Below are 72,089 nucleotides of genomic sequence, written 5' to 3' on the forward strand. Positions count from 1 at the left end.
GCTCTGTGTGCTTGTTGATTTATTTCGAGTTCACAAACAGTTCAACGGAATGTATGTCTAGAAAGGATTTTTTTCCATCTGTCTCATAAAGGATGACAAGTTCCAGCGGTAGATCATTCCACATTGTAACTGCCGTATATTTGAAGCCTTTTTTTCAAAAAGACGTTACCGCGTTGTTGATTTGAGCATTGATTTTGAAGACGTATGATCTGATGTTCTTTTTACAAGAAGGCTTGGATCTTATTCTGCCACTTATTCTGTAACTTTGTCTGCGAAAGGAGGTGCGAAGAAGAAGAGAGATGAAAAGAAGACGAACACAAGGTAAGGTATGGCTTCGGTTTTCTGGTGTTCCAATTCTGTGCTTCCTATTTTATTTCACAACTCAATTAATTCGGAACAACTAGCATATCCAGGGAACAATTTATTTTGGGGCTGTTGGTGTTGGGTGTGCAGACGGGCTAAAGCTGTGGACAAAGTTTGAATCTGGTATAATCCTTTTTACAAAAAGATCCCGGCCTCCTTCATCGCTCATGTCTTGGAGTAATCTTAAGAGGGGTGGATGAAAAGTTCTGAGCCTACCTATGATGGACTGTGAAATATTTGTCAACATAAACACCTCCGAGGTCCATACACCTCCGCTAACGATGCTGGAGTGTCTGGATCCCAATGTTTTAGAAGACTTTCTCCTGGTGGAGTACAAAGTATTCCACAGCAGAAATGGCGTCATCATCATTTGCATACTGCATGGGATACAGTCCTCTCTGATCTTTGGGAAAGGCTGAAAATCTGTGACTACGGAGGATGTTCACTGAGTTCAAAACCAGCCTTGATATTTACATGCAGTTGCTTAAGCAGACTCAGATAATACTTCCTCAGTGTTGGCTGTTGAAAGTCATCCTAATCTTGGAGCATCTTCGAGCTTCTCTCTTCCCACTCTCGAAAACCAAAAAACCCTCTCTCAACAGCGGCAATAAAAGGACCATTATCCCTTATAAATGTCCGCTTGGGTGCACACAATAACATAAGTAAAGATATGAATAGTTACTTTTTCTTTTTCTTCTGGTTTTCCATGTGTATCTGTTTTGGCTGAAAACAATAATATAACGAGAGAAAGGTTCCACAACAGTAATTAACGGCTTTTCAATTATTGGCATGTCATCCATGCATGATATTCTCTTCGGGAAAAAAATCCCATGGGGATTCGGGCAAAGTAAATTACAAAAAGTACTTGTATCCTTCCACTAGTAAGATGTGCCAATCGCTAATCAACCAAAGATATGGATGCACAGCTAATCCTCTAATAGTTAGCAATTGATCAGATGGGTAGGACTGTGTAGAAAAACAAGAAGGCTTTACAAGAAACCAAAGTTGTTCGAGGATGACGAAAATGTAAAGAATTGTAATCTGGTATATAATAATAAGTGAAACATTGTTACTTCATAGGAAGTTCGTGGATGATACAAGGACGATTGTTTCGCACACAGCACGAAGTGACCCAGTTTGTTTATATTTAAGGATTGGATAATTGATACAGATGATATTCCTTTTAAGATTCTTTACGTTTTTTTTCTAAATATGAAGGATGGGAACATCGACTTTGTCTTACCACAGAAACCTTTGATGAATAATGAATTTCATAGTGAAATTACTATAGAAGAAGTTCATAAATGTATTGATAAAAGGATCTAAGAAAGCTGTTGGAATTGACAAATTTTCAAAGCGGGGTTAAACCCAACTCACTCACTGACTCATTGTTTCCTAACAACGTGGAATCTTAATTGATGGATATCATTGTCAAAAGGTCAAGGCTGACGTACTTTTAGGATAATAAGTTGTTTGTTCTCTTGTGTGCCGATGGCACGGAGTTACTGACAAAAAAACATGGTCAGCAGCAGAAAGAACAGTGAGTATTGTATGAAATAGAAAATTAAACTTTATGTTAGAAAAACAATAATTATCATATTTGCATCTGGAGTGCCAGAGAAACCTTCCGTTTCTTTTAGATTTGGTGAAACTCAGACAGATATTGTTGAAAGTTATACCTGGCTATTAATATTTACACAAAAATGGAACATTTTGTTTAGGTATTAAATTATTACGAAATCAAGGTCTAAAGGCTATGTATTGGTTATCTGAAGAATAAAATCCACATTTTCTAACTGATTGCTTATTTAAGGCTTTTGACCATGTATCTGTTCCGATGATGTTAAACGGATGGAAGGTTTGGGGGAGTGCTAATACTTGTGAATTAGAGGCAGTTCATAAAATGTCCATCAAATCTGTCACCAAAAGGCATTACAGCTTAAGTTGTTTATGGTAAAACTGGGCGACTACCTTGGGACCTTTAGATTACGAAAATAGTTTTATCTTATTGGTGTAAAATGTTAACATCCGAAAATATAAATAGGCTATCGGTTGTTGTGTAAACAATAGAATTCTTATTTTGAAGTTTAAAGAATGTCCTGTGATGTGATTGTTTTATTTACTGTTTACACGACCCGTTGGATTTTCAAAAAACTTCAAAAAGTGACATTCAGACTTAATCTTTTGACGTTTACACGATTTTTCACTGGAACTACTTTTCATGGGGAATCCCACAGAGTTGAACAAATCTCTATTGTCTAGCCTGCTTACCGAGATGGTGAGGATTAGAAATACCGGACAATAAATTAATACTTCACACAGGGTTTGCTTAAAATGCTTATTTACAAATTGGCAATACATTAACTAATTATATTGACAAAATATATGAAAACTAAAATAATAACTTATAAGGTGTTTATTGTGTGCCATGCCTACCCAATCCCGATTAAAAAAGTCAGAGGCCGAAGAAAATATGAAGGACTCAGTGGATCAACGACACAGCAGATTAATCCTAAAGAACACCAAATGGGCTGTAGAAATGTTGAATGGTTGGCTCTATTATAAAAATATATTGTTTGCATACATGCGCGAATAAAAAACAACTTCTCGTACCTTAAAATACTCCAAAAAATGATAGGTCAAGCTAATAATGACAAATATATAGATTAATTGCAAAACTGGTCTTTCGAAACACAAAAACTTATTGTGGATTTCAGGAAAATGATGAAAATGATTTCAGACAGATGAACATGACGAATTGATTAGATCCTTTTAACCCGAAAGTCGCCCTGGTTTCAACACGAATATTACGGTAACTCCAGAAAAACCGATCGAATTTTCGTACGGCACATAAATAAATTGTAAGCGATTCAGTGGTATTTGGTTGGCTGACCAATCTATATTTTTTGCGTTTATGTTTCCATAAACCGAAAGAGTAATAGGCCGCGCCCACTAACAAACTACAGCTTGATTGGCTGATAATAGAACGGGCGTTGCTTGTGTTGCACCACTGCGCTGAACGATGTCACGCATGTCGTCTTGCTGTTTAATGTGTGCCTGTGTGTGTGTGCGTGCGTGCGTGCGTGCGTGCGTGCGTGCGTGCGTGCGTGTGTGTGTGTTAATAATCAAATATTCAGTATGTGGAGATATTATTGTTGACGTATATATTTGAAAGAATTGACTTCAATTGAATATTGAAAAATTAAATATGTATTTGCTTTTATGGAGCTTTAAACGTAAAACCCAATGTGCACATTTAACTGATTGTACAAAAGGAACAGTTATGTTACGTTTATTACGTAGGTTTTATTAGTTGCCCGTGAAGTAACCACCCGTTCAATAAACATACAGCTGCATTGCACATTGTATAATACCAAAACGCGTGCATATATACTGCGGGACAAGTTTCATGAACAAATATTGAAATGTGTCAACCTCCCTTGGCTTATTCAACGACATTGCGCGTGGAGATGAATGATCACTGAGAGGAGCTTGTGCACGCTCAATGACCCCAGCAACCCTGTTGCTAGGCTGACGTCACATGACATTTTTTGCCAGTGGATCTTGCATCAGAATTCCACAAAATACGAAATGGGGTATTGTGACGTTATTGTAAACTTTGAAGTGCCCCGTTCCAGTTATATCACGGCGTGTCAACTTAATGTTAGAGGAAAGCCCGAAGGTCTCAGACGCATTGGTATTACTCGGGAGCTCGTTTAGTATTCTATAATACTGTGAAGCAGCTGATCTATTATGAGGTGACAAATCATTTAGGTGTGTGGGACTTTCGTTCATGGATATTTTGTATACTGTTTAGTTTTCCGTCTCTCTTTTAGTGGTAGCTAGTCCGTTGCTGAACATAAACTTTCTTTAGGCAAATTTGGTCGAACCTTTAATAATTCTCGCAGAATCAAGATGTATTTATTCAAGCTTATTTTCATTACAGGCAGAACAGTTATCACTTATCTCAGATGCGTATTCAAGTAAAGGTCTCATACATTTCAGATAGATTTTGGACTGATTGTATCGATTCAATTTATATTTTACTTTACGCATAGCTGCAACCAGTTTTGGTGTTGACTAAGCACTAATCGAAATATATTCAGTCCATTTCGTATCTTGAGTTATAATGACGCGAAGGTGTTTATGGGTTTCTACAAGATCAATAGCACAGTTAGCATAACAAACAGACGGATAATGTCATACCTTTGTGGTACTAAAAAGCATCTATTTTTTTAAGTGGGATTAAAATATATAAGCCATGTACTTGTCCACTGATTAATGGAGAGTAGGTCTTGATTTATTCGTTCTTCCATTAAAACCTTATCAGTAGATGAAGTTCTGCTCGTGTCATCGATCGGCAAATGATCTGGAAAATGACAAATACAAAATGCTTTGGAAAAGGCCCGTATATAACTTGAGACGTATCCAGCTGTCTTTTTTTCATAAATCCAATGAAATATTTTATATTATTGATTTTAGTTTTCTGTCCCGTTTGACACCAATGTGATTCAGGAAAAACATGGCAAATTAAATATGCTGACCTCGTTTTCGAAATGTCACGCTTGCGTCCTAAGTACCAAGTTGCCCGACTCCCCATTGTTCTCGGTGCCTCAGGTTTGGTACCTCCATATCTGTTGACTGATATTGGGAGAGTACCCGGGTTTGCTACCAGGAATACAGCCCTTCTGACAATCTGGGTAATGCAAAAGGCTGCAGTGTTGGGGAGTCTTCACATTCTCCGAAAAGGTCTGGGTGGGTTCGACTTGGCAGCGCTCTCTGGGCTGCGTGTAGAGGGGGCTAGGGCGCTGAGCTGATGATGAGCCTGACCAACCTGTCTGTGCTAGGATAACCAAAACCCTCCTTGCTGCATTTTATATTTTAATCTGTACACACTAATACCATTTGTTATGCGCTTAACTCCATACACTATGTGAATGCTCACAGCGCTACATAAAGAAGAGGAAAACTCTGCTTATACAAGGCCATAGATACAAGACAAATAGATGTGACTATGGTATTGATTTTAGATTTGATAAAAGTATGACCTGTATTATGATAAATTTGATATGTAGTAGGGCCATAATGTCCGCTGACAAATTTTCTCATATTCTCACAAGAATATTTCGGCCAAATGAGCAGATATCAAATGGCATCAAGGTACTGGATTGGGGTTTTCTGTTCGTTTTTTAATTATTAGTTTTTCGTTGCATAAGCATGTAGAAATGTTTACACAGGGTATTAAAAGCAACAACACCGGTCTTTGAGTCTTTGACTTAGTTATAACCGTGCCAGCCATTTTCTTTCAAACTCTGCAAAGCTAACATTTGCAGACGTTGAATCTTCAATCGTCCGTCTGTTTTAACCTTTCGGTATATCCATCCATGATTGCAATTTGTGTTGTTTCGGATGAAATCGGCATTTAGTAGAGGGCACTGATTTCGAGATCACCAATTCTATGTATTGGCAACTCATTGGCGTACTGTCTGAGATTCGAATTCTTGACTGTTTGCACATCAAACATGGAGTAAAATATACTACAGAAACTTGATCTTTTTTTTTCCTTTCTCCCTGTTCAATATTAGAATTTTTTTAATTTTATTTACTTTTACCACGATTAACCTTCACAATTATACTACTGTAAGCAATTACTTATGATTCAATCCTCTTAGAGTCTTAGAGAATAGTTCAAGAGATTAATGAATGTATACACACCTTACCACAACTTCACACACACACTTCTCATATCATCGTGAAAACAATACCCCTACAAACATTATTATTAATTTTTCAAGTCTAGACGGGACGAGACATTTCAAGTGATTGATAAAAGTATACACATCTTACAATCCCGAAATAACTGATGAAATTGATGCTGAAAAAGCAAGATCATAACAATCACTTGGAATTTATTTTCAGACACATTTTATTTCTGGCCAAGTATTATCCATCACACAAATGACCCTGGCGACAGTTCTGTGTGACAATGCCTGTATCCAACACGAGGTACTGACCAGCAGCGGAACTTGGCTGTTTCACTAGAAACCAATTGGTTCCCTCAGAAATAAAATCGCTTTTTAATCATCATCGCGAAAAAAAGTCTTAATTTAAAACATCCATATGCTATGCTTCCATCATCGTGGAAGTGAATGTCTTTATTGATCATTTGTAACGAACGTCATATGTGTGTTCGAGAAGATCGATGACAGTGTTCACGGAAACATATGTTCAAACAGTCGGTTGTGGATGAAGTTCTCGAGTCAGGTAATTGCCCAGACCTTCTGTATTACGAACGCTGTAACATATGTATGTTCACACCAATGTTGTATTTTTGTACAAGTAGATATTATTGTTTTTGTATGTGATTGTGTTTCACTGTCCGTAGGAAGACGAGTACCACATACTTCTACTATTGGCACTCGACGTCTTGTTCTGTTTCAATGTTTTGCACCTGCCAATACACGGCTTCATATGTTACATTGAGTGTTGACATTCTGACCATATAGGGGAGGAATGATAAACATTTTCCGATTTCTAATCCTTTTGAAATCATTCCGAGCTATGCTTTCCATTTCAAACCTACACGTGTTGTGTGCTGCGTGTTCATGTATTTTTAGTTTTAACAAGTCAGCTTTGAATGAAGGGACAAAGTACTTGTGTCAACCAGTGTCTGACTTCGATGCTGCGGAAATGGACAGATAACTTGAGAAGTACTCCTATAGACCAAGTAGCGCTTTTGTTTTCGTAGACAGTCATTCGTCAATCATTACTTTTGCAAGAAAGTTACTCAAAACCGCAGTGAGAAGAAGAGCATTCCCCCAATACTAATGCAGCAAGCACTGTTATAATGTATCTATGCACACGTGGTAACGAAATGAAGTTAATCAAAGGTAATGCATATCGGAACTCATACAGGTTTTGAAGTGTAGTGTTGAAAACCGCGATTTGTGAGGCCTGCGACAAACATATGGTGTATTCTGATAACAATGTATTAATATCAGTGTTTTGCAATGACGAGCTGAGAAATGTACAATGTGCTATATAATAACACTTCTCTGTTCCACTGGACAGAAATTAGCTTTCGACGTCAATTTGGGAAGTGGTAGCCCAGTCGTCAAAGGCGCGGCAATTAGCTATGAAGATACTGGTTGCCCAGGCATGCCAGAAATCTGTGACCATGAGTTCGAATCCGGGTTCGCCCTCGTTATGTTTCTATGACTGTCAGCACCATACGCATGCTCTTGGATTTCGTTATTCGTAGTCAGAGACCTGATTCCGTCCACCTGGCAGGGGGGGGGGGGGGGGGGGGGGGGGGGGGGGGACGGGTGACCCAGTCGTCTAAGGCGCCGCGATTCGCTGTGCAGAGTTGCGTCCCTCGGACACGCCAGAAACCTATGATTGTGGGTTCGAATCCCGTTTGGCCCCGATTATGTTTCTAGGTTTGTCAGCACCATACCCGTGCTCGTGGGTTTCACCGAAGTGGTAAACGTCTGAGACCTGCATCACTTCGGGCTTTCCTCCCAAATTAAGCTGACACGCCGTGATATAACTGGAATATTGTTTTAAGCGGCGTTAAACCCAACTCACTCACTCACTCCACCTGGCAGGCCGTGATTTAACTGAAATAGGTCAATACCAGCTTTAGCCAAATCACTCAGTGACCGACGTCAAAGTTCATTCAGGTCCCCCCCCCCCCCCCCCACCGCACACACACACACACCACCTCACCCCTTGCGTCTATCGTGTGTAAATGCAATATATGTCCTTATGCTACACAAAGTTATTCACTTAGCTGTATATGTTTAACCTAATACATATAAATTTTTGCGGGAGTGTGTGTCTTTACGATTTCCACTACAGGTGTCAGAATTCGGTTATTTATAATCTAATGGCAGTTAACGCCTTGATTGCTTTAGCCAATGACGCTGAATTACAGTTGCGTTTGTCATAAGAATTGAGATTTCAAGAAAAACACAAAAATCGGAAAGCCGAGTCTGAGATGTTTAGACCACATAATCCTTTTGGTTTTATAGAAGGATACATATATCAGCTACTCATCATTCATTACTTTTACTATGGCTGACAGAAGTCTTGTAGTGATCTTGTATACATGGCACTCTTTTATGGATAACAAGATATTTATTCTTTGTAACATATGAACTCCTCACACTTGGCCTTCCAATGTCTGTGTTTATGTTAAATTCTTAATGCGTATGCCAACACGTGGCTGTAATTCGGTGTCATTGGTTGTAGCTTCATGCAGTTCAAACTTTCTGCCGATAATTCTAGCGAATATACCATCTTTTAACGCCTTTGGTATGACGCGGCCGTGGATTGAACCCCGGACCTTCCGCTCTCCGGGCGGACGCTCTCCCATTAGAACACGGAGGCGGTCACATAACATATCGCTGGTCATTGAAATGTCCGTTCACAATGACCAATGACCGTTCACAATGACTGTCATGTGTGATGTCGCCGGACACCATGACACAACCGCCCCCACACCGATCGATGGTCAAGAATTGTTGCCGTGGTATATCGGTCGCCGCTACGTCGCCAACACCGTCTTCTGCCACCTATGAATCCGAGGCTAAACGCTGATTCGTCTGTAAGCGTTGTGTAACGCCAGTGGTGCACATGCCGTCCCCGGTGCTGCCTCCCGTCCCAATCTGCCCGCCGTCTATGTTAATCTGTTAAGGTGACACCCTTTACAAGACGCCTTGCTTTCAGCCAGGTTGCATTGAGCCGATTTTCCACAACAGCTGGAGAAATTCGCCATTCTGCTTTTCTACGGAATTATCTAGTGATAACAAGAGCAGATTGGAAGCTATTGTGTAGCGCAATTAATGTTATGAGACGATCATGTCAAGGTGTCGTTTTTTAGGCCTGGTCCCGGTCTCATTGCAAACCCAATCGCTTGACGGTACTTTCCCACAGTCGAGAAATTACACTATTTTGCCAAAACATTCGGGCACCTTGGAATGGTGACCTGTCCCATCTATCGTACCCATAATTCGCCAATTTGTCTGTTCATTGCGATACTGTCTTGGAGGCATTTTCAAGCGTGTGCTGAGCTCTAATGTATTAGTGATTTCCCCCTAAGCGCACAAAATTTAGCTTCTGCGTGCACGTGGTCATGTGCTGTTCATGCATGATGTGAAATTCCATTGTGATAAGATGTTGCGTTCAGATGCAATGCCACGGTATTGTAAATTTACACCTCGTAGATAGGGATATGTACGTACATATCATAAGCTAACATAAAGTTCCCTTCATTTTGTTCGTAGTTTATTTCAGTATTATTATGGTTTAACATATCAGTGAACAACTGTGTGTAGCATAAGAACAATCAAGTACAATGGAGATGCAGTCATGGAACTTGGCGTGAAAACAAAGAGCTGACTATGGTAACAACATGACAATAATTTAAGGCAATGAAGATTAGCGGTTAACGCACACTTGATAGGGTTAACGCACACTTGAGTACACATTGGGAAGGTGGATGCCTTGGTCTCTGTTAATGGCTGACTTCTTTCTATGGATATCAACAGTCTCTTTAAGTTTCCTCTTTTTGCAGTCAATGATGTTTGTATGGAAAAGGGGCGGTCGGGTAGCCTTATGGTTAAAGCGTTCGCTCGTCATGCCGAAGACTGGGGCTCGAATCCCGACATTGGTACAATGTGTAAAGCCCATTTCTGGTGTCCTCCCGCCGTGATATTGCAAAAAATACTGGAATATTGCAAAAAATGGTGTAAAACCATAATCACTCAGTCACTTATATGGAAATATTTGTTTGTTGCCAGTGAATGATTGAGGAGGCGTTCCGAAAGGACAGATGTCATATCAGATTTGCAATGAGGACTTTGAATAAAGAATTTGATAAAGTTATTCATGACTGTAGCGTGAAGAGCTATTAATTACTGATGCGATAAGCATAGTTCAATTATATCCACGTAGTTTCCTTTACAGAATGTGCATTTCTTTACTAGTCCCACTCGCAGTTGGATATATGCTGCGTTAATGCATGCTGGTCTGACTCATGGGACTGTCATAGGAATGGGTTGGGCGCATATTGTAAAATGAATGTCAGTATGTGCCACTACCGGACTGGTTGAAACAGTTTCTCAAATGGGACTCGAAACCCGGAAAGAGAGTGCTTCAGAAACTTACTCACAACGTTTGTCCTAAAACATTACGGGTTTTTTCATTTTCCAAACGCCGACGATTTTCGGACATCGAATACCTAATCAAACCCGCGCACCTGAAATCAAAATTTGTTTTTCCTAATAATGTTTTCATTGGTCGGTCATGCAGCAAAGTGGTTCTGTGTCATCACTGGTTTTTTCAGTGATCCTTTCATGGTCGTATTCTTTTCATTACATTTTGCGTGGGCGCGGGTGGCCAAGTCTTCTAAGGCGCCACAATCTTCCCTTGGTCAGTTCCTTTCCTTGGTCACGCCAGGAAACTTAGATTGTAGGTTAGAACTCCGGTTCGCCACGATTATGCTTCTCGATTGTCAACACCTTACCTTGCTCGTGGGTTTCATTGCCTGGAAAATTGTAAATTCAAAGGAGCGTTAAACTCAACTCAATCATTGACTTTTGTTTTTCACGCCCTAAGAAATCTGATATTCGAGACTGATTGTTTTTTGGGGGTATATGTTGCATTGAGAATGCATCGTGCATGTGACACGGGTACAAGTTAACATCACCATTTGTAAACATCTCTAAGACCCATTGCTAAAAGTCGTCGAATCATGCCAATTATTTACACATTCTACAACGACTTCACAAGACGTGTACAATTCAGTTTTGTTCCACAATGTATATTGACACAAGACTCTATAATGAAAATGGATTCTTCCCCCGGCATTTATCAATATAGTGATAGTTTAGTGTCAATATTCCTCACGAAATTGGTGATGCCGTTCAAGTAGATATTCCGTACATAATACATCTAGAACTACTTCTACCTGAACTTTTTGTATTGGCTTTTATGATAGCACTTCATGAGTTTTTTAAATAATGGAAAGTGTTTTATCGATTAACAAATTATCGCGAGTGTAAAATATCGATTTAAACACAAATATATTCCTCTTGTATACATACATTGCGTGTTTGAATTAACATCAGGATGAAAGGTTTCAGAATTCATTCATGAGTATAGAAGTAAATTTACATTAATGTTTAGTCCTGTTGTTTGAAAGTAGTCATGCCGATTATGGGTACTTAGGGAACTCATGATAATATTCGGGGATGTGTAGAGGTCTATAGAAAGGAAAGAAGAAACACCTAAATATTTAATTATATTCATCAGCTACTGCAGGGGAGGGACATAGTTGGCATGTTCCTTCTTCTCAAGTGAGTTTTTTTACCATCCACCGGCTTCTACCGGGAATTACAAGTTCTAAATCTTAAAAGATATGTTTTGGTTAGGTAAGAGGTATTTTTCAAAAAAGACCTTTGGTTTGGTATACTTGTATAGACTGTCTTTATAAACGAGATATGATATTGCATCGCCATTCTTGAAGAAATTGGTCCTTTAAAGTATCTTCGACACGGGTAGCAGTCAAACATGGAATACTTTCAATACACGAAAATTACCCTTGAAAATACTGCTACCACTTGGGTAAAATAGTTCTATAATCTATAGCTTTACGGATACGTCAGGAAGTTGTGAATCGCTACTCAAAAATCAAAACACGAGTATATCTAAAGGTGTGACTATTTCTTTTAAGCCTGCATAAATAAATCGAGTAGTAAAGGAAAATATACCTCTCAGTTTCATTTTTAATTGATAATATCTTAAGTTTGCAATAATACATATGATATAAAAAGTGAACTGTATTGGTGCACAGTCAGCACTCAAATAATAATTATACATGGTTTTATTCATTTTAAATATAATTTGATTTAAAATGTTTAAAAATTAAAAAGACTGTTGATGGATATCTTAGACATCTTATCTTCGAAAATCAATTAAATCACAAATTTACATTCCAGACATGGTATAGTGAGTGAGTGAGGGAGTGAGTGAGTGAGTGAGTGAGTGAGTGAGTGAGTGAGTGAGTGAGTATGGTTTTACGCCGTTTTAGCAATATTCCAGCAATATCACGGCGGAGGACACCAGATATGGGCTTCACACATTGTACCCATGTCGGGAATCGAACCTGGGTCTTCGGTGTGACGATCGAACGCTTGAACCACCAGGCTACCCGACCGCCCCCAGACATGGTAGAGGTTATGTGGTTGCAAATTCATTTATTTACATTGTCTTAATTGAACCAATATATTTTTACACAAAAATATTCCAGGCACAGATTACTTTATACTGTTGCAGGAATGAGTTTTGGTTAAATAGACATAATCAAACTTTTTTCAATGTTCAATTATATAAAAACAACCTCGGTGAACTTTATTTTGCTCCTCTCTTAACATTGCAAAAATGGTTGAGAATGTGAAACGACCTTTGATCTTGACATTGAGAATAATTAAAATAGCAATTAATGTCTGTAGCTTTTTCATGACTGGCATCCTGTTTAGGTATCATAAACAACCCTCTGCCTTCGTTTCTATTCCACACAATGAATGTACAAATTATTGGCATAAGTTGTGGAAACGGTCATCTAACGGTTGAGCAGACATAAAAAAGCCCCGTAATGCGATTAAAGAGTCAATGGCCGAAGCAGGCCGACTGGGTGCCTCCCTTTGTCCTTTAAACATTGTTGTTCAAGTACACGTCTTCACTTGGACAGGATCAATACTGCAGCGGAATGTTAAGCACGCTTATACTTCAAATTATGATCAACACTTGCACCTGAATATATAACAATTATCATACTATTAGGCTCACTCCCGAGTGCATGATGAAATAATCACACGGCATCCACCACACGCCTCCAGTCTTTACCTTCTTCATCACAAAGTAAGTGTTTATGGCAAACTGGCTATATTGCGGCTGATGAGGACACGTGTAAACAGAGCGGAGAAGCAAAAACATGAAGTGAAGAAGTCATCTACTCAAACGTATCTATAGACGAACGATCTTGTATATGAAACAGTCAGAAATGTGTACATTATTTTGAAGATCCATTGGGAAATACTGGTTGTGTCCACATTAATGCTGGCTTTTTTTACATTATTGAAATAATGTAGGTAGGAAGGATCTCTTAAGATACTTATTACACCTATACACGAACACCTCGTATGGGACCCGTGAAGATCCGGGGTAGAATAGGTCTTCAGCAATCCATGCCTGCAGTAAAAGGCGACTACGCTTGTCGCAAGAGGCGACTAACGGTATCGGGTGGTCAAGATCGCTGATTTGGTTGAAGCATGTCATCGATACCAATTGCGTGTATCGATGCTCATGATATCAATCACTGGATTGTCTGGTCCAGACTCGATTATTTACAGACCGCCGTCATAAAGCTGGAATATTGATGAGTATGCCGTAAAACAACAAACCAACCAACCTCTTATGATCACTATTTAAGAGTGATTCATAAACGCATGTTTTTGATACAGTCGGAAATATACAACGGGCTCCACATTTAGCAGAGGCGTCTTATGGTGATGGAAAAGGCAGTTGGGTAGCGTAGTGGTTAAAGCGTTCGCCCGTCACGCCGACGACCCGGGTTCGATTCCCCACATGGGTATAATGTGCGAATCCCATTTCTGGTGTCCACCGCCGTGCTATTGGTGGAATATTACTAAAAGCAGCGTAAAACCATACTAACCCACAACAGGCTATTGTCGGAGCTTCTTTGATCCCAAAATGTAGCATTCTTCGAAAAAAGGTATATTAAGTGGTATTGAATTTATTCTTATTTTTGGCACTGTGACATTAAATAGGTATAAACAGAGATCACTTGTTGTTTGTGAATTTTGAGAGTTTATAATATTTATGAATTCATGAAAACATACAACACTTTAAACTAAAATATTTCATTTAAATTGTGTAAATAGCCGAATATGTGCATTAAGTGAAACGTTCTGCTGCGTAACGTGAACCTATGTTTATGTGTTTGCACCTTGGCACTCACAAGTATAATGTCATCATGGCCCCGTGCCGGTTCCGTGAAACTGCGTTCACATAATGTACAATCCAGTATAATTTATATAGTTGTTTACCCGTTACCCTGTTGATGAAGCTAAAAAATCACACAGATACATATCAACAGCATGGTGAGACATGTTCTCTTTCAAATCCATGTGCTAGTCTCCTGCATTTATAATAACCTGCAACAAAAAATAACACATGTTTTTTGTTGGGCGACGTTATTAATAACACCGCTTCTATGGAACTGGTATTGACGTTTCATCATCAATATTGTTATCAGACCATAAGATCGTGCAAATGGAAGAATAAGTTAGCATCAAATGTTAAGCAACTGCTTCAGCTGGCATCTACTCCAGGTCGTTTTTTGCATGGACATGTTTATCTGCATGCCTCAAAGCACACGTACATGTACTTTCAGAAATGTCAATCGCCTTTTTTCTCTCTCACTTCGTCTCATGTTGCAATCCATTATTTCGTCAATAAATATTGTATCATTACCGAGCATGTTTGAAAGATGGGAACGGTATTCCTAAACTCTTTGTCATTTAAACTCGCTGTTCAAATGAAAAATGGGATTTAGAGTGCAGTTTTGGGCGCAGGGTGCGTTTATTTCCAACCAGACCAGAGGGGCTTGCGACCAGCAAACATTACTGCCTGCTCTCCGTACACGCGTTGAGAACGCATTGTCCACATGGTCCACTTGTTGCTACGGCTGCAAATCGTGTGCAGGGCGTGTACAACTCGTGAAGCACTCAAGTGCAACGGGTGTGCTATGCGTGAAACGCCGAACGGGTTTCAGTTGAACATAATACTCTATATCAAATGATTCGTGAGATGAAACAACACAATACGAAGTGAATCGTGGGCTAATGAAGTTGCACCAGGTCATAACGACCATAGACGACTAAATATATAGTGAATGAAATCAGAGGATGGGTCGAATCCAGAATCTTCCGAAAATTGTGTAACTCTTTCACTGTTGAGAACCAAATAATAAAAAAACAGTCGTCCAGATATCTTCTCCATGTTTCACGAATATGTTTAACCAGATGTATCTATGTTAAGTTGAATTTACATTTACATTGATTTTACTTGCCTATTTCAATTTCAAATGTGTTTATTCATGTCAAACTGAGAGTCCACATGCCCATAGTTCAACATATATACATTATGCAATATTTTGTAATAATGTGATAGTTGAGGTTGACATGAGCATGAAACAAAACAAATTGATATTTGTATAAGATCTAAACTTCTTTGGAAAATATTTGTAGATTGTAGATAGTGTTCACACGCAAACCTAAAATTATTATTTTATACAACATGAAGATTACAAGATGTACACATATTGTTAGATTTTTACGTATGCCTTTTTATCGCAATAACCTGCTCTGAATTGAGCTGGCGAGATTCGAATCTTTCCGATTGTTGATATTTCTTGAGTATAGATTGGTGTTTGAAGCTATAGGTATATGTACAGTGTCCAGTTATCATTGCTACGTGTCATACATGAATATTGTAGCTGTTCATGTACTACTTTAATGTACCACTGTGAGTGCTTTTGGCACGTAAAGACCTTAAACCTGAGGTAGGATGGAGGTTCGAACCCCAACTGCGCGTTTGCAAGCCTGAACGTTTTCGACACAATCATATTTTCCATAAGCCCATATTTCTGATCCATAAAGTTAAATTTGCATTATCTTTGTTTCAAAAAGTTAAAAGTATAACTTACAGAGCAGATTATCATATTTTAACAATATTTGCAGGATTTATGAGCAGTTGGAGATTGCAGATAGTCATTTCAACTCAAAATCCTGGTCAACAATATTCGAAGGTAAGTATAATATGAAACTACCTCTCCATATACATCTTTGTATATCCATTTCTCTAATTTTGATAATTTCCCACTGTTGATAAAAAAACAACAAGAACCTTAGTTCTTTTTAGATTGACGGACACTGACAATTATATCCACGTAGTATCCTTTACAGAATGTGCATTTCTTTACTAGTCCCATTCGCAGTTGGATATATGCTGCTTAATGCATGCTGGTCTGACTCATGGGACTGTCATAGGAATGGGTTGGGACTTATGCGCATATTGTAAAATGAACGTCAGTATGTGCCACTACCGGATTGGTTCAAACACTTTTTCAAATGGGACTCGAAACCCGGAAAGAGAGTGCTTCAGAAACTTACTCATAACGTTTGTCCTTAAACATTACGGGTTTTTTCATTTTCCAAACGCCGACGATTTTCGGACATCGAATACTTAATCAAACCCACGCACCTGAAATCAAAATTTGTTTTTCCTAATAATGTTTTCATTGGTCGGTCATGCAGCAAAGTGGTCCTTTGTCATCACTGATTTTCAGTGATCCGTTCATGGTCGTATTCTTTTCATTACATTTTGCGTGGGCGCGGGTGGCCAAGTCTTCTAAGGCGCCACAATCTTCCCTTGGTCAGTTCCTTTCCTTGGTCACGCCAGGAAACTTAGATTGTAGGTTCGAACTCCGGTTCGCCACGATTATGCTTCTCGATTGTCAACACCTTACCTTGCTCGTGGGTTTCCTTGCCTGGAAAATTGTAAATTCAAAGGAGCGTTCAACTCAACTTAATCATTGACTTTTGTTTTTCACGCCCTAAGAAATCTGATATTCGAGACTGATTGGTTTTTTGGGGGGTATATGTTGCATTGAGAATGCATCGTGCATGTGACACGGGTACAAGTTAACATCACCATTTGTAAACATCTCTAAGACCCATTGCTAAAAGTCGTCGAATCATGCCAATTATTTACACATTCTACAACGACTTCACAAGACGTGTACAATTCAGTTTTGTTCCACAATGTATATTGACACAAGACTCTATAATGAAAATGGATTCTTCCCCCGGCATTTATCAATATAGTGATAGTTTAGTGTCAATATTCCTCACGAAATTGGTGATGCCGTTCAAGTAGATATTCCGTACATAATACATCTAGAACTACTTCTACCTGAACTTTTTGTATTGGCTTTTATGATAGCACTTCATGAATTTTTTAAATATTGGAAAGTGTTTTATCGATTAACAAATTATCGCGAGTGTAAAATATCGATTTAAACACAAATATATTCCTCTTGTATACATACATTGCGTGTTTGAATTAACATCAGGATGAAAGGTTTCAGAATTCATTCATGAGTATAGAAGTAAATTTACATTAATGTTTAGTCCTGTTGTTTGAAAGTAGTCATGCCGATTATGGGTACTTAGGGAACTCATGATAATATTCGGGGATGTGTAGAGGTCTATAGAAAGGAAAGAAGAAACACCTAAATATTTAATTATATTCATCAGCTACTGCAGGGGAGGGACATAGTTGGCATGTTCCTTCTTCTCGAGTGGGGGCGGTCGGGTAGCCTAGTGGTTAAAGCGTTCGCTCGTCACGCCGAAGACCCGGGTTCGATTCCCGACATGGGTACAATGTGTGAAGCCCATTTCTGGTGTCCCCCGCCGTGATATTGCTGGAATATTGCTAAAAGCGGCGTAAAACCATACTCACTCACTCACTCACTCTTCTCGAGTGAGTTTTTTTACCATCCACCGGCTTCTACCGGGGATTACAAGTTCTAAATCTTAAAAGATATGTTTTGGTTAGGTAAGAGGTATTTTTCAAAGAAGACCTTTGGTTTGGTATACTTGTATAGACTGTCTTTATAAACGAGATATGATATTGCATCGCCATTCTTGAAGAAATTGGTCCTTTAAAGTATCTTCGACACGGGTAGCAGTCAAACATGGAATACTTTCAATACACGAAAATTACCCTTGAATATACTGCTACCACTTGGGTATAATAGTTCTATAATCTATAGCTTTACAGATACGTCAGGAAGTTGTGAATCGCTAATCAAAAATCAAAACACGAGTACATCTAAAGGTGTGACTATTTCTTTTAAGCCTGCATAAATAAATCGAGTAGTAAAGGAAAATATACCTCTCAGTTTCATTTTTAATTGATAATATCTTAAGTTTGCAATAATACATATGATATAAAAAGTGAACTGTATTGGTGCACAGTCAGCACTCAAATAATAATTATACATGGTTTTATTCATTTTAAATATAATTTGATTTAAAATGTTTAAAAATTAAAAAGACTGTTGATGGATATCTTAGACATCTTATCTTCGAAAATCAATTAAATCACAAATTTACATTCCAGACATGGTATAGTGAGTGAGTGAGGGAGTGAGTGAGTGAGTGAGTATGGTTTTACGCCGCTTTTAGCAATATTCCAGCAATATCACGGCGGAGGACACCAGATATGGGCTTCACACATTGTACCCATGTCGGGAATCGAACCTGGGTCTTCGGTGTGACGATCGAACGCTTGAACCACCAGGCTACCCGACCGCCCCCAGACATGGTAGAGGTTATGTGGTTGCAAATTCATTTATTTACATTGTCTTAATTGAACCAATATATTTTTACACAAAAATATTCCAGGCACAGATTACTTTATACTGTTGCAGGAATGAGTTTTGGTTAAATAGACATAATCAAACTTTTTTCAATGTTCAATTATATAAAAACAACCTCGGTGAACTTTATTTTGCTCCTCTCTTAACATTGCAAAAATGGTTGAGAATGTGTAACGACCTTTGATCTTGACATTGAGAATAATTAAAATAGCAATTAATGTCCGTAGCTTTTTCATGACTGGCATCCTGTTTAGGTATCATAAACAACCCTCTGCCTTCGTTTCTATTCCACACAATGAATGTACAAATTATTGGCATAAGTTGTGGAAACGGTCATCTAACGGTTGAGCAGACATAAAAAAGCCCCGTAATGCGATTAAAGAGTCAATGGCCGAAGCAGGCCGACTGGGTGCCTCCCTTTGTCCTTTAAACATTGTTGTTCAAGTACACGTCTTCACTTGGACAGGATCAATACTGCAGCGGAATGTTAAGCACGCTTATACTTCAAATTATGATCAACACTTGCACCTGAATATATAACAATTATCATACTATTAGGCTCACTCCCGAGTGCATGATGAAATAATCACACGGCATCCACCACACGCCTCCAGTCTTTACCTTCTTCATCACAAAGTAAGTGTTTATGGCAAACTGGCTATATTGCGGCTGATGAGGACACGTGTAAACAGAGCGGAGAAGCAAAAACATGAAGTGAAGAAGTCATCTACTCAAACGTATCTATAGACGAACGATCTTGTATATGAAACAGTCAGAAATGTGTACATTATTTTGAAGATCCATTGGGAAATACTGGTTGTGTCCACATTAATGCTGGCTTTTTTTACATTATTGAAATAATGTAGGTAGGAAGGATCTCTTAAGATACTTATTACACCTATACACGAACACCTCGTATGGGACCCGTGAAGATCCGGGGTAGAATAGGTCTTCAGTTATCCATGCCTGCAGTAAAAGGCGACTACGCTTGTCGCAAGAGGCGACTAACGGTATCGGGTGGTCAAGATCGCTGATTTGGTTGAAGCATGTCATCGATACCAATTGCGTGTATCGATGCTCATGATATCAATCACTGGATTGTCTGGTCCAGACTCGATTATTTACAGATCGCCGTCATAAAGCTGGAATATTGATGAGTATGCCGTAAAACAACAAACCAACCAACCTCTTATGATCACTATTTAAGAGTGATTCATAAACGCATGTTTTTGATACAGTCGGAAATATACAACGGGCTCCACATTTAGCAGAGGCGTCTTATGGTGATGGAAAAGGCAGTTGGGTAGTGTAGCGGTTAAAGCGTTCGCCCGTCACGCCGAAGACCCGGGTTCGATTCCCCACATGGGTATAATGTGCGAATCCCATTTCTGGTGTCCCCCGCCGTGCTATTGGTGAAATATTACTAAAAGCAGCGTAAAACCATACTAACCCACAACAGGCTATTGTCGGAGCTTCTTTGATCCCAAAATGTAGCATTCTTCGAAAAAAGGTATATTAAGTGGTATTGAATTTATTCTTATTTTTGGCACTGTGACATTAAATAGGTATAAACAGAGATCACTTGTTGTTTGTGAATTTTGAGAGTTCATAATATTTATGAATTCATGAAAACATACAACACTTTAAACTAAAATATTTCATTAAAATTTTGTAAATAGCCGAATATGTGCATTAAGTGAAACGTTCTGCTGCGTAACGTGAACCTATGTTTATGTGTTTGCACCTTGGCACTCACAAGTATAATGTCATCATGGCCCCGTGCCGGTTCCGTGAAACTGCGTTCCCTTAATGTACAATCCAGTATGATTTATATAGTTGTTTACCCGTTACCCTGTTGATGAAGCTAAAAAAAACCACGGATACATATTAACAGTATGGTGAGACATGTACTCTTTCAAATCCATGTGCTAGTCTCCTGCATTTATAATAACCTGCAACAAAAAATAACACATGTTTTTTGTTGGGCGACGTTATTAATAACACCGCTTCTATGGATCTGGTATTGACGTTTCATCATCAATATTGTTATCAGACCATAAGATCGTGCAAATGGAAGAATAAGTTAGAATCAAATGTTAAGCAACTACGTCAGCTGGCATCTATTCCAGGTCGTTTTTTGCATGGACATGTTTATCTGCATGCCTCAAAGCACACGCACATGTACTTTCAGAAATGTCAATCGCCTTTTTCTCTCTCGCTTCGTCTCATGTTGCAATCCATTATTTCGTCAATAAATATTGTATCATTACCGAGCATGTTTGAAAGATGGGAACGGTATTCCTAAACTCTTTGTCATTTAAACTCGCTGTCCAAATGAAAAATGGGATTTAGAGTGCAGTTTTGGGCGCAGGGTGCGTTTATTTCCAACCAGACCAGAGGGGCTTGCGACCAGCAAACATTACTGCCTGCTCTCGTACACGCGTTGAGAACGCATTGTCCACATGGTCCACTTGTTGCTACGGCTGCAAATCGTGTGCAGGGCGTGTACAACTCGTGAAGCACTCAATGCAACGGGTGTGCTATGCGTGAAACGCCGAACCGGGTTTCAGTTGAATATAAAAATCAATATAAAATAATTCGTGAGATTAAACAATACAATAACGAAGTGAATCGTGGGTTAATGAAGTTGCACCAGGTCATAACGACCATAGACAACTATATATAATATATAAACAAGTGATTTCATCAGGTGTATAAGTATTAAATATACAAAAACATCAGAGTTCGGATATTCGTGCTTGTCAAAACACAAGATCTTTCGCCGTTCAACGGCTCTTCAGGTGTAGTGAAAACTTTACATTGTAGTCCTAGGCGACACACAACAGTAGTATTTGTGGCGTCATAATGCCTATGATGTAACAGTGACAATAGAAGGAGAAGTAAAATGTAGTCCAAGAAGACAGCCAAGGTGATGCTTTTGACGTCATAAAGCAATTGACGTCATAGCTAGTGATAATATTGGGAGAATACATTTAAGAATTGACTTTCACTTTGTGTGAGTTCATTGGAGTATGAACCTTAATGGAGTGAGGGCCAAACTGTATGAACGTCGGAGCTTGCAAAGTGAAAGTCAATTCTTATAAAAAATTTATCACCATTTCTTATCTCAAAGGATGTAGGCCAAGATCTAAACACAGTTTTATTTAGTTCGTGTGACTTCATGTTTACACTGACAGCCATACAACAACAAGCTAAATCGCGGAGTGAAATTGTTCCTCAAAAGGAGAGGTGACATGAGCGTATGGATGCACAACTTATTCTCATTAGATGAGAAAGTTCTGTAAACAGCTAACTCGGTAAGTTAGTCACAATGACAGCGCGTCGTAATACATTTACATCAAGTACAAGACGTCAAAATGGCCGACACGATAAACGTGACGTGAGAGATTTCCGATGTTGTTAATGAACCTGTGGCGGTTATATGTGTTTGTCATCCATGATCAACTGGCCGATCATTGAAAGGTGAATAAAGATGCGTCAAACAGACACTAAGGTAAATTCACCGATTGCTGGAGAGGATCAGTGTCAGCCTAGACACGGATCGAGTCGGTACCACGACAGTTTAGATGTGCATTTCTTCGTTTGTTCATTAGGATGGGCCGTAGCGAGGAAATTCGTGAACAATCATGCAGTCACGCTCTCTCTCCCAACGTATACTGAAACGCTGAGACCAAGATTAAAGGTTCTAAATGATCAGAAAGAACGCTTATGTATGTTTTCGTGTTAGGGAATTCCCAGGGGTTTCCCCAGGAATGTGGAAGTAGTCCGCCAGTGTCTACGTCATTTCAAGAACACGGTCTCGTGAAAAACGTGTGAACGTCAAATTGTGTCGTTCATACACTTATGAACGTCAATTTCGCGGTCATGAGACCGACCTCTCATCCAATGGAAAAGCCGTATATCGTGTAAACTTCAATTTAAAAAAATATTATGCTGTAAGTGCACAAATACACATTGCGCTACATTTGGAGGTTTTCAAAATTATACTTTTGAATTAAGTTTAGGTTTCAAAAGCCTAGTGAACATCTATTCTTTGTCATTGTCAAACAAGTTATAAAACGGAAAGACAGTAAAATGACCATTCCCGCATTCATCAATGTGTTTCCTTACATTTATACAACGTATTTTGGGATCTCGAATTTTTGTCTGTGTACAGTGATTGGGTCTTTCAGTTGCATACCAGTTTCTCCAATATAATGCTCACCACATCCCGCACATGTTAAAACATATATAACATTTTTACTGCGACAGTTCATGTTGTTTTTAACAGGAAAAAGTTTATCTTCGCGAAATTGAAATTTGCAGTCTTCAATTATTATTGGGCAAGTTCCACATCGAGTAGTGTGACATTTTGTTACACTGACGGTATTTGTATTTTGTGAGTATTTGATGGACAAAGAATGTGTTTGAGAGTTTTAGGCTCTCTAGTGCTGCGTATAAGTCTACACTTAGATAAACATGTTTTCGTAATTTTACTTTGCTGTAGAATTGGAAGATTGGCTTTTATAAGGGGCATAATTTGACAGTTTCTGGGATTGTAGGTACACACTAATGGGAGAATGTCCGTGTCTGTATCTGTTTCTTTTGTTTTCATTAATGTTTCTCGTGGAATTCTCGTTGCTTTATTTACAGCGTCTTTAACCACTCCACATGGATATCCTTGTAGTTGGAGATATGTCTTTAATTCTTCTAATCCTCGGTTTCTTGTGTCCACATCCGAAACAATAGCACACACTCTTCTTGCCATCGAATATGGAATATTAGTTTTTGTGTGCCGCGGATGACATGAACTGAATTATAGGTACTGATGCGTGTCCATCGCCTTGTAGTAAATATCTGTTTTCAACTCCTTGCTGAATTACGTTTACGTCCAAAAATGAAATCTCATTGTGGTCATATTCCATAGTGAATGAAATCAGAGGATGGGTCGAATCCAGAATCTTCCGGAAATTGTGTAACTCTTTCACTGTTGAGAACCAAATAATAAAAAAAAAACAGTCGTCCAGATATCTTCTCCTTTTTTTACGAATATGTTTAACCAGAGGTATCTTATGTTAAGTTCAATTTACACTTACATTGATTTTACTTGCCTATTTCAATTTCAGATGTGTTTATTCATGTCAAACTGAGAGTCCACATGCCCATAGTTCAACATATTTACATTGTGCAATATTTTGTAATAATGTAATAGTTGAGGTTGACATGAGCATGAAACAAAACAAATTGATATTTGTATAAGATCTAAACTTCTTTGGAAAATATTTGTAGATTGTAGATAGTGTTCACACGCAAACCTAAAATTATTATTTTATACAACATGAAGATAACAAGATGTACAGATATTGTTAGATTTTTACGTATGCCTTTTTATCGCTATAACCTGCTCTGAATTGAGCTGGCGAGATTCGAATCTTTCCGATTGTTGATATTTCTTGAGTATAGATTGGTGTTTGAAGCGACAGGTATATGTACAGTGTCCAGTTGTCATTGCTACGTGACATACATGAATATTGTAGCTGTTCATGTACTACTTTAATGTACCACTGTGAGTGGTTTTGGCACATAAAGACCTTAAACCTGAGGTAGGATGGAGTTCGAACCCAAACGTTTTCGACACAAGCCTGAACGTTTTCGACACAATCATATTTTCCATAACCCCATATTTCTGATCCATAAAGTTAAATTTGCATTATCTTTGTTTCAAAAATTTAAAAGTATAACTTACAGAGCAGATTATCATATTTTAACAATATTTGCAGGATTTATAAGCAGTAGGAGATTGCAGATAGTCATTTCAACTCAAAATCCTGGTCAACAATATTCGAAGGTAAGTATAATATGAAACTACCTCTCCATATACATCTTTGTATATCCATTTCTCTAATTTTGATAATTTCCCACTGTTGATAAAAAAACAACAAGAACCTTAGTTCTTTTTAGATTGACGGACACTGACCACTTGTCAACATAATATTCCGAAGTGTTGATTTAACGTTGAAGATCAATTACTATATCAGAGTAAAGGGCCACATCGTCAGCAAAAAGTAAAAGTAATATTCCTATTTCTATTAGATCTGGATATAACTGTATGTCATATTTTGATTTTGAGTTAATTCCAATTTTTTATCAAAAAACATATAAACAATGGACTACTTAATACCCAGCCCTGTCGCACTGCCCGAGGGAAATCAAACATACGTTTCAGAATAAATCAATTGATGTGTACACAAGCTAACTGACATGTAAATGGCTTTTAAGTGTTTGCCATCTTTGATGCCCACAAATATTTACCCAATAAATGCCATTTTTTTTGAACGAATCAAATGATTTTACGCAGTTGATAATCAGCAATTCTGAACATGTCTTTAAAATAATCGTACCAAGTCTCTTAATTTATGTTATATTTATGCTTAGCAGTACCTGATAAAGCTTGAAATTTGTGCCAGAATGTTGTGGAATCCTTCATTGAATTTATCATTTCAGATTGACTTTTATTCTCGAAAGTAAATCCAAAATACAGCTTGATACAGTGACTTGTTTCTTGCAGAAAGATAGTGCAGTTCATTCTGCTGGAGAAGTTGTGCACTATCATATGTAACCGAGTCACAGACACAGGTGATAACAAACTCCAACACTGGGGTTTTGCGTTTTCTAACGTAGAACCTTACATTGAAGGTACATACCATGTACATTGGCAATATTTGCAGGGATGCTCGAAAATTGGTGATATAATATTCCGCCGATTTATGTAAAAAGTGAATATTGGAGCACGAATGCAACTTTTATATTCTTTACCACTTTTGATTTCAAATTGGGAACAGTTCAGAAAAAACAACAGCCTTCTTTTGATCATTCCCATATTCTCGCTAGTATAATCCTTATGTGCATTGTAGCTATTAGAACATACAGAAACACGCTCATTAAGTGAGATGCTAATGTCTAGATATTGTACATATTTTCTTTAATTTTGTTAACGATATTTAGTTTGTTTAGGAATACACGTACATGATGTTAGTAATCAAACACTGACATGAGCAATAACATTAAGCAATAGCATTAAGCATCAAATGGTATAGAGAAAATGGTGGGAAAAAAATTGAAATATATTTTAATAAAAAAAAATTTGTACTAAACAACTTGCCCTTTGCAAAAGCGGGTCACAAGTGAGTTAGTGAGTATGGTTTTACGCCGCTTTTAGCAATATTCCAGTAATATCACGGCGGGGGACACCAGAAATGGGCTTCACACATTGTACCCATGTCGGGAATCGAACCCGGGTCTTCGGCGTGACGAGAGAATGCTTAAACGACTGGGCTACCCGACCGCCCCTTTCACAAGGATAGGATATTGCAAAGCCGAACACAAGCTTGTTTGACTGTTTTGAGTTGTTGTAGACTGACGAATAGCAAGTGTTGCTCATGCTATACGTATGCTTCCATATACACTTTCAGATATACCACCTGTGTGAATCATTAAGCAGCTGAGAACTGGGAACGTGCATTCACACACGGAAGCAATATAATTCTTATCTGTAAGCCCTTTCCTATGAAAAATGCAACACTAACGTATTTTAAATTGTAGTAAACAGTAATGAATTGGTAATTCAACGTTACTTGGGATGTCTCCGATAGATATGATTTTTATGTTTATTGACTACTTTGATTAACAGATTTTACGTACACCTAGTCGCTTTCTCTAATTCATCTGCTAATTAGAATTTGTAATTGTCATGTAATAGCACGGATGCTAAAATATGGCTGTTGTTTTATCGGGCATTAACAGTTGATTCGTCTAGCCATACATTTGACTATTCATACCCGGTCGAACGTTAGGCACAACACATTCGAGCAGAGACTTATTTTTTTTTAATATATTATATACATGTATTATTAATTGTAGTAGATACTTAAATCACTGTATCTCAGAACAGAGCACTGATAACATCCAAACATGTACTTAGTACACAGAGAATTGTTACATATCATTTCCTGTATATTCCTGCTTGAACACAGAATTCCTGCCATTTGTCGGAATCAGTCATTTAGGTATCTTCGTTAATCCAAAGCAAAGACTAAATAAATAAGTGTTCACCAAATTAGAATCTGAAACGCCACTACTACTGTTCTTATTAATGTAAAGACTTAAAGCAACTTGGTAGACTCTTAAACAGTTATTAGTACAGAATTCAAGTCATATACAGCATGTATACAGAATACGATCAGAACTCGCATTAACTTATTGTGTTGAACAAACATCAATACAAGCAATGCCACTCACACGACCCCAAGTCTGCATTTGTGTTTGCTTGTTTAACGCCGCACTAGTGGTTTATATCATGAGCATCGATCCCCGCAACTGGGATACGATGACATGCATCAACCTGTCAGCGAGCCTGAACCCCTGATCCCAATAGTCACCTCTTACGAGAATCATTGGTTGCTGAGGACCAATTTTAACCCGGATCACCACAGGTTAAGTCCGCATGCCCTCACAGGTATGTATGTATCAATACTTATACGTGAAGATCCGGGGTTGAATAGGTCTTCAGCAACTCATGCTTGCCGTAAAAGGCGACTATGCTTGTCGTAAAAGGCGACTAACGGGATCGGGTGGTCAGGCTCGCTGACTTGGTTGATGCATGTCATCGATCCTAATTGCGTGGGTCGATGTTCTTGATATCAATCACTGGATTGTCTGGTCCAGACTCGATTATTTACAGAGCGCCGTCATATAGCTGGAATATTGCTGAGTGCGGCGTTAAACAACAAAACAAACAAAACAAAATGTATGCGTACTCATACTCACATGCTTTCATACATACACCACACACCTCGCATCACTCCGCACCACATCCCTACCTCCATCATTCGCTATCTACCTCATCCCTCGTTTAGCCGTACTTAGCATAGATCCATCGATATTGATACAACAGTTTACATTATTGATATCGTCAACCAAGTCATCAATAAAAACAGAGAATAACGTCGACGACAACACGCACTCTTGCTTTACACCGGGGTCGTCCATCTAGCCGATTTCTTTGATACGCCGACAGATATCCGTATGTTGTCATAAGCATGTGCTCCTTTGATGTACAGACTATAGTCTGTATGGAATATAAACACGAATATGAAATGCCATTTATTATTGATATGCTGTACATTTATAAATGTATACATCAATACAAATTCTTTTAAATCAGACCTTCAATTCTCAATTCTGTAAGATCAGTACCAACTTAAATGTGAGAGGGCATGACCATTAAAAAATCATCGTAATCAGTTAATTGACCGCTTACAAAACTCTTGAGCGATTATTTACATACAACGATTACATAAAAGCTACGAAGATACTGTTATGTACACTTTTGGCAGTTAATACCAGAGACGTTAACGATCAATTCGATCGAAAGCTTTCATTGTGTGATGATGCAAACAAAAGCAGAACGTGTATATGTGTCTTGGTTTGTTTGTTTGTTGTTTAACGCCGCACTCTGTAGTATTCCAGCTATATCACGGCGGTCTGTGAATAATCGAGTCTGGACCAGACAATCCAGTGATTGACATCATGAGCATCGATCCACGCAATGGGGATCGATGATATGCTTCAACCAAGACAGCGAGCCTGACCACCCGATCCCGTTAGTCGCCTCTTACGACAAGCATAGTCGCGTTTTACGGCATGGGTTGCTGAAGACCTATTCTACCCCGGATCTTCACGGGACGAACGTTTAGATAGCTCGCGGTTGGTGATCATAGACTACAACGTTTACATTATGGATAAGTTTTCTTCCACACTTAAAGGCCACATGCTCATAGGACAATTCTTTTTCGGGAGTGTTTGAAAATGTTTTTAACATTTGATTATTCTAATTAACAGACATGATAAATGAACATTAATAGCATTTTAAGATTACAATTGTCAGTTGACATGATCGATAAACATTTTTGTTAAGTGGGATGTACATAAAAAGGCAGTTCTATATTACGTCTGTGGACAATCTAACAGAAACTCATCTTCAATAACATTTAAATCACATTGATCACAAATTCTCCATTCTCTAGCTAGGTGTCTAAGTCTGCCGTCCTCATTCATGATTCTATGATAGCTGCATCTTAATTTTGTTGAGCCATTCTAAATCTAACACTGACAATAATATCATAGGGTAATATGTGTTTTAAATAGCTTTTAATCATTACATTTGATTTAACTTAAAACGTGCGTTGACCATTTTTGTGAGAAGATATCCTTAAACTCTTGACGTACAGATAATATGAACGAATCTGGATTACTGGGTACACCTTGAGTGTGCCAAACATATCAACAACCGCATTTATTTAATAACGATCGCACATCATGTGCCCAATTCCATGTTTTTCATAATATATAAATAACATTATTATAACATTTCCTTGGTAATCTATCAATAGATATCTTGAACCAATATACATGTACAGTAAACTACGTTTATAACGAACACGCTTATAACGAACTGACCGATATAACGAACTTATTGTTTAGTCCCGGCCATTTATTGAATGTGTGCATATGCATATAACGAACTACGGTTATTACGAACTACAATTAGTGATCCCCTTTGAGTTCGTTATAACCGTAGTTTACTGTACTTAAGAATTCTAATAAATTGAAATATGTAAAGTGGTGTACGTCCACACTCATCATACTCAACCTTCCACCCTGCTCCACATAAAAGAATAGGAGAAATTTTTGTATCAAATATTTCATGAAAAGGTTTTATAAGATCAGTGACAGTTTTTAAAATATGTAAGATACGCATTAGTATCTTTTTGCCTGTATTGCTGCATTACTGGTGTGAGAATTCCAGGGTTTAACGCCCGGGAGCCAGCTGGTACATTGACCAGACCGTGATCATCAGTCCCTTGCAGACGGGGCAAGGAATGCCGCATCATTCCAGCGACTGTAACCTCTGTAACCCGCACACTCTCGCAGTCCCACCACTTGTTGTCATTGGGTTTACCGTCTTCAGCAACCCATGCTTGCAGTAAAAGGCGACTTTGCTTGTCGTAAGAGGCGACTAAATGGTGGTCAGGCTCGCTGATTTGGTTGAAGCATGTCATCGATCCCAACTGCGTGCGATGCTCATTATGTCAATCATTGGATTGTATGGTCTCGATTATTTACAGACCGCGGTCATAAACCTGGAATATTGTTGAGTGTGGCGTTAAACAACAAACAAACTCTGCCAGTCCAGCAATCCAGTCATTATAATCCAATGAAAATATCCAATTCTTTGCAAAATTAAACTCAATAGGTGTAACATTACCTAAATCTGCAACTATTAAGTTAAGACAACACCTTATTAGAGCGCTCTGAATTCTTTCATAACCCCCCAAAAACAATTTACGCCCAAACCGTAAAATTTTCAATTTTCGCCACGAACCGGCAAATTTGGAGTTTTACTACCGATGGCGAGAAAACATACTACAGGCTTTGTTTTGAACTGCATTTGTACAGCTGAATTCCCGTGTACCCCAAATCGCAGCTCCATGTGATAAGATAGGTGGAACCAAATTATCATCTGAAGCATTAAATACTTCAAACGCCACACCACCAGCAGATTTAAAATTACAAAAAAGAACACCGAGAGTTCTTTGGGCAGACTAACAAGCTCACAGGACGTGAAGTTCAAGTCAATGCTATCATGCAGCTAGATACCCGATTCGCCAACGGGAACACTGTCTACACAGTCCAGCATACGCTGGAAGGAGTGCTCGCCAGGGGCAGTGAGAGTGATATCGTCGGCATACAACAACAGGTTGTGCATACAGTTGTCAGCATAAATACAACGATTCAGACCATTAATTTCTGTAACTAAATTATTAATAAGACGGAAAACCGGTTCCGCGACAAGGGACAATTCTGCTATTCGTCAGAATAAACAGGGAAGACATCCGTATAGATATTATGAACATGAACTCAAGACCACGTGTTATCATATATTGCCTGAACGTCACACAAAACCATCCCACTTACGCCAATTTGCTTTCATGGCATCGATGAAACGTAAGTAGAATGTCTGTAAATCTTCCTTTTATACAAGACTGTATACAGACTATGAATATGTCAAATGCATTTAGAACAGAAGCCATTCGGCCCATCTGTCAATAGATCATTACTTTCTAACCATTTACTAAGTCGAACATTGAAAATATCCGAAAAAATTTTATCCGGTTCAGAAACTAAATATATGCACCTGCCAAGTGGGTCCCGAGGGTTAGTGTCAGGATTCTTAATTCATGGATGAATACAACTGGTTTGCCATTTTTCAGGACAAACCCTGTATTCCCAATGGTGTAAACAGCTTGTGCAGAATGATCTATTTTTAAGTGACTCTTCAGGCAATCAGTCAAGGCTTTCCAATTTTTCGAATGTGCAATAGCACCCTCCACTTCGTTATCGGCAGATGGGTCGGTAGTGTTAATCGATGACTGGGGACGTCTGCAGGTGTCCATCGTTAAAACTAGGAGATGTGCTATCGATAATTAAATACCTGATCTCCATTTCTTAAGTACGTAAAATCTATTGGTATGTAAATTATTATCATGTTTACCTCCCCGAGGAATACTGCTTGTCTGTCGTTTACTATGTTCAACGTACCAATGAGTAGTATAGGCGATGGGGGTACGGTGGCACCCCTTCTGAACCATGTCCAGACCCTGACAATGCTTCAAGACCCGTGAAGATTCCGGGATAGAATAGGTCTTCAGCCGTAAAAGGTGACTATGCTTGTCGTAAAAGGCGACTAACGGGATCGGGTGGTCAGGCTCGCTGACTTGGTTGATACATGTCATCGATCCCAATTGCGTGGATCGATGCTCATGATATTAATCACTGGATTGTCTGGTCCAGACTCGATTATTTACAGAGCGCCGTCATATAGCTGGAATATTGCTGAGTGCGGCGCTAAACAACAAACCAATCAACCAATCAACCAATGCTTCAATGGGTTGTTTTTTAAATTGCGTAATGACGATCATTGAATCGTCATGTATTACGATACCACTCATTATCAAGGAAACCTTAAACTAAAATGGAATGAAAATATTCTCTATAAATGTTAACTGATACACATACCATAATTTTCGACATTTTTATATTCAACATTTTTTATAGGTTCTACATTCATTTTACTAGGAGGCCAAATTGAATACTCTTTTCTTTTCACAACTGTACAGAAACATTGGTAACCGTATTTGGATGGCTTGACATACATGATAAGATATATGCGTTGCGGTAATTCTCGCCATTTGATAATTTTGTCTCGGCGCATAAATGCTTCAATAGCTTTTTCAAGTCCTTTTGTTGGCGTGTAATCGTTCATTGTGATACACGTATGTATACATTTATCAACAAGGAAATATTTCGTTGTATTAAAGGAACATCGATATTGATAAATAATGGAAAGCTCAAAAGATTCAACTGAACTAACTAATGCACTGGTCCGCATACATAAACGCGGTCCCTTAAAATGGCCTCAGTTATTTCAAGTTGATCCTGGACGCGAGCTTATGGGATCAGTAGCTAAACTATTAACAAAGCATTATGTTAGAATCAGGCGTGGTCAAAAAGAGGCCCATCGTCGCCAAGCTATTGCTGTAAGATTTTACTGAACAAAAGTAGCACACTTGTTTGGATATCAATAAGCTCAGGAGATGATCATAGCTGATAGTAGGTGAGGTAAAGAACTAAACATTTCAGATAGAGTAAGTGTAAGATATTTATATCAGCCTGCCGAACTCGAAGGTCAACACTGTGCAACTGATCCAGTTTGGTCTCTGAACATATATAACACTAGTCAATTGGTTAGGAAAGATAATATCTTAAAGATGGACCAGGCAGAGGATTTGTACGTGAAGAGTGGCTTATTGTTCCCAGTGATACAGTGTTACCTCCCAAAGTAACCATATGCATAGGTAGTTATACCATCCTTATCAATCCATCTCTTTGTATGTAAGGTGGATAATGTCTTAATTATTCTTAATCCATGTATCCTGTGCTCTTCACTTTTAGCAAACATCCATCTCATGTTTGAATGTTCTACTGTTGAATAAGGCCTCTTGATACTGTTCACTTTTATATGTTTTTTACCACATACCTCTTGACACCCTCAGCCTTTCTTATCTCTATAAAGACTTCATTATAGAATGACTCTTCGGTCTTAACCCAACATACTCAGCAATAGGAGTTCCAGCACACTCATCCTTCATCTTGCCTAGTACCTTTACATTTACTGTGCTGTGCAATGGATTATCTAATGGGTAATCGCTTTTATCATACCTCCATGTCAGAATGATGAGATGTGTTTGGTCCACGTGATCTTGATAAAATACTCCGCCTTGGAGGGTAATTAAATTCTTAGAGGGGGAATAAATCTTTTATACCCTGCCATGAGGATTACTGGCTGCATGTGCTTTTCTGAGAGACAGATGAATACTTAATACCCCGCTTCAAAGCAAATGGATGTCACGGGACATAGCGCAAGCTAAACTCATCTCAATCGAACAGCTGTTTTTTACCAATTTGGAATTTTGAATTGTTTTACAATGTCATGTTAAAACATGTCGTTAACATAAAATCGTTGAAGCAGGATCAGTAGGGGTACATGGGGTTTTGTGCATCCCTCGTTAGGTTTTATAGCTCTTGCCTCCGGCTCGTAGTATAAAACCTAACGCAGGACTTAAAACCCCATATACCCCGAGTGATCCTGCTACATATGTATTTTTTCTTCCCTATCTTTATATACATCATCGATTTGTTTTTCAGTTAAAAAGAATCTGTTTAATAAGTTTATTGTAATAAAAGTCATACATTAAATGTTTTGATAAGTCAAGCATACTCACGCCAACACGTACTGGTCTGTTGAATTTTATGAAACACTTCCTCATATATAATGCCACTAAGTCATTATCACATATTTTACTTCTGTTAAAAGCTGGACTAGCCATTAGTTTCCTTAATCTTTCTTCTTCGTGAGCTCTAACCAGTTTAACATCAACCCGCTTCTTTAGATTCTCCATAGTTTTACCAACTACTGAGTCATTTGTGAGTTCCGTGTAAGCTAGATTCTTTTCAAAATCACTAGAAGCCTTCTTTCATTAATCTGTGTTCAGCCTTATATAAACTTAAGAACTCTATGTTTTGTTTTTAGTGTCATACCTAATGATATGTATATAAATATCCGGAGATGAGATTTCTAAAGTGGACTTTATAGTTTGTCTTATCCATTAAATTTGGTACAAGGTTTTCAAAATCAGCTAACTTAGTCTTTCTCATCAAGTTATGTTGATATTCAGACATCCCATCTCTAATATATTAATCATTAATCTTCCTGGAGCTGGCGGATGACTATTATGGTGTTCATGTAAATCTGCAGGATCAATTTCTAGTATGTACCTTTTAACAGAATCTTTGGGAATATTATTCACATCAACATCGTCCTCCCACTTTAAATAACCTGGGTGTAAAAGTTGATTCATAGCCCATCCACACAAATTTGTTGTCGTCGATATATGATATGTGTGTAGTGGTTTACTCGAATCATATCCTACTAATTCATTATTGGCCTTAGAATATCTTTTTGCTGCCATTGATATACCAGCCCTAAATCTTTTCTCAATAAACAAGTGCATATCATAATGAGTAATTAGTTATAGTTCTACATTAGTCTTCTTCAACATTTCATCCCACGAGAGCCTGGGACTGGAATAGTACCAAATTATATTAATTAAAACAGGTCTTTCTAAATATCTTAAATCTTAAATTAGCGAGTTATAATATATTACAGCCTCATTTATCCCACACATTAAGAGCACGTTTATAATCAGCACCAGTTATTTAGGACTACGATCCATCAGGTGGTAATTTAGTTTCATCAAATCTGGAACAATCATCAATATTTTCAGAATGATATATACCTTCACCAACAAATGTCGAAATTTCTGATCGGTATATTGATTTCTTATAGCAAAGTCATCAGGATTGTTTGCATCAGCCAAATGTCCTGAAAAGATAACAAATTGTACGCTATCTATGAATCTAGGCCCATTATATAATTACTTTGTTTTGTTCTCGCTTTTCCATCCTTGTCTGTATAATGTATAATTTAAGTAAAAGAGAATGATATATATCTTTCCATACTGTTAAGAATACACGCTAAACCGCCATCGGTCTTTGTGATAGCTTGCATGATGAGATGAGAATCATATCCTCTGAGATTATGAAATACAACGTACTGGGATTTATTTTAAGTTTTACTTATATTCATTGTATGCGGCTCCTCTACGTTTACCTGTGATGTTAAAATGATCTCTTACAGAATCCCAGAATTATTACAATTATGACAACTTGTTGCCTTCTTATAGGCAATCACCCTTTGTCATACACATGGACATGGATTTCGTATGGGATACATTTTCCCTGATTATTCTCTTCATTTTGTAGAGATTTTAGGAACGTCCCAGCTGCATCGGGACCTCTGTAAATTACAGGAGCATTTGTTTTTCCGTCATACCTTAGAACTATATATCCAAACCTGCAAGCCTTATGTTCTTGAGTTCTATGTTCAGTATTTTCTATCTATTTTCTATCTGTGTTATAAGAGCATCAAATTCAGCATACATTTCCTATCACTTAATAACAACATGGTTTTCTCCAAACTTGTATTGCTAAATAAAAGCGACAAAACCTAACCATAAAAATAAATCTCCACTGTACAATTACGACTACTGGTATAGTATTGCTCTATATTATCGCAGGCTCTATATTATTGCGGCATCGCTAAATCTCGTAATCTACATTCCCTGTCGACTGTTTACTAATGGAAAAAAACCTCAATATTTCATCGCATGATCGAATACAGAACTCGTTGCTACATGTCACGTCTACTCGTAAGTTGGTTGGTTGGACTGATGTTTAACGCCGCACTCAGCAATATTCGGTCTGTAAATAATCGAGTCTGGACCAGACAATCCAGTGATTGATATCATGAGCATCGGATCCAAGCATTTGGGATCGATGACATGCATCAACAAAGTCAGCGAGCCTGACCACCCGATCCCGTTAGCCGCCTTTTACGACAAGTAAGTATACACGTTAAGTTGTATGATACTTTCTGGAATGTTTATGAAGTGGAATTACTTTGACCAAATTGACCAAACGTAGGTCGTAGGAATACTGATTATGCATAATCCAAAACGGGAAGTGATGTAAACCACATAATAAACATGTATCACACACAAAATAGTGATACCGCGATAATATTGAGTTGCCTTTTTTCAGGTGAGCAAATGCCTTGCCTTGCCATGTGTTTGTGATGAGTGCCACCGGTGGGGCAGGATACGTTCACCTTTTTCGCAAACATCTGACATCACTGCAGCTGTTTGATTCTTGAATACATGCCCATGATATAGTCGGAATTATACAATCGACCCATAGGACCCGTGAAGATCCGGGGTAGAATAGGTCTTCAGCAACCCATGCTTGCCGTGACAGGCAACTATGCTTGTCGTAAGAGGCGACTAACGGGATCGGGTGGTCAGGCTCGCTGACTTGGTTGATGCATGTCATCGTATCCAAATTCCCTGGATCGATGCTCATGATGTCAATCACTGGATTGTCTTGTCAAGGCTGCCGTCATATAGCTGGAATATTGCTTGGTGCGGCGTTAAACAATAAACCAACTAACCAACCAATCGATTCATACACTTGACTCGCCTTTGGCAGAGATTACTTACATGTATGTTGCTTGTTTTCAAGTATGTGAGATTTAACAAAAGTTACCAAGGCCAGTGAATAGTTTCAAGGGACTAAACGGTTTTAACAAACAGTTACTATTTATTTCCCGACGAGTTATATGCGCATTATAGCAGTAAAGAATACAGGTTCAATCTATTTTCCACTTCCAATTGTAGTTTTGTTACTTTGCGCCCGAAGATCTAACAGATTTCTATATAATCAGATATAACGAGATGTTTGCATCCGCGTGCCGTTAGAACATAGTGTTTGCATGTACTGGCTAATGACTATGAGTTGTTTTCGCGGTTTTCTATCATAACCTAACATAAATATGTATGAACGTGACGCCATTGTTTTCTTTGCTCTGTTGGGAACATGCGGTACAATGAACATGGTTCGTATATATAATTACATTTTTGCTGTCACTTCAGAGTTAAAGTCTTACTATCAAGTATGGTAAAATATGGTTTGACAGTTTTAATATTTGAAGCTTTTGAATTGTATTGGATTTTTTTTTATTTATTTATTTATTTATTTATTTATTTATTTATTTATTTATTTATTTATTTATTTATTTATTTATTTATTTATTTATTTATTTATTTATTTATTTATTTATTCCAATTTCTATCATATTTTACATTTCAATATCATACATAGAGTGTACATGGATTTATTGTGACATTATTGGTTCAGATTGGTTTTGATATTCGGCTTCCATTCAATTCATAGAAACATCGTCAAGGTGTTGTATCTGTTTTTATATTAAAAAACCCAATACCAGTCTCGATTTTCTGCCGAACCAGTTTCCATTAGGTGTAAAAGGCAAAATAGCGATATAATATGAATCGATGGATTTCTGAAAATCAGTGATGACACCAGTTTTTGCGAACCTGGTAAGCTTATACCATGCTCTTGTACCATGTAATCTATTGCTGGGTGATTTTGTTTAAAAGTAAATTGTTTTTTAAATGAAGACGTGTAACCACGTGACCATACCGTGGTTAAATCATTGCAAAGTAAATTTGTGCCAAAAAATCCCAAATGTATAGATTTTTCAAAGCTAAGATTTCTAGGATAGTTTCATATTATTCGACGTTTTAAATATTTTTCATGTTTGAAATCAAATTATTTTAAGTATTTTTATTAGCGCTGGAAAGTCTTTGAAATGAAAACAGATGTATACAAATATCTTTCAGTGACATTTGAAGACAAAACATGTTTTTTTCTTTAAATGAAGAACGAGATACACACATATCTTTCACTGTATTCGTTGTTGTTGTTTTTGAACTGGCCAAGACATGATATTGTTTCTCAATTGCAGTGACTTCATACGATGGTGCCTCAAAAGTATCTGCTCGGACTGACTGTTGTCTTCACTTATCACGGTAAGTTGTTTCTGTTTAATTGCTTGTTAAAGCCGCTCTCAGCAATATTCGAGTTGATTCTAACATTACCACCCGACCCTCTTTGTGACAAGCGTAGGTTGCTCGAGACTTATTGTAACCCGGAATCCCGGTGGGAACGGTTGTGTGTGTGTGTGTGTGTGTGTGTGTGTGTGTGTGTGTGTGTGTGTGTGTGTGTCGTCTAAGGCGCTGCGATTCGATGTGCAGAGTTGAGTCCCTTGGGCACGCAAGAAACCTGTGATTGTGGGTTGGAATCCCGGTTCGCCCCGATTATGTTTCTAGGTTTGTCAGCACCATACCCATGCTTGTTGGTTTCACGGAAGTGGTAACATGCATCACTTCAGGCTTTTCTCCCACATTAAGCTGACACGCCGCGATATAACTGGATTAATGTTAAAAGCGGCGTAAAACCAAACTCACTCACTCTAACCCTTTAATCAGGTGAATACGTATTGAGTTCATAATATTGAGCGTATTAAGGTAACATACATAATAAGCACCCACTTACTGTAATTAAGAAACTTGTATATATGTTTTATATATCCTCTGGATTTCATATATTCATCGTTTCGACAATTTGTGATATTCGAATTCCTCGAGTCACACAAAGCTTCAAGTCATGTCCTACAATTGATACAGAATATCAGCATCAGTTAAAGATTCTCAAAACATATTCACTGGCACGATTCTTATGAATAAATAGCACGGATGTAACTGATGCCTAGTGTCTACGATTCAGATCTATAGACTTCAGTTTCTAAGTTTCTAATTTATGGTAAAAATGTACAATCACAATGCCACATGGCCAATATGTCTTTCGTTCCTCGTAATAATTGTGATGGTGGTCATGTACCTGTGTATTTGGCTTACCCCAGTCCATTTCATCCTGCATATTTTCACATTTAATTTTTGAAGACTAGCCTTAGAAGGCGAGTAACAAATCCACCTGTGTCAATATTGCCAACGCAACATCTAGACAACTGTCAACAACAACGGTGAAGTCGAGATCAGGTTATGCATACAACTTATCCCATCCCTTCGTCTCTTTGAATTATGTATTGACTGTTTTTAAACAAGCTATTGACTTAGTCTTCAGTTACAAGTGCCATGATAAGACAATAGTACAAGACTGATAGTTCATTAATATTCCTTCAACCTATTCTCCCGGGATTAAATTCAACACTAGGTGAGTTGATAGATCTTACTTGCTACCAGGCTAGTTTTGCTGGTGTGTTTGTTTGTTTGTGTGTTTGTTGTTTAACACCGCTCTCAGCAATATTCCAGAGATATGAGGGCGGTCTGTAAATAATCGTGTCTGCACCTGACAATGCAGTGATTAACATCCTGAGCATCGATCCACGCAGTTAGGATCGATGACATGCATCAACTAAGTCAGCGAGCCTGACCACCCGATCCCGTCAGTCGCCTCTTACGACAAGCATAGTTGCCTTTTACGGCAAGCATGAGTTGCTGCAGACCTATTCTAACCGGGATCGATAATGTGTTTGTTTGTTTGTTGTTTAACGCCACTCTCAGAAATATTCCAGCGATATCACGGTGGTCGATAAATAATGAGAGTCTTGAATCAATACAAAATAGTGATGACAGAAGGTGTTCCCGAAAGAGAACCGTATCCTACCAAAGTGTGGCACCCGTCATAAAAACATGCAAAGGCAAGACAACTGCTCACCTGAAAACAAACACGGGAACATGATACAAGTCAAAATAGGGAACCAAATTGGATAATATTATCATTATTGTCAAATTTGCGTCAAATTTGGCAATGCCCTTCTTATGTCTACCATAAATCGTTATGGGAGCTTTACTGAGGCCTTGAATGTTGTTACCTCGATGAAACAAACCTTCGAACGAGAGCCGTATGGCGTCCTTTGAAATCTTCGCAGAAAGAGCAGGTTCGATTGTACGTCAGCCGCAGCTGCTGGAATATTACACAACTTAAAGGGGACGTTGGTAATTGGAAACTTGAAGTCATTCCTCTTGTCATACAGTCTTGTGGAGAGTTTTTTGTCACTGTGCATCTTTATGCATAGTTCTTAATATGAAACGGACGAGGCGGTCTCACCAGTATCCGTTCGTTCTATTTAAGGTGACTAGGGTATTGGTTATTTGATGATTATTGAACGATATAAGATCATTGATTTTCCTGAAGCCTAAGTTAAACTTAAGCAGAAATTCAGATTCATACACATTAAGGAATAGATCCGCAAGAAGGGGAGCACAATTGGTGCCCATGTGGATGCCATGTGGATGCGTAGATCGCTCATGATGTCAATAACTGGTGTGTCTGGTCCAGTTCGATTATGTACAGACCGCCGTCATATATAAAGCTGGAATATTGCGGCGATCAACGTCAAACAACCTAATGTGAGCAGAAACTAAATATGTTTTACCTAAAACCACCTTATCGTAAGAAACCCTCCTGCCTTGAGTCCACACTCACTCATGACCCAGTCAATCCGTGTTTCTCCCAAGCCAAACAGCCAGAGCAGACCAACTGTCCACTGGTCACCTCCGAGGTGGTCCGTTTAAGGTTGCACTTCACCACAACAAGAGGGTCCTTTCAGGGTTGCAAAAAGTTGATTACATCTGCTAAAACTACCACATTGGCAGTAAGCGTTGTGAGGCATTCGTTCATTATGCCGGAGATATATAAGATCCGTATACCAAAACGTCTGAGGTTGTCATGCCAGGGACAAGATATTTCCTGGTTTTATTATGGTTAGACAGATTTATTGGATATTACACTCGCTTCAACTTAATATCATGTCACACGAGGGACAAAAACTTTATATCATATGAAAGCAAGTGTAACATTTAAGTTCAAGATTACAACGTTCGCTGACCAAACCACAGCGGAAGTCTGTGATGTCATTTCCCTGTAAAAATAGTTTCTAGTACATTTTTTTCAGCCATATATGTCGTTGGCAAATTGAAATGCAGTAGTAATGTTTAAACAATGCAAGGCCTCATCATAAGTGGAAATCTGCTAATTTAACAGTATATAGACTGATAATTCCAGTTGGGCTTCACAATATCCCAGAGATCACCGACTGTATCTGCTGAAAATGTCACAATAGTCGAGGTGGATGGAAAACAGTGATCCATCTTGTCGGTCCACACTACCACAGAACGTACTGTGTGACGGACAGTTAATCGAATGCTATAATGGACAAATCGCTAGTTTATTTAACTTTTATCGCCAAGTTCTAGATGAAATCAAGCTCAAATGTCTGACGCAGCCAATCTTGCCGTCTTTCCCGCTGCATGGCCGGCGATGATGCCAGCTGTAACGAACCATTTACCCAGGGCTATGTGATGTACACAGGTTATTGTAAAGGTGAATTGCTCCCTTTCATACTGTGTTAATGTGTCATTAACGATCAGGTACATGTACATGAATGGGAAACATCGGCGCAAGTGAGGATGAACCACAGCGCCCGTCGCAGTACGGTAATATCAAAAACGATAATGTCAAACAGCACTAAAGTCTTGTTGCTCTTTCGTGAACTTAGGAACATTTTAGGGAATAATTTGGTTTCTGACTTTGCAGTTTTGTAATGTGGAATTTATGTTATGTCTGTTGAGGGAAAAATGTTTCCAGCTTCAACGAAGTTTTTCGGGATCATCTGTAACTGGCACAAGTTCGTTCAGCGAAACAGATAATCAGCTTAATATGAGAAGGTTTTTTCTGCTGTAATACATCGATATGAGAAAAGGAATTTGTAAAAATAATCAGTTTGCTTTCCTTCGTATGGTTGAATTCCCATCGTAAATAGCGGTCTTCTTATGATCGAGCACTGAACGGATGAAGACACCGAAAGTCCAGGGTTTACAGTCAGTCAATCAGATGGCTAGACTGACTGAAAAGTTATATGTTGACTGTCTAATTAAGAAGTATGTACACTGTAATGTTTTACAAATGGGTGAAAAATAAATCTGACCCGTGAATATCCGGGGATGAATAGGTCTTCAGGATCCATTGCTTGACGTAAAAGGTGACTACGTCTTTCGGAAGAGGCGACAAACGGGATCGGGTGGTCAGGTCCGCTGACTTGGTTGATGCATGTCATCGATCCCAACTCGTGGATCGATGTTTATGATATCAATCGCTGGATTGTCTGGTCCAGACTCGATTATTTACATATGTCTGGAGCAATACCTTTTGTAAACTTTGCTCTGTTTCGTAAAATGAGTTTTTTCCTGACTGAATCGAGTTGTCGCATTAATTACATTAGTTGTATGCGGGAAATTGTAGCCATTGTTATTTTTATTACATATATCATTTCATGATATTTTAGGGCTTTTGATGGGTGTGACAACGGCAGGTAGAAAATACACACTGTTCAAAACTCATGGCAGTTGGAATGAAGCACAAGATGTTTGTGTGAACACCAACAAGCGGATGCTCAAGATTGCGTCGGAGGCTGAGATGAAAGTCTTCAGGAATGTATTAGAGCCTTGGATCAATGACGGGCGCTTGTAAGTGTTTTCATACTTGGTCTTTGTTACATCAATGTACAGAATGGGATAAAAATTGTTGTCTTTCAATACTTGGACAGATAAGGGTAGTTTCTAAGACAGAGACAAATAGCATTTTTCGTCATTGCAAAAAGAGTTCCATAATTAAATCATTGACATCGAGGAGACCCATCCTTTCACGCCAAGAACATTGCGCAGTTCGGTGTAGAAAGGTGACCTTTTAATTCTAGTATCCAACCCACATACACCCGCTTAGTATCATCAAACTTAACAAATGAAGAAATATGGACAGGATACCACAAAGCTGAAATCACCTTTTCCTGCATAGCGTCCAGAGTAATATCAAATTTGGCTTCTTCATAAATATGGGGCGGTGGGGTAGCCTAGTCGTTAACGCGTTTTTGTCAGTGTTTTTCCCAAACTAGCTTCTCCTTTAGGTCTATATTTGAACATTTATTCTTTCCTAAATTCACACCTCAAGCCATCAAAATGATTTTCATACCTTTTATTCTTTCTCTTAGAACTACGGATATGTGGTTGGGATTGTATGACAAGGAACCCACAGACCCTGATTTTGTACACTACTGGCAGTACGATTGCAGCCCTCTCGGGAAATATGCCCCTTGGTTAATCGGCTTTGAACCGGATGGAAAAGGAAGTGAGAACTGTGTCCGAACCACGAAGAATGGGATTTTCAAGACAAAACAATGCGATTCGAATCTAGCTGTTATTTGCCAGGAAAACACAGGTTCGTTCAGATACAATGTTCGCTATTCAAATACCGCCTGTAAGTTACTGACTGTATCATAAGAATGTGTTTATAACCACTATTAAATAGTCACGATACCTGATGTTCACGGAATAATGAGCGTATCCAATGGCACCGACACAAACACACGCAAAGGCATGTATGTGTTCAACTAAAAAATCACGAGACCATTTATGGTACAAGTCGAAACAGGAAATTGCATGCGACATAATTGTTGTCACTGTTGCCTCAAATTTTGAAATGTTCTCCTCTTGTCTTCCATAACAGTTTGAAAGCTTTTGAAGCTTTTAACATGAGTCGTATGACGACTATTTAAAATATCTTCGAAGAAAGAGCATGTCCGATTGTACCTCAAACGTTATGACGACACCAAAATTCATCTGACAGATATTTATACAGACAAAATATAGTTCTTCCATCTGCAGAAATAAAACCCCATCCGAATTCTCTGCATAATTGTGTTTGTATAAGATTCTTCTGCAGACATGCGATTTCTGAGACCATGTGTGGGCAAATAATACATATTGTGACATACAATCTAATCATCTCCTCCTGAACTTTCCAATCATTAGGCATCAATGCTGAAATTTACGTTTTTCATTGTTTCAGCCTGATCCCGAGATTTCAGTGTTTCAGCCCATTCTGATGTTTCGGTGTTTCAGCCTGATCCTGAAGTTTCAGTTTTTTCAGCCCATTCTGATTTTTCAGTGTTTCAGCCTGATCTTGACGTTTCAGGAATTTCAGCCCATTCTGATGTATCTATGTTTCAGTCTGATCCTGAAGTTTCAGTGTCTCTGCCCGTTCTGATGTTTCGGTGTTTCAGCCCAATTCTATCTCTCAGCCGAATTTTGGCGTTTCAATGTTTCACATCACAACGGCATCCTGGGTGCCGTTGTACAAAACTTAGTTAGTCACTAAGATACCTAAACAATGTTACGCCCGTTGCACAACGCTGCCTTTCGACAATCTTAAAGTCGACAGAATACTTAGCAGCAACCTTAACTAAGATTGAAATCTTTAGTGCCGGAGACTCAATTATGTCCATAGTTACGGTTGAGACTTGAGAGTTATCTCTCCTGCTCGCATCTGCAGACGGCTGACATTGATACTTCAACATGACGCAGCCGTCTATCAGTGTACAGAAACGGTGGAGGCAATCAAGTGAGGTGACACTCTTGGTCGATGAAGTCAAGTGTAGCAGCCATGTTTTATTCGGCTCATTTTCTTCAAGCATCACCAATCAATCCAAAATGAGGGAGTGGGATGCAATAGCCGCAGTAAGTTCGACATGCATTTAAGGCTTGCATTCGTAGCATCGTTACTTTCTCAATGGCATCACATTAATGTATCTATCTATCATTGATATTATTTGAAAGCATTACATAACATCCAGTGGTGTCAGAAATGAAATAAATTTCATTTTATCACGAACGTTGTTAGGTCATCGGCCTAACCTTCATCAAGTGAAGCAGTTAGCATATACTCCAAAACGTTGTGTTTCCTCATAATAAGGAGTTGACATCCATTGATTTTCTTCCTCACATTTATTAACATAATTCTTCTACCCAGTGTATATAGCTTGAATATTTCTATTTATAGGTTGTATCACTGATTACACATAGTCAAATTGAATGAAGAGTTGGTGGATTTGTGTCTGAGGCTGTTGAAAGTGAGTGTTTTTCTTATATTCTAAATACAAAACAACATTCATGATGATTGAATATCTTCAGTGAACTGTGTGTATTTTCAACAATGATTGTTGGAAGTAGCACTAGTAATAGCTTTGATTGACATGAACAGAGATGATTAATTCATAATAAAACAAAACATTTCAGCTTTGTCTACACTGAACATGTTGAATGAAGGTGGCCTTGCAACAGTGGATTTGCTCGATTCTGTCATCACAAATAACGAGAGACAAACCAATAAAACACCTGGTATACTTGTTTAATACTTGTTAAACAAAACATTCCCATTGCATTTATTTATGACGTCAATCAATTATAACTTAAATCTCAGATATATTAAATTACCATGATTATCGATGGAACCTAATTTCATCAAACTTGCAGGTCCTATATTAATGTCTGGGAACATTTGCAGTGATGAGGCTTCCAAAATCAACAATAATATAGAATCATACTTAATATCCAATCATCTGATGACTCAAATAGCATAACAAGCTGATCATAAATTGATAATTAAATTCTTATTTCGGCAATGATAAATTTATGATAATTTAACCTAAAACACATTTACATTTCTTGATTGTTACAGAAAGGATACCAAGATGATCAGATCCAGACATAGATTTGGTTTGACATTAATATATAGTTTGGGCACGCTATTATCTTTTGATATTCATATCATGATGGAATGATACTTCTCACTGGTTTTAGTACAAACAAAGTTTTATGGAGTCATATATTGGGTTTTAACTACTAATGTCCAGTATAATATTCTTTCATCTAAATGAAATGTTTGATTTTCATCACTGATTAGTACTTGGCTTCAAATAACTAACAACTACTGATCATGATGATGTAATAAACATGATAAATTGATTTTTTTACAGAAAAAAACCAGCAGCCACCAAAACACACTGCCTCAATAATTGATATGGAGACAACCAAAGCAGATGCCCTCAAAGAACTGATACATGTGCAAAAGATGATGCTCAGCATATCAGAGGAGCACCTGGCTGTAGAGAGAGAAAGGCGTGACCTGGAGAAATCCAAATTTGAACTGTTGCAACATCTGTTAAAGAAACAAGGAAATAAATCTCCCAATACTTCGTCCCCATTTGAACAAATTGATGTATTCCTCTTAACTGTACCAAGACCCAAGCTGATATGTCTGACTGGTGTTTAAAAGTAAATTGTTAACTCACCTGACACATTGTGCATTGAGACATTTAAATCGTTATCTGTCTTGATGTAATCACCTATAGCACTGCATAACTTTAAATACAAACTGGGTTGTTATTTTTGTTAATTTCTGCCAATACATATATATTCATGAACTGCCCAGCGATTTAGCAGTTATTGAAATAAATATATATTTGTATTATTGTGTTGTTTACTTACAGCCCATGTAAATATGTTTAGTAATCAGCTTCCTCCTTGCCGTACAACCAACCTGACACTGCCCAGCTACAGGATAGTTTTCCATGTTACGATGATCAACGTCTGTGTCAATTTCCTCTGCAACCTTGTCGATGCAGAAGTTGTGCAGTCTGAAACAGGAGCCACAATTACAGCTACACATCTTTGTGGATTGAACCAAAAGACATCTGGTTGACTGATGGAGACATCTGAAAAAGTCAAATTATAATTATCAAATCATAATTAAATTTTCCTTATGTTCATTGTAATTCCAGCATTCGGATTCGCTGGTCATTGGTCACGTGTTATTGCATTCATTTCCCAATGAACGTGAAACATTAAACCACGCCCACTGAAGAGGACTACTTTTATTGCAACGGAATGTCGGGGAATCCCAATATGATATACGCGGGAATTCCTTTTCTGATTACGTGTATCGTCATGCACAGGACATTTAGCGAAATGTATGCATGCTCATAGTCGAAACTACATTTTGAGACCGAAGGGCCGACAAGGAATGACACAGCAAACGTGCAGGCTCGCTCTCCTGTTTATTGTCCGCTCGCCTCAGTTCAACAAATTTCATGTCTCCGGGTTTCATTTCTTACACGCATTTTTCAAACTGTGTTCTCAGGGAACTAATGTTTGAATCTGGCGGTAATCATTTGAAAAAGCCGCCTTCTCCTGGACATATTTGTTCCAGTTCTATAGAGTCTGGCTGTTGCAGTTCTCCTCTCCTCTTGCCTACTTAGGTCCTATGAAAAATGAAATATCAAAGCACTCAAGTTTTGTTATTCCTGAATGTAGGACTATATTTCTATACTTTTATATATATTCATCAAAAACACATGGAACCATGGATAATTAAAAAAAAAGATTGCACATTTTAGAAGGTAATTTGGACTTTCCTCCCAAAATTTAAAAAAAGACAGCAATTCTAATTTCAAAACTCTCAAGTTTTTACATAGGTTTATTGCATTAATTACGGATGAGGTTAATCTGGTTTAACCCGAGTCACCAATACTGGGGTTTCGGTGTATCAGCACAATACTGATGTTTCAATGTTTCAGAACAACACTGATGTGTCAGCGTGTCAGCACAATACTGATGTTTCGGTGTATCAGCACAATACTGATGTATCAGTGTATCAGCACAATACTGATGTGTCAGCGTGTCAGCACAATACTGATGTGTCAGCGTATCAGCACAATACTGATGTGTCAGCGTATCAGCACAATACTGATGTGTCAGTGTATCAGCACAATACTGATGTGTCAGTGTATCAGCACAATACTGATGTTTCAGTGTATCAGCACAATACTGATGTTTCGGTGTATCAGCACAATATTGATGTTTCGGTGTATCAGCACAATACTGATGTTTCAGTGTATCAGCACAATACTGATGTTTCGGTGTATCAGCACAATACTGATGTTTCAGTGTATCAGCACAATACTGATGTTTAAATGTATCAGCACAAGTCTGATGTTTAAATGTATCAGAACAATTCCGACTGTTTACTGTTTCAGACCAATGCTGGTACGAGGAGTACGTAGACAAGAAGATATCTCAGCACAATCTGCTGACATCATCCGAAACAGATTTACAGTCTTGTAAGGCGATGTGTTTAAAGGCAGCAACAGGAACGGACGAGTGTGTCGCAATATCACACAGCGGCCAGACATGTAACATCTTCACCGCGGGCAGCATTTACATCACCACTGTGCCCACGATGACCGACGAAAATGGCTACAACTCTCTTGTAAAACGATGCTACGATGGTCAGTTAACGCATATATTCCTCATTTCCACTCACACAGTGATAGGGTCCTCCGGTATGTTAGTTTTGCTATTCAAAATCAAACATGTTCATCTATGAGGAAAAACACCAGGTGTAGTGGACCATTGAAAATATATCTACATGTAGTTATCAGAAGTTCGAGACAAGCTGATCAAAAAGGATGCTGCCGGTAGCTTTTAAATACACACTTTTCTTTCTGAGGATGTGACTGAGGTCGTGATAGAGAGATCAAATTGTATTCGATGATCTGATGTCATAATGATGTTTTTTCTTTAACGCCGCACCAGCAATATTCCAGCTTTAAGAGGGCGGTCTGTAAATAATCAAGTCTAGACCAGACAATCCAGTGATTAACATCATGAGCATCGATCCATGCAATTGGGATACGATGACATGCATCAACCAAGTCAGTGAGCCTGACCACCCGATCCCGTTAGTCGCCTCTTGAGACAAGATAGTCGTTTTTTACGCCAATCATGGGTTGCTGAAGACCTATTCTATCCCGGATCTTCATGGGTCAGCTGATTAGTGACTAATTATATGTTATGAATAGTTTAATTAGCCAATTTTTATTCCAACTGGCGATATTGCTTTTCTTATCACCAATTGAAGACTTAACATAAGCGTTAGTGTGACGTGTAAATATTCAAATCTAAGACAAGTTATTCTATTTTTGACAACATTTTGCTTAAAAACGTAATTTCCGTCACTTCATTTTGTTAATGCAATGACATGATAGCCAGAATACCGAACTGATTTGTTAGTGAGTGAAAAGCCAAAACGTCCAATAGATGTAACGTCACAGCATAGTAACGTCACGATTCGACTTTGACGTCAAACAGGAACGTCACCACATTTCACCAGACAAAACTGGCACCACATGAGCAAAATAAATACATTTGGCTTCCCAACTGCACAAGGTTGTGCATTCCAAACACTACCAAAGCCCTTCACTTGAATTATGCAAACCTAATGTCAACCTAACATTTTCGACAACACACATTTCTTCATAAAATGCATCATCAACTATTGATAACAAAAGATAACTCCGATATTCGTAACCCACGCAATTGGGTTTCATAAAAGTGATAAACGTCTAAGACTTGCATCGTGATACTTTTTGGAGTTCCACCCACATGATGCTGACATCCATGATGTTATTGAAAGCAGTTAATGGCGGTATTACTTACTCTCTCAATGATATACCTAACCAGAAATGCTTTAGTCTGTCTCTCAGACACCAAATCACACCCAAATACGAAACGTTTACATATCCACAAGACCGTCGTTATAAGGCTAAACATAAGTGTCCCTTTTGAAGGTACTTACAACGAACACCCGCCAACAGTTGCTGCAAACAATGCCAAGGTTGCTGAAAACGTTGAATGCACAACCACAACTAGTACACCTACTTCTACAACGACTACAACGCCTATTACTACTACTTCAACTAACACTAATGCAGCTACCACAGCTGCTGCAACGACTACAACCACAACGGCTACGAAAACTACCACAGTAACTTCCATAACGTCCACAACCGCTGCATCAACTTCCACTACAACCACGCCCGCTGCTCTCGCAACATCAACTTCTATAACTTCTACAGCAGCTGCTACGACTACCGAAACAACAGCAACGACCACTGCAACAACTGCAACGACTACATCAGCTGCAACAACTTCTACTCCAGCAGCGTCCACTACTTCAAGTACTTCTACAGCAGCTGCAACGACTACCGAAACAACATCAACGACCACTGCAACAACTGCAACGACTACATCAGCTGCAACAACTTTTACTCCAGCACTGTCCACTACTTCAAGTACTTCTACAGCGACAACAACCACTTCAAATGCTGCACAAGCTAGTACGATATCAACACCAACTACTACAACAATCTCTATTCCAGCTACCACAACTATTACCGAGGTGACGTCCACGTCCCCACATGAAGACGCTATTTGCAACATCAGTGGTAAGTCAACATGTCGAATTAGTGTGCGCTTTGTCTGTCTGAGTAGGGCATGGATAGCCCAGTTCGTTGTGCAGACTTCGAATCCCGGTTCGTCCTTATTATGTTTATAGGTTTGTCAGTTATATAAATATGCTTGTGTGTTTCACCAAAGTGGTAAGCGTCTGAGAACCGCATCACTTCGGGCTTTACTCTCATATCAAACTGACAGTACTTAAACTGGAGTACTATTCAAATGGTGTTAAACCCAGATCACCCTCGACTATGCCCACCCCTGAAGATCCGGGGTAGAATAGGTAAACTATGCTTGTCGCAAGAGGCGACTAACGGGATCGGGTTGTCGGGTGAGCAGACTTGGTAGATACATATCATCGTATCCTAATTGCGTGGATCGATGCTCATGATGTCAATCACTGGATTGTCTGGTTCAGATTCGATGATTTGCAGCCAAATAGCTGCAATATTGCTGAGTACGGCGTTAACAATAAACACTCACATGCTCAGCGATAAATACGTAATTGTGATATCTGATCAACATTATCAAATATGAAAAGGCATAATGTTTATCGACATTGCACAATACAAATTGTTTAAGTTATTTTCTGAAGCACTAGGAGCGGTCGGGTTCGATTCCCGACATGGGTACAATATGTGAAGCTCATTTCTGGTGTCCCCCGTCGTGATATTGCTGGAATATTGCTAAAAGCGGCGTAAAACCATACTCACTCACTCTGAAGCACTAACTCTTAGCTATTCAAGAATGATATTGATCAGACAAATATGTATTTCATGTAGTATCAATTTCACATTTTTTTTCAAAATTGGATCTTTGAAAATTAAAGACACTAATCACTCACGTGCATTTTACAACATTGTCAGTCATATGGTAACGCATTGAATCTATCCTGTCTAGGGTCACGTCCAGGACCAAGGACGTGTAGTTCAATCTGCCTGAACCTCGCAGGACCCAACAGCATCGAGTGGCAGCAGTTGATGCAGACATTGCTACTGAACAGGAAAATGCTGTCTTCCTACCGACGAGCTAAGACTTCAGCACGAGATGACCGACCTTCTGCCGGGACGCTTGGGGCATCGGGAATCGGAATTCTAGTGCTAGTGTTTGGATCTCTGATTCTGCTAGACATGGATAGATTTGTGTCAATGTTACATCGAGCTTTCAAAATGCCTCGTCGAAATACATCAAGAACCTTCTCGCTTGACAAGAGTGTGTGACAGCTACATAGCTATTACTACCCTGATATTTACAAATAAATCCCTGGGGATTCTCGAGTGGAATAACGACACACGACGTAAGAGCCGACAGTGGGGATTGTATGGTTAAAATGTCTCACCACGACTGCATGGATCGTTGGTCATGCTATCAACCACTAGCTGTACAGATCCATGTAATTACCAGGTCGCTGTGACGCAGCGTGACTATTGCTGAATATATTGGTGGAGTAAACGATAATCATTCACTCACTTATTTAATAACAACTGTAACCTAATTAAAATCCGATATTTTGATTTCACACGACACCACTCTGCTTGAAGAACCGAGAACACCTCCAAAGGGGGTCGCGTCAAGCGTCTCCGAACTTCCCGTGTGTTTTTTTTATGTGAATAATTCACTTGGATTTGCATGTGTTGGTGACTTTTGCCACCGTTACGGCAGGATATGCTCACAATTCGCGAACATATGGTGTCATCACAATTTGACAGTTATTCATCAATGTACATGATATACTCGGACTCGTACTCTCTACTCGGCGTTTATCTTGGATTTGGATTTGCCGCTTTTATTTCACAGCACAATCTACATCTTGAGCAAATGACAAATGTCGTTTTAGTTTGACACAGAAGAACACGACTGCAGGCGTTCGACTGACAAGATGCATACGGCTGCGTCTATATACTGTAGATGAAGGTTACACGGACATGTTGGTATCTCACGGATAGCGTGTACCTTGCTTTGGTTTCTTAATACGTTACTTCCATTGACTTAATCTGTATATAATATGCGCCTTTTCATTTCTTTTTAAAATATGTGTTTCTTCGACCAAAGGGATTAAACTGTATAATTCTTCTCTCGTGTTCTTTGTTAATAGGCTATACTGAAGGCTACAAATATATGATGCCGAAGACTAGTGTCAGATGTTACTGAAGACTAGAGTTAGATGTAACTGAAGACTAGTGTTAGATGTTACTGAAAACTAGAGTAAGATGTTACTGAAAACTAGAGTTAGATGTTACTGAAGACTAGTGTTAGATGTTACTGACGACTAGTGTTAGATGTTATTGAAGTCTAGTGTTAGATGTTACTGACGACTAGTGTTAGATGTTACTGAAGACTAGATTTAGATGTTACTGACGACTAGTGTTAGATGTTATTGAAGACTAGAGTTAGATGTTACTGAAGACTAGTGTTAGATGTTATTGAAGTCTAGTGTTAGATGTTACTGACGACTAGTGTTAGATGTTACTGAAGACTAGTGTTAGATGTTACTGACGACTAGTGTTAGATGTTATTGAAGACTAGGGTTAGATGTTACTGAAGGCTACAAATATATGATGCCGAAGACTAGTGTCAGATGTTACTGAAGACTAGAGTTAGATGTTACTGAAGACTAGTGTTAGATGTTACTGAAAACTAGAGTTAGATGTAACTGAAGACTAGTGTTAGATGTTACTGAAAACTAGAGTAAGATGTTACTGAAGGCTACAAATACATGATGCCGAAGACTAGGGTAAGACGATACTGAAGACTAGAGTTAGATGTTACTCAAGACTACAAATATATGATGCCGAAGACTAGTGTCAGATGTTACTGAAGACTAGAGTTAGATGTTACTGAAGGCTACAAATATATGATGCCGAAGACTAGTGTAAGACGATACTGAAGACTAGAGTTAGATGTTATTGAAGACTAGTGTTAGATGTTACTGAAGACTAATGTTAGATGTTACTGACGACTAGTGTTAGATGTTATTGAAGACTAGAGTTAGATGTTACTGAAGGCTACAAATATATGATGCCGAAGACTAGTGTAAGACGATACTGAAGACTAGAGTTAGATGATACTGAAGACTAGTGTGAGATGTTACTGAAGACTAGTGTTAGATGATACTGAAGGCTACAAATACATGATGCCGAAGACTAGGGTAAGACGATACTGAAGACTAGAGTTAGATTATACTGAAGACTAGTGTGAGATGATACTTAGGGCTACAAAACTATGATGCCGAAGGCTAGTGTTAGATGTTACTGACGACTAGAGTTTGATGATACTGAATGATACAGTTTGATGATACAGAAGGATACAGTTAGATGATGCTGAATATTAGAGTTAGATGATACTAAAGGATAGTGTTACATGATACCGAAGGCTAGTGCCAGGTGATACTGAATGACACAGATAGATGATACTTAAGAATAGTATTAGATGATACTGAAGGCTAGTGATAGGTGATATTGGAGGCTAGTGTTAGGTGATATTGGAGGCTAGTGTTAGATGATACTGAAGACTAGAGTTAGATGATACTGAAGGCTAGTGGTAGATTATACTAAAGGCTAGAAATAGATGATACTGAAGGCTAGTGTCAGATGATGCTGAATGATACAGTTAGATGATACTGAAGACTAGAGTTAGATGATACTGAATGATACAGTTTGATGATACAGAAGGATACAGTTAGATCGTGCTGAATGTTAGAGTTAGATGATACTAAAGGATAGTGTTACATGGTACCGAAGGCTAGTGCCAGGTGATACTGAATGATACAGTTAGATGATACTTAAGAATAGTGTTAGATGATACTGAAGACTAGTGTTAGATGATACTGAAGGCTAGTGTTAGATGATACTGAAGGCTAGTGTTAGATGATACTGAAGGCTAGTGTTAGGTGATATTGGAGGCTAGTGTTAGATGATACTGAAGACTAGTGTTAGATGATACTGAAGGCTAGTGTTAGATGATCCTGGAGGTTAGATGTAGATGATTCTGAAAGCTTACAAATTCGTAAGATTGATGATACTAATGCTTAAGTTCGGTGATACTACGGTTTGATAGTGATACGAAGTACAGCTTTGAGCACGAAGACCCTGGAGTCTCATCGTCTAAAATGTATAGTTGGACTCTAACCATTTCTATCACAAGACACCAGGCTTTTTATGAGCATTCAGCCCTCATCTTCCCAAGGCAAGGGAGTTATCTGACTTTAAAAGTACAGTTTCCACCCTTGCCGAACTAGGCTTGATTTACTGGTCTCGGTCGTTGAGCCGCCAGTGGCTATTACCAATTATTTCCCTTCTTAGCCTCTCCTATGGACCAATCAGATTCCACCTCTCGTATCACTTGCGTTTGCTTTACACAAAATGGTGGCGCCCAGTCAGGACGATCTGATCGATAATCAAGATCTATATTTGATCAAACGGGTCGTACATCGCGAAAGGCATCAAATCACGTGAGCACCTTGATTAAAAACATGAAAGGATGTGGAAAATATCTGCTGACAACGAGTTGGCGGTGCACATGCTTTGCAAATCCTGCAATCGATCGAAATCTGCACGACAGTTTACGAACCGCATATTGATTTCGGAGCGCGATTTTCATTAGACTAGGCATTGACTCGTTAGTCTAGACAACATGTAACTCCATAATACTAGCCTCGTTCGGCAAGGGTGAAAACTGGACTTTTATAGTCAGTTTACTCTCGTGCCTCGGGAATATGTCAGCCCTTGTCAAGATAAGAGTATTTTCTTTTCTAGCTGTTCGTTTTTTAGCTGTTCGTACGTAAAATGCACAAAATTCCATAAGAACACACTGCATATAACACTTCTTGCATCGTTCACAAACGAAAACGCTTTTAGTCCTGATGCAAGTAAACACATTTTATGAATTTTCTTCCATGTGTCCTCGCCTTAAAAAAAACCCCAAAAAACATTAGTTAGCCTTCATTCCGGATTTCACGGGTTCGAATCCCTCTGTCGACACACGTTCCTCGTGAAATTGTCATATCATCAAGGTCAATGATAGTGAAAGCAAAGAGGTTCCGTCATTGCTAACTGGTGTTCAACAATTCAGCGAGTTAACGTAAAGACAAAGGCCACGATACTTGACTGATGGTTGATACTGAAGGCTAGATTTGAATGAGACTGAAGGCTAGACTAGATTTTAGATGTCACTATTATTATATAATTACAAGGCTATAATAGATGATACTGCAGGCGAGAGTTAGATGTCAATGAAGGCTATTTAGACTAGATGATACTGGAGTTGGATTATACTAAGTTTGGAGTTAGATGATACTTTGTCTAGACTAGAATATACTGAAGCCGCTAAGAGAGATATTTATATTTGTGGCCAAAAAAGCACAGCTTAGCGTCGGAAAAAGATATTAAATTACTTATTTGGTGTGCAATTCGTTCATGAGATAACAACATGTGCAGGGATAAAGCATCAATATATGCAGCAAATTATGTTGTCATTCACACAACCATGGCAACCTCTATATACTATTTTGGTTCAAGGTGTAATAATAAATATAATCGGACCTACACTACATTTCAAAAGTAATTTCTATTGGATATAGAAAGGGTTTTGTCGCGTAATTTAAACGCCGCGTTCAGGAGTAATAAAAAACTGACGGTGGTACCTGAAGTAATGTACATAAGGTTGGGATGAATAGGGACAGTTGGCAAAAGGACATGGAGTCATCGGGATAATGCGGACTCGACTGAGTGAACACATAAACCGGAAGTGCCGATAGTAGGACCGTCGGAGCACAGAGATTAATCGACCTTCCTTGAAAGTGTAAAAATCAGGAATGTCACCTCCGCATGCGTGTGGCCCTACTGCGTCAGGACCTCAAATTCACGATGAGCGGACAGAGGCATCAAGTCATGGGTACGAGGTGCAAGAGGTGACAACCGAAGAATAAGGCAGATGCATAAGCATGCTTAAAAATGGGCCAACACAACGTCACATCGCAAACGTCTTTGGTGTCAGGCAACGTGTGATCAGCAAGGCATTGAATCGATACCAGACGTTACCCAGCGACCACACAACGGGAAGACAGGTTTCTCCTGTTTGCAGCAAGACGTCGTCACTTCGTGACTGCCACTTCACTCAGAAATGACCCTCGGAATTCCAGTGGCGTTAATATGTCTTCTTTAACTGCATAATCGTCTCCGGTCACGGAGGGCATGCATTAGCATCCCACTGACCTGAAATCACAGGCAGGCACGGTTTTACTGGGCTGAAGATCACGTCAATTGGACAGACTAATACTGGTATCCAGTACGTTTCACTCATGAATCGAAATGCTGTCTAGATTCCACAGATCGTCGTGCCCGATTGGGGCGTGGACAAGAAGAAACATTTCAGGATTCCAGCGTAGCCAAACACGACCGCTGTGGATGGAGCTCAATCATGATTTGACGTGGGATCAATAGAGCTGAAACAACCGATCTGCCTTGTCCTTCAGCAGGGCATGATGGCAGGTGTGCGCATCAGGGATGACATTCTAGATGTGTACGTAATCGACCGGAGTTCATCCTCATGGACAATAACGCTAAACCTAGAGCAGGAGACGATTGTTTGCATGAAGTTGTCTGCCCGGTCACCAGACTCAACAACATCAAACTCATGCGGAACGAAACACAAAACACAACCACGTGAGAACCTTGCGCCGAAACACACCAACATGACATGCACATCATTTGTTGAGCAATAATAAAGATGGGTTTTCATTTTGCATACCATCACAATCTTATAGCAAGTGAACAGCGAAAACATGCCATGACCGACGGAAACCCAATGAAACAACGTTTCAGGCCGACTCCAAACAGGTGAATCTTCTTCAGCTGTAGCCACGACTGTCCACGTATCACCAAGCATCATTACAAGACTGTAGAACCGTTATCAGACACACGGGACAACGCATGATCTTCCCAGATCCGGTCGACTACAAGACTTTGGAACCGTTATCAGACACACGGGACAACGTATGATCTTCCCAGATCCGGTCGACCACGTATCACTACAGGAACAAAGGACAGATTCATACGTCACTTACCGCTAAAGTGACATTCAAATAAGTAGGAGTCTGTGGCATCCTTTCACTCGACGTAGTTTCTCTCTCGTTAAATCCATCGGCTTCCTCTTCATAATGTTATCCGTACATTAATCACACCTTATGTAAATATATCAGCATGCGTATATTATGTATACTTTGCGTAAATATCTAAGAGTTTTACCGATATCCATACAAAATAAATACCAGAAATGAATTGGTCATTTCTACATGGATTGGGATTGACTTGTGGGGATAGAATGAGGTACAATGAGGTAGAATTTTTTTAAAAGATGGAAAATCGCAAAATAAACACAACCACGTGAGAGCCTGGCGACGAAACACACCAACATGACATACACGTGCATAACACTTGTTGTGCTATGAAAAACGTTGGATGGTGGTAGACGTCGTGTTTACAGGCGTCGCGGAGAACGTTATTCAAGAAACTGCATACAGGACGTGGACCATCTACACTGGTAGAACAGACTTGGTGCAAGTTCTAGGGAACGGCACAACGTTACATGGATGAGAGTCTTCGGCCATCCCATTATGCAGATTATTCATCCTTCCCGTTATGCAATAAGCGAACATTATTTTCCTTGCCTTTTTCAGGGATCACAACATCCAGGTCCTGTGATAATGGCCCCCCAAGTCTCCATATTGAAACCCAATCAAACATTTATGGGATGCACCGGATCGGCGACCTCGGATGCGTCAGCAACAACCACAGAACCCCTGACAGTTGGCACAAGCACTGCAGGCAGAGTAGGTGAAGATTCCAATAGCTTTAATTCAGGACCTGATTGCATCCATGGGGCGACGATGCCAGTCAGTTTTGGATTCTAATGGTGGCCATACAAGATATCAAGAACAGATGACTCATCACGTGCACCCTGAACATCCTCTGTTCCATGTGCGTCCTATGAAACCCCGGTCAATGGAAATGATGTGTGCAATTTTTTTTAACAATCGATTAACATCAGTTGATTATTTATATGATTATGTTATATAAACATCTAAAATCACGTTTCTGTTTTTTAGAGCATACAAATGTTTAATGATATCAGTTCAGATTCATTCGGATTCATTTATAAAATTAGGCAACACACTGTGAGTGAATGAAAGAAGGTGTGTTTTTTTGTATCACTTTCTAACATATCTAAAACATATCAAATCGGGGAACACACTGTGAATGAATGAATAAGTGAGGTTTTTCTTATCGTTTTCAAACATATCAAGAACATATCAAATCGGGCAACACGCTGCGAGTGAATGAATGGGTGAAAGTGGTTTTGTCTCGCTTTCCAACATATCTAAAGCATATCAAATCGGGGAACACACAGTGAATGAATGAATGAATGAATGAGGGTAATTTTGTGCCGCTTTCAGACACACCCCGGCCATATCAAATAGGGGAACACATTGTGTGCGAATGAATGAGGGTAATTTTGTGCCGCTTTCAGACAAACCCCAGCCATATCAAATAGGGGAACACACTGTGAATGAATGAATCAAGGTGTGTTTTTTTGTATCACTTTCTAACATATCTAAAACATATCAAATCGGGGAACACACTGTGAATGAATGAATAAGTGAGGTTTTTCTTATCGTTTTCAAACATATCAAGAACATATCAAATCGGGCAACACGCTGCGAGTGAATGAATGGGTGAAAGTGGTTTTGTCTCGCTTTCCAACATATCTAAAGCATATCAAATCGGGGAACACACAGTGAATGAATGAATGAATGAATGAGGGTAATTTTGTGCCGCTTTCAGACACACCCCGGCCATATCAAATAGGGGAACACATTGTGTGCGAATGAATGAGGGTAATTTTGTGCCGCTTTCAGACAAACCCCAGCCATATCAAATAGGGGAACACATTGTGTGCGAATGAATGAAGGGGGCTTTGTGCCGCTTTCAGACATATCCCCACCATATCAAATCGGGGAACACATTGTGTGCGAATGAATGAAGGGGGCTTTGTGCCGCTTTCAGACATATCCCCACCATATCAAATCGGGGAACACATTGTGTGCGAATGAATGAAGGGGGCTTTGTGCCGCTTTCAGACATATCCCCACCATATCAAATCGGGGAACACAGTGTGTGCGAATGAATGAAGGGGGCTTTGTGCCGCTTTCAGACATATCCCCACCATATCAAATCGGGGAACACATTGTGTGCGAATGAATGAAGCGGGCTTTGTGCCGCTTTCAGACATATCCCCACCATATCAAATCGGGGAACACATTGTGTGCGAATGAATGAAGCGGGCTTTGTGCCGCTTTCAGACATATCCCCACCATATCAGATCGGGGAACACATTGTGTGCGAATGAATGAAGGGGGCTTTGTGCCGCTTTCAGACATATCCCCACCATATCAAATAGGGGAACACATTGTGTGGGAATGATGAAGATGATTTTGTGCCGCTTTCAGACATATACCAGCAATATCAAATCGGGGAACACATTGTGTGTGAATGAATGAAGGTGATTTTGTGCCGCTTTCAGACATATACCAGAAAAATCAAATCGGGGAACACATTGTGTGTGAATGATGAAGCGGGCTTTGTGCCGCGTTCAGATATATCCCAACTATTTCCTTGGCTTGACAAGTCAACGTTTTAACCAAAATGCTAACCTATCGTTCCCACATCTTGAACCAGAGGAGATTAGAAAACTGTTCCCAGCCATCACACAGATGATTCATATTTGTAGAATGAAATGCATAGGTTATGAAAGCACGCACGGGTGTGTTATGTTGGACATTCAGCCTTTATTCTCGGTGGATATTCATCTTTTATTGACACTATCCATGGCGTGATCTTATCGATTTCCCGACTTGTATAAGCAAGATAAGATCCAAACTTATCTCACCTTTTTAGCATTCTCCAGAAAACATCTGTCATAAAATGAATATCGTCTAGAAAATAGACTATCGGGCAAAAGAAAGTATACACTTGAAACTCGATTTGACCAAATAAAAACAACAGTCGCCAACATAACTGTTGTAAACCTATTAAATAAATTACCATATATATATATATATATATATATATATATATATATATATATATATATATATATATATATATATATATATATATATATATATATATTAGACATATATATATATACCATATATAGAGAATCTCACCCGAGTGTTTTTTTATATCGAAAATATCAACACGAGTTGATAAAAGTGGAGAAATTCCGAGGCTTGCCGAGGATTTTTGCCACTTTTATCAACGAGTGTTGATATATTTGATGTCAAAAGACACGAGGGTGAGATTTTATTTATCATCCAACATCATTCTTCCAACTTTTTCAATTTGGAGACAGTAATTAGCAGTGTCTTCAGTGTAAAAAGTACTGCTAACAGCTTCATTAGCAGAGCCATTAGTGATGTCATTTGATTGTGACGTCATGGTAACCAGTGATGTCACAATGGTCTGCAAAGCATTGTGATGTAATTTCATTGCAGCGATATCTACAGTGTAGATATCGCTTGATGTCATCCAAGCGATATCTCCTGTGAGAGCCAGTTTTGGATGATAAATATATATATATATATATATTAGACATATGTTAAAAGATATTTTGTATCAATATTCTGATGAACATTGTTTGTTTGTTTATTTTTGTTTACAAAGTAACTTACTCATATTACCAGACGTAAGGGTGTTTTTTTGTAACTGTTCCATGGCAATGGTTATTTGTATGACACACATTCAATTCTCGGCTTATGTGCAGAAAAAGAGAGGAAGCGATAAAGAGGGGGAGACACATAGATGGGAAGGGAGAGGGAGACAGATTCACAGAGACAGGGAAAGAGAAAAAGAGAAAAGGGAAGATATGGGGAAAAGAGAGAGGCAGGGAGACAAAAAGGGGGAAGAGATAGAAGAAACAGAGGGAGAGAGAAACACACAGAGAGTGGGAGAGAGATGAGGAGGAAGAGAGTGAGAGTGAGTCAGAGACACAGAGAGAGGGACAGACAGAGAGATAGAGAGAGAAAGATATGGTTCAGAAAATGACAGTTAACTGTATTATTTTACAATGGCGATTAACATGTGTTTTCAGGTATGTTCCATGGTGACAGTTTTCTGCATGACAACACTTACCGTTGCTTTCTCGTTTCTCGGCTTTTGTGAGGACAGCAGACAGGGAGAGAGGAAGAGAGACAGAGGGAGATACAGACAGAGAGATACAGACAGAGGGTGATACTGACAGAGAGATACAGACAGAGGGAGATACAGACAGGGAGATACAGACAGAGGTGAAGAGATAGTGAAAGGGATAGAGAGACAGAGAGAAAGGGAAGAGAAAGACAGACAGACTGAAAGAGAAAGGGAAGAGAGAGAGATGGGAAAGAGATTAAGGGAGAAGAACAGATAGATTTGGAGAGAGACACACACAGAGAGGAGAGAGAGAAGGAGGAAGAGAGTGAGAGTGAAACATAGAGAGAGACAGACATAGACACACAGAGAGGGACAGACAGAGAGATAATGAGAGAAACATATGGTTTCACAAAATGATGGAGAGGGGGAGATGCGTGATGTCAGAAAATGACAAATAAATCTGTTATATTCCAACAATTGAAACCTCCACCTAACGCCGAATTTGCTAGGCAACAAATACTCAATAGCACCCGCCACTCTGAAAACACTAACTATAATTCCAACGTCAGGCCGAGTTCTAAGTAAAAGGGGACTATGGTCTGCGATCTGTTTACCTGTTAAATATGGAATATTAAAATTGAGATAGATAATTATTCTCTGAATCAGAGAAAGTGTATTTGTATAATTATTGAGATCAGTGATCATCAACAATTAAAGTATTTATTACTATGTATATATCACCATTATTGCTTTTTTTCCAATGACAGTCAGTACAAAGAAGACAGCTGTCGTGATGTCTACATCAAACAGATTCACACATCATCGCCGAGGTTCTCTTTGATCTATTGATTTAATCAACACGATAACATATATATTTTGAATCAGCAGATGTCGGTTACGGATGACAGATGTTATTTTAAATCAGTTGGAGAAATGATTTTTTAAGTTTGACGTTATGTTATTTTTTTTCAAATAGCACATTTGTCATTAAGTGAACATGTTTCGAAAGTGTGAGGGTTATAACCCGGCTCTTCAACTTTCGACAATGAAATTGACATTGACATTTCATAAATTTTGCACCAACAGTGGAACTAATCATAAACACACGCAAAGGCAAGTCATGTGTTCTCCTGAACAAACGCTGGAATATTGCATCAGCTTTTTTTCCCTTACTCAGTTCTGATCAGGACACCATGACACTTATGTAAGGAGTGAGTGAGTGAGTATGGTTTTAAGCCGCTTTTAGCAATATTCCAGCAATATCACGGCGGGGGACACCAGAAATGGGCTTCACACATAGTACCCATGTCGGGAATCGAACCCGGGTCTTCTGCGTGACGATCGAACGCTTTAACCACTAGGCTACCCGACCGCCCCCTTATGTAAGGAAAGAAGGTATGACGGGATATGCATAATTTTAGAAATGAGAAAAACTTAAAATAAATCAGTAAGAAAGTTAACAGGTGTAAATGTTAATGGGATTTTGGTCACAAACTTCGTCTTAATCATTTTGTCCACACCTTTGTGTTTGGTGATGACAGTACAGAGCTTGAAAGTGTGAGAACGAAAACTGGCTTGTTGTCAGTCAAGTGAACATGTCTCATAATTTTGAGGTTTCCACTGGGCCTTATTATCCTTCTTCGTCGTTTCATGGAAGAGTGCATAAAATGAATTTCATTCTATTTCACATGAAATAATTGTTGTGAATTAAGAAAATCAGGTATTCGTGGAAGATATGTACAGACTATTCATGATTATACACTCTGATAAGAAAATGGATTATAAGGAAATATCCATCACAATATCCATTAAGAAAAATGTGTTTCTGGAAAAATATACTGTACATAATTTTATCCTTTTATAACATATGTTGAAAAGAAAGCATTCACACACCTTGTGAAAGATAGGAAAAATGTACCATGTGACTATCCGTCAATAAATGTATTATTATTATTTACAGATTAAAATAAAAAATGCAGCAAAGAGGGTTTGGGTGATCCTGGCAGTCCGGCTGGTTAGGCTAATCATCAGCTCAGGGCCCTTGCCACCTCTACACGCAGCCCAGACAGCGAATGGAACTTGGGCTGGGAATGGGAAGCGCTGCCTAGTCAAACCCACCCAGAACCTTTCGGAGAATGTGAAGACCCCCCAACACTGCAGCCTTCTGCATTACCCAGATTGTCAGAAGGGCTGTATTTCTGGTAGCAAACCCGGGTAATCTCCCAATGTCAGTCAACAGATTGGGAGGTACCAAACCTAAGGCAACGAGAATAATGGGGAGTCGGACAACTTGGTACTTGGGATGCAAGCGTGACATTTCGAAAGCGAGGTCCGCATATTTGCCATGTTTTTTCCTCAATCTTGTCAATCACATTAGTGTCAAAGGGGTCAGACAATTCAATGATATAAATGATTTCATTGGATTTATCAAAAAGGACAAGATCAGGTTTGTTGGCCTGGATACGTCAAAGGCTGTAAATGGGCCTGTTCCAAAGAATTTTGCATTAATCATTTTCCATGACGCCCTCTGCATATTCCAGGTCGTACCATGGGTGGACTTTTGTGTCAAAACCACAACCATGGCGAAGACGGTAATAAAATGATCGAGCTACACCACATTATTATTATTATTGTTGTTGTTATAATTATTATTATTATTATTATTAGTAGTAGTAGTAGTAGTAGTAGTAGTAGTAGTAGTAGTAGTAGTAGTAGTAGTAGTAGTAGTAGTAGTAGTAGTAGTTTCTGCTACAGATATTTAGGGACTACCAAAATGCACCAGATATATGTCAAGCAGAAATGGCTGAAGTTGCCGATGCCAGAACGGCTGAAACACATTCAAGCATTCCTCGTGGCTTTGAGAGACGCCAGCGGGTGAGTCAGTACACTGGTTCCAATTTTTGGGACGGTAGCAAGTTCGAGTGAGTGAGTGAGCCAAATGAATGACCTCTACGATTTATGGTTAAAATTGCACCAGCGTTGTTTGTTTTTGCATGTTTGATCATAGTGTTCTATTTGTCTTTATTTCATACCGAGGACAATTGAATATCATGTTCAGTGTCGTCCAATTTCAGCCTTTAAGGCATAGACAACCTGATAATTGCGATATATCCTCTGAAAAATAATAGGGATATTCGAAAATTACATATAATAACAAGGGGTGACTATTGGTCTGGAAATCACTATTGCGATAACTATTGATATTGCAAGCAACAATTGCGATAAATATCGATGGTTTTCAGTGTATCATTTATGATGGATTTTAGAGCTGAATTGAACCTGAAACATTCCCCTGTTTGAGGACAATGATGCATGTTCCCTTGTTGGAGGACAATGACATACGTTTCCTATGTTGGAGGACAATGACATATGTTCCCCCGTTGGAGGACAATGACAAACGTTCCCCTGTTGGAGGACAATGACAAACGTTCCCCTGTTGGAGGACAATGTCATATGTTCCCCTGTTGGAGGACAATGTCATATGTTCCCCTGTTGGAAGACAATAACATATGTTCCCCTGTTGGAGGACAATAACATACGTTCCCTTGTTGGAGGACAATGTCATATGTTCCCCTGTTGGAGGACAATGTCATATATTCCCCTGTTGGAGGACAATAACATACGTTCGCTTGTTGGAGGACAATGACATATGTTCCCCTGTTGGAGGACAATAACAAACGTTTTCTACGCTGGAGGACAATGACAAACGTTTCCTACGTTGGAGGACATCAACATACGTTCCATTTAAGAGGAGTTCCCCTGAAAGAATACATTAGAATTCGTTTCCTGATTGGAGGACTAGCTATGCGTTCCGCTGTAAGAGGACAAGTGTACGTCCCTTATCTTGAAGGTCACTGTCATTCACCGTCTAAGGGGACACTGACATACTTCCCAATGTCGCAGAAATATACAGGATCAAACATTATGAACACTGTATGTTCCCCCACAGGAACTCGGACATGAAATACAGAAGGAACGGAGCGTTCTGGTTCTGGCAACCTAGATGGTGTCACAGAGTAGAGGACTTCTACACCAACTGGGACATCGGAACCAGTAAGTTAATTGGGACTAGCCAGTCGTACTGGCGTAATGTTGTTTAAAATATATTCTTGCTTTTTGGTTAAATTTGAATCTTTTTGCTTGTTCTGTAAGGGATACAACGCGGCAATGCGACAAATCGAATGTCCCTACTAGGAGTCCGTACTTGCCAAACACTTTCCACAGTTAATGTGAATGAAATATATTCTGTTTGAGGATAGGGGGGGAAAATTCCACGAACACAGTACTCAATCTCTGAGTGAGTGAATACGATGCTTTGAAAGTATTTTATCACGACATAATAGCATAATATATTAACTGATGGAACGTGTTACCCTGCCTGACGCTTGGCAATACGGGGATGAAAAAAGGAGGATGAAGTATTAAAGTAGAATGAAACCGGCATAACTCCGGACTTGTACAAGGGTCCACACAAACACGTCACTTTATAAGACTAATATTGAACTCGACGCTCACCTCACCTCACATCATCTCACCTGCATCTTTTTTTAACTGTTTTTCCAGGCGCCGGACCTAATGGCTTTAGAAACAGGTGTGGCTACATCGGGTCTCAATCTACCGGAAATAAGTGGTTTGCATCAAGGTGTAGGGAGAATTGGGACGTTATTTGTAAGAAGAACTCTTTGGCGAGCTCAACAGCTGGTGGTAAGCAGATTTTTTCCGGATGACATAATTCAAAAACCGATGTCCTCGTGAAATTTCGCAATCGTTCAAATGCGTTTTTGTATCAGTAGATATACTGTACCTGTGCATATCTGATACCAGCACATAGATATGATGTACACGTGCATGTGTTACCAGTTCTATAGGTAAAAACTAAAACTAAAAGATCAAAAGCTATGATCTTCGCGTACATCTTCAAAAAATAAACTTGACACTGTCTTTCAAAATGTAATATAATGTGATTGTTTCAGAATAGGACACAGAAACCATAATTGAAACACTGTTTGACGATCAATGTACACAATATTCAAAACATTAATCGTGACACCTAGACAGACACACGTACATGATACAGTAATGTCACAAGGGTACAGAAAATGTCAGTATCGGTTGTGCCCACCACGTGCATCAATCACCGCTTGACACCGACGACCTATAGATGCAATCAGTTTGTCAATAACACGCTGTTGGATGTGCTGCCATTCATGCTGAAGTGCATCAAGAAGCGCCGGAAGGGTTTGGGGCGGTGGATTCCTTCTGCGAACGTGTCGAGCCAACTCGTCCGACAGATGCTCAATCGGGGACAAATCTGGTGACCGGGCTGGCCAAGGTAATGTCTGGGTATTGTTGTGCTGTAAGAAGTCCAGACAAACACGTGCAATTATATACGGTCGAGCGTTGCCCTGCTGGGACTGTCCGCCATGTACGTTGACGTGAGTAAGAACGTAAGGCTGTAGGATGCAGTCTCTGTAACGCACACCTGTCAATGCAGCTGCCACATGCACGAGAGGCGTCCTACCACCGTGATGAATTCCGGCCCATACCATGACACTCCCGCCACCAAATGGGACAACCTGCTGCACACAGTTGGGGGCGTAACGTTAACCCCGACGTCTGTAGACATCAGCACGTGTGAGTAGGAAACGGGACTCAGTAAACAGTACATTTCTCCACCTTGCACGTGCCCATCTAACCTTCTGCTGGCACCAAAGCAGACGGTCCGCCAGATGACGTCGAACAGGTCTTCGTGCAAAAAGTCCAGCCTCCCTCAGTCTGTTGCGTGCCGTTTGATCTGCATTTCTGCATACCCCCGGGATCTGTGTGGTTGTAGACATGGCTGTGGTAGTGCGGTCTAGGAGGTGTCGCAGCCGGATGTATCGATCTTGTGCTTGGGTTGTCACCCTTGGTCTTCCTGACCTTGGTCTGTCGTCAACTCTGTTGGTGTTGGAGATTGTCTATCTGGATACGCCAAAGTGCCTGGCCACTTCTTGTTGAGTTGCACCAGCTTGTAATCTCCCAATGTCGTTGTTCCCATGAGCTGCATTCAGTCTTGGCATTCTGTCACCGCCTTAAATGCCATTATAAGGACTGTATGAACAGCCGTTGATGTGGATTTTTATATCCATTTAGCAGGGGGGTGCATGCCTAATTACAGGCGTTTGCGTTTGGATGAAGCTGTAAAATTGATCCCCAAATTCTACGTTTATGTGCTTTGCATGTGTTTTCGAGAATTATAGACACATCATCTTTCTGTTTGACTTATTTAGTTCTCATTTAATGTAATTATTTTAGATATTTGGCAAAAAATGGTTTTACATCTATGTAAAGTTTCTTTTTTTGAAGAGTATATATATCAAATCAAATCAAAATGGAGCCCAGAAATCTCGCCCAATAATTCTAGAATTGTGTTCGCTCCTTTTTTATTTTTTCTCTCTTGGGTATGGGAGAAAGATTAGAAAAAGAGTTATATCCAGATTCAATCTACTTGTATCTAAACTAGTTCTTGAATTAATGCCTGCTAAATGTTTGACATTGTGTTGTAAGGTGTAACGGATTTGTTTCTAGAAATGCCGCTCATCCGTCACCGTCGCTCTACCACCATCTGCGGCGACAGGAGGGGTGACTGTCAGGCCGTTATCGACTTCATCCCTGACATGTGCTCCACGTTTTCAGTTTACGCCCAAGATTGCCCCGCTTCCTGCGGTCGCTGCAACCCTGACAGTAAGCTGTTACATGTCTGTTACTCCACTCCAGCTGCTTGGCTGCCTGTTACCCCCTACCGGCCGAATTTGTCTGACTGGTTGCATTCTTTATTGAATACGTCTGACTGGTTGTCTGTTTAATTGTACATACATAGACATATATGACTCGTTGCCTCGTCAATTGCATATGTGCGCTGGCTGCCTGTTCAATTGCATATGCGTGGCTGGTTGCCTGTTTATTAGTCAATGCGTCAGTCTGTACTTAAGACCGGCTAATTACTTTCAGAGTAGCTGTCTGTTTCTCTGCTGGATGTTTACTAGTAGTCGTTGATAGGCTTTGTTTGTTTTTTTGTTTGTCGTTTTAACGCCGCATTCAGCAATATTCCAGCTATATGACAGCGGTCTGTAAATAATCGAGTATGGACCAGACAATCCAGTGATTGATATCATGAGCATCGATCATGCAATTGGGATACGATGACATGCATCAACCAAGTCAGAGAGCCTGACCATCCGATCCCGTAAGTCGCCTTTTACGATAAGCATAGTCGCCTTATACGGCAAGTATGGGTTGGTGAAGACCTATTCTACCCCGAATCTTCACGGGTCCGTTGATATACCTTTAATTTAAAGAACATAAATACATGATACTTCTTCTATTCTTTAGCTACTTCTTGTCCCTCATCAGGTGAATAATGGGTACTAGTTGGTAAATGGTTGTTTGCTAGTTCATAAATTTCTCTGTTCCTCCGACTTTTCGACAAGATGTATCTGACTTCAATATTTGTCAAGTAAAACAATAATTGAAACAAAGTTAATTGAAGCGCGCGTACAGTGACAGTTACGTGGACAGTTTCATCACGTCGTGTGCTTTCTTGTCGGACAGTTGTGAACTGCAACGTCCCGACCCCCCAGGCCGGAGACAACACGGTGCTGCAGACCGATGCCACCTATCGAATTCCCGGGCAGGTGATTCAGTACGCCTGTACCTCAGGTGTACCAGCATCAGGGAATCTACAACGTGCCTGCAAGAGGGATGGCACCCTCACTGGAGCCCGTCCAACCTGCGCAGGTGATATATAAGTATTTGTGTGTATATATGACGGCGGTTTGTAAATAATCAGGTCTGGACCAGACAATCCAGTCATTAACATGATGAGCAGCGATCCGCGTAATTGGGATACGATGACAAACATCAACCGCATCACCGAGCCTGACCACCCGATCCATTTAGTCGCCTCTGACAACAAGCATGGGATGCTGAAGACCAGTTCTAACCCGGATCGTCACGGGTATGTTATCATGGTAGAAATGTGAGACCATTCAACTTAAGGGCCGACTGACCAATTGTGTGTGTGTTTGTGTATTGTGTGTGTGTTTGTGTATTGTGTGTGTATTGTGTGTGTATGTGTATTGTGTGTCTGTTTGTGTATTGTGTGTGTATGTGTATTGTGTGTCTGTGTTTGTGTGTGTGTGTTTGTGTATTGTGTGTGTGTTTGTGTGTGTGTGTTTGTGTATTGTGTGTCTGTGTTTGTGTGTATTGTGTGTGTGTTTGTGTGTGTGTGTTTGTGTATTGTGTGTGTGTGTGTGTGTGTGTGTTTGTGTATTGTGTTCCGCATTGATGTTTTAAGTACCATTCATTTCTCACTGCAGATGTGTCAGCCACAACGTCCTTCGTCACCAAGGGGGAGTTACGCCCCTTGCGATTCGTCATGCCCAAATTGCAGATGTATGGCCCCTCCCCACTGACAACCATAAGACGATCAGGAAAGGTGGTCACGTGGTGGGCGTATTGCCGGGAGCCAGGCACAATCAGATTGATGATAATGAGAAACACAGGCAGCACGTGAGTGGTAACACACACCGATGTTCATGTTTGTTTGTTTGTATATTTGTTTGGTTGTTTAACGCCGGACTCAGCAATATTCTAGTTCTGATCTGAACATAATCGAGTCTGGACCATGCAGGCAATCCAGTGATTGATATCATGAACATCGATCTACGCAACTTGGAAAGATGACTTGCAGCAACCAGGTCATCCTGTTAGTCGTCTCTTAAGACAACTATAGGTTGCTAATTATAAAGACCTGTTCTAACCCGGATCTTCACGGCTACGCTCATGTCATTAACACACACTGCTGGTGATGTTCCACACTGATGGTGTTGAGGAGTAAGTTAGTGAGTTACGTCTAAAGCCGCTTTAGACAGTGAAAAATCGAAGTGATGCAGGTCTCGTTTGCCACTTTGATGATAAGATCGAACACGGGAATGGTGCTGACAAACCTGGAACCGGAATTCAAACCCACGACCATAGGTTTTTGGCCTTCCGTTTTTACTTAAGGAATAATATGTGAGCTTCTAGTCTTCCCCTCGTTAGAATTTAGAGACTGGAAGTAAAACGTAATTCATCACATCCTTCAAACTTGTTTCCGGATTTTGCGCACGTGAGACTGTGCTGCGCTGTGCTGACCGCAATAATATACATGTGAAATACCTCTGTTTGCAGGGTGACAATCATGGGCACCAACGACGTAGACTGTAGACGGAACCGAGTCATGGAGTGGGACATACCATCCGCTCAGAGAATAACTGTGCAGTCTGGGGACTTCATCGGTGCAGCTGATCTGGCAGGTGGCCGGCTCATGTTCAGCTCCTGTAGCGACTCCAACAACTACGGCTACCTCGAGTACAACTTCGTCAGTAATTCACTCTTAGTTCCAGGAGCACAACTAGCCACAGTCACCAGCAATTACCGCTGTTTTGTTATCCCGGTCAATGCTGTGATAGGACCATAGACATCACGACGCCAAAAGCGCTGACACGAAATCGACTTTATCTCGATAATGATCTATTTCGATCAGGACAGCGAATAAGTTTGCTATATATTATTTTAATTTGACTTTATTACCTTGTAACAGAACCAGGACTAACATCAACTGACCCAGAAGTCTCACATCACGTATGATGTTTATCATTTGACATTTTCAAACGTTCAGAAATAAACATTTTAGCAGCAGTGCCGTTTTATGTTTTCAAATCCCCACAATAAGATCGCGAGTGAGTGAGTTGGTTCTAACGCCGCTCAACCAGTATTCCAGTTATATCACGGCGTCTAAGCCTGATGTGAGAGGTACAATGTAAACCAGATGTGATTCGTTCGTTCGTTTGTTGTTTAACGCCGCTCTCAGAAACATTGCAGCACCATATGTCGGCGGTCTGTAAATAATCGAGTATGGACAAGACAGTGAATCACATAAGGAGCATCGATCAACGCAATTGGGATACGATGACATGCATCAACCAAGTCAGCGAGCCTGACCACCCGATCCCGTTAGTCGCCTCTTACGACAAGCATAGTCGCCTTTTACAGGCGAGCATGGGTTGCTGAAGACCTATTCTACCCCGGATATTCACGGGTCGCCTGGAGTAATGTAGGTCTCAGACTTTTAGAGCACGTGTATGGTGCTGACAAACTGGAAACGGCATCCTGGCGAACCGGAATTCCAACCCAAGATCATCCCTAACAAGAAGAGCGCTGTTCCTCTAATGAGTTAAAATACGTCTTTAACATCGATTAACATCGTGAACACCTCGTATCACTACTATTTGATAGTGGTTTCTAGTTAGATCATGTTTGATCCATAACACCTAGCCACTCTACCATGTCTGAACAATGCCTTTGAGGTTAACATTATCAACATCATGACATTTTAAAGCTGTATTACCTGATAATATAAATTACAGACACATCACCAGTTTCGAACGACAACACAACCATGTTATATTTTGTTTATTAACGTGAAGTGCAATTTTCGATTTTTCAGTCTTTGCAGTTTTTTCCAGAAAATAATATTTTTTGCGATAAAATATCCCTGACAAAACCAAAAAATATTTCTAACAGAAAAACAACTGATGAAAAAACGAGAGTGTACACATGCAA

General features: G+C 39.3%; 1 protein-coding gene across 1 annotated transcript; it reads left to right on the forward strand.

The window, feature by feature from the left end:
• The first annotated feature begins 38,019 nt into the window (after positions 1-38,019).
• On the forward strand, positions 38,020-51,620 carry LOC139453224 (uncharacterized). Its single transcript, XM_071234853.1, has 6 exons — positions 38,020-38,079; positions 42,417-42,597; positions 43,119-43,345; positions 48,000-48,251; positions 49,593-50,249; positions 51,160-51,620. The coding sequence occupies exons 1-6, from the start codon at positions 38,028-38,030 to the stop codon at positions 51,477-51,479; spliced, it is 1,689 nt and encodes a 562-aa protein (XP_071090954.1). The 5' UTR covers positions 38,020-38,027; the 3' UTR covers positions 51,480-51,620.
• Positions 51,621-72,089: the final 20,469 nt, after the last annotated feature.

Source organism: Haliotis cracherodii, unplaced genomic scaffold, assembly GCF_022045235.1.
Source record: "Haliotis cracherodii isolate W230 unplaced genomic scaffold, xgHalCrac1.p SCAF_9, whole genome shotgun sequence".
Taxonomy (NCBI): Eukaryota; Metazoa; Mollusca; class Gastropoda; order Lepetellida; family Haliotidae; genus Haliotis; species Haliotis cracherodii.

Coding starts and splice junctions, on each gene's coding strand:
- LOC139453224 (XM_071234853.1), top strand. CDS start 38,028: ATGGTGCCTCAAAAGTATCTGCTCGGACTGACTGTTGTCTTCACTTAT. Junction 38,080..42,416: donor TGTTGTCTTCACTTATCACG/GTAAGTTGTTTC, acceptor ATGATATTTTAG/GGCTTTTGATGGGTGTGACA. Junction 48,252..49,592: donor TGTAAAACGATGCTACGATG/GTCAGTTAACGC, acceptor TCCCTTTTGAAG/GTACTTACAACGAACACCCG.